The sequence below is a fragment of the Ursus arctos genome, unplaced genomic scaffold, assembly GCF_023065955.2.
Source record: "Ursus arctos isolate Adak ecotype North America unplaced genomic scaffold, UrsArc2.0 scaffold_32, whole genome shotgun sequence".
In the NCBI taxonomy this organism is placed as follows: domain Eukaryota; kingdom Metazoa; phylum Chordata; class Mammalia; order Carnivora; family Ursidae; genus Ursus; species Ursus arctos.
In genome coordinates this window covers 19175553-19245233 of record NW_026623008.1, presented here as the reverse complement: position 1 = coordinate 19245233, position 69681 = coordinate 19175553, and the positions used below count along the sequence as shown (strand labels likewise).

General features: G+C 48.6%; 3 protein-coding genes and 2 non-coding genes across 8 annotated transcripts in view; all 5 read right to left on the bottom strand.

Annotated features, from left to right (window-relative positions):
* Positions 1-20760: 20760 nt before the first annotated feature.
* LOC113268647 (U6 spliceosomal RNA) lies at positions 20761-20867 on the bottom strand. Its single transcript, XR_003321182.2, has one exon. It is a non-coding gene; the product is annotated as a U6 spliceosomal RNA (small nuclear RNA).
* A 1139-nt stretch (positions 20868-22006) lies between these two features.
* On the bottom strand, positions 22007-22113 carry LOC113268630 (U6 spliceosomal RNA). The gene has a single exon (XR_003321167.1). It is a non-coding gene; the product is annotated as a U6 spliceosomal RNA (small nuclear RNA).
* Positions 22114-28945: 6832 nt separating this feature from the next.
* On the bottom strand, positions 28946-33881 carry HMGN2 (high mobility group nucleosomal binding domain 2). 2 transcript variants are annotated; one of them, XM_026516960.4, is made up of 6 exons: positions 32643-33881; positions 31594-31638; positions 31391-31420; positions 30988-31038; positions 30257-30352; positions 28946-29794 (listed from the first exon to the last, which is right to left on the bottom strand). In XM_026516960.4, exons 1-6 carry the CDS (start codon positions 32655-32657, stop codon positions 29759-29761), a joined length of 273 nt encoding a protein of 90 aa, XP_026372745.1. In that variant the 5' UTR covers positions 32658-33881; the 3' UTR covers positions 28946-29758. The 2 variants fall into 2 exon arrangements, with proteins under 2 accessions (XP_026372745.1, XP_057161191.1); XM_057305208.1 differs by lacking the exon at positions 31391-31420 and having other exon boundaries at positions 32643-32851.
* A 90-nt stretch (positions 33882-33971) lies between these two features.
* DHDDS (dehydrodolichyl diphosphate synthase subunit) lies at positions 33972-63861 on the bottom strand. Of its 3 annotated transcripts, none has more exons than XM_026516956.4 (9): positions 63763-63861; positions 63161-63279; positions 61192-61308; positions 58425-58567; positions 55434-55550; positions 54394-54495; positions 45959-46073; positions 43851-43958; positions 33972-36282 (listed from the first exon to the last, which is right to left on the bottom strand). In XM_026516956.4, exons 2-9 carry the CDS (start codon positions 63221-63223, stop codon positions 36043-36045), a joined length of 1005 nt encoding a protein of 334 aa, XP_026372741.1. In that variant the 5' UTR covers positions 63224-63279; positions 63763-63861; the 3' UTR covers positions 33972-36042. The 3 variants fall into 3 exon arrangements, with proteins under 3 accessions (XP_026372741.1, XP_026372742.1, XP_026372743.1); XM_026516957.4 differs by having other exon boundaries at positions 33972-36279; positions 63763-63856; XM_026516958.4 differs by lacking the exon at positions 33972-36282 and adding an exon at positions 40252-43533 and having other exon boundaries at positions 63763-63848.
* Positions 63862-68311: 4450 nt separating this feature from the next.
* LIN28A (lin-28 homolog A) overlaps positions 68312-69681 on the bottom strand; it is an 11200-nt gene continuing 9830 nt past the window's right edge. The window contains exons 3-4 of the mRNA XM_026516961.3: positions 69284-69468; positions 68312-68531 (exon numbers count right to left, since the gene is read on the bottom strand). Of these exons, the coding sequence (XP_026372746.2) occupies positions 68312-68531; positions 69284-69468 (405 nt within the window). The remainder of the gene's footprint in view (positions 68532-69283; positions 69469-69681) is intronic.

Here is a 69681-nt window from a genome sequence, read left to right as displayed (position 1 = left end):
TTGCAAAACAATATGTGTAGCATGACCCCTTTATGTGTATTTTTATACACGTTAAGGATGTAAACACACCGAAAAGGTGTAAGGATACTCAACACCATAGCTATCTCAGCAGTGAAGATGAGGGTTTTTCGTTTTTTTAAATCTATATTTTTGTAAGGTTTAATTTTTTAATAAGACCCATTAATTACTTTTATATAAAAGAAAACACTTAAGGGGGGAAAATGGGCAGGGTTTCCCGTTGTGTTTCTCAGGTCCAACAACAGAGCATGGCAGAAAGCCAAGGACTCCAAGACTAACCCGCTCAGCAATCCCATCGCTGTGCAGTCGGCTCCAGCCAGCTACTCGGTGGGGAGGGAGGGGTTAACAGCTGCACCCCGCCCCCCTCCCGTCTTCAGCCCCCAAAGTCTACGCCAGCCAAAGCCCTCTTTTGAAAAAGCTGCAATCGAAAGGAGCTAGCTGAGGTTGCTCCCTCCTCCCTCCCAACGGCAACCGCTCAATACCTCCGCTGCGGAGAGTAAGATTTGGGGGAACCCTGAAGAAGGCAGGGGGAAGAGAAGGCCCTGGGGCCTGGAGATCTTTCTAGATGTGGCTTGTGGCCCCGAAGACTTCCGTCCTCCCCCAATCTTGTTGAAATTGAAGAAGAGGAAGGACTCTGGAGGGAGCGTAGGGCCTCCCCAGATTCTCAGAGTAGGGTCCGCCCCTCAGCGTGTGGAGGGAGGGAGCCGCTAAGTCTCAAACACTTGGGGGGACAAGCCTGAGCAGTTCCTGGAATGCAGGGGAAATGAGTGCGATGACACACCGGAGGGCCCCTATCAGCGGTCTCTATAAAACCGTCGCCTCCAGATCTAGCCCCTAGATTGAGTCCCAGGATATCCTGGCTGGTTCCAAGAACCCTGCCCGGAAAGTGGGCGGGGTTCCTGCCCCCTCCACGCCCCCCTCTGGCTCTTCTGGCCTGTGGGCCCCAAATCCCAGGCCAGTCCCACGGCCAGCCCATTCAGCTCCCAGGTTTACTCGTCCCCGCGCTCCCTCAAATCCCCCCACCCCCTCAGTTCCCGCCCGGACCTGGGCGGACCTCTGCCCCGCCCTCCAGTCCTGCGCCTTCCCCTCAACCCCGCTCCTCATTTCCGCATAGCTCCCGCTCCCGGCACCCCGCGCGCGCCTCGCGGACTCTGGCCCGCGGGAACGCAAGCCCGCGGACCCCGCCCCGAGGCCCCGCCCCCTCCAAGCCCCCGCCCCCGCACGTGCCCGCGCGTGCTCCGTCCGGTTCTCTGGGCCTTGCAAGGGTGTCCTTGTCCCTATCAGTCCCCAGAGCCCCCATTCGGAGGGCTGGCAAGGAAGGCGTTCTGAGAAGCTCGGAGAAGATGCAGGCCCGGAGGCGGAAGCAGAGGATGGGAAGGCCCGGGGTCGGGACAGTGAGGGCCGCAGAGATCGAGCCCACGCCCACCTCCTTTCCTCCAGCCGGCGCAGTTGGGCCCCGTGGGCTCGGAGCCCGAGTCTGAGCAAGGGTTGGCCCGGTAACGGCCAGGTGCGCTGCGCGGAATGGCAGCGAGGCGGGGCGGCCCCCGGAGCGCTGGTCGGGGTGGAGGGCGAGTCACGTGAGCTGGGAATGTCCGACCCAGGATCTGAAATCCAGGGTCCAACGGCAGGTATTGAGGTGAGCGCAGGCCCAGCGGCTCTCTCACCTTGGATGCCGTGACCTGTGCAGGCAGGGGTGGGGAGCAGGGCCCAGGAGGCCCTACCGATGGGGCGCTGCCTCTCCAGCGCCTCCCAGGTATGGGGAGCTCGGCTCTGCGCCGCCACCGTGTGGCCGCAGGGAGCAGCGCCTGCCTAGCACCCGGGCACTCCTCAGGGCTGGGAAAACAGACCTTGGCGACCAAGGGGCGGGCTGCCGTCGGGGAGACCCTCTTTCGAGATCCCGCCCCTCCCGAACCGGGTTCTCGGAATGGGGTTGAGTTTGCCCTGGCAGTCCTTCTTTCGACCACTGTGAATCCTGCTCAGTACTGCGTGGGACGTGGGTGTGGACACCCCACATCCGCCCCCATCATGCTCCCCGAGTAGCTTGTGTGGATGAGAACGATCCCTCCCAAAGGCAGCAATGCCACCAACAACCAGGCAGCTTTTCCTAAGCGCCTGCAATGTGAAAGACACAAAAATGAATAATTAAAATAAGTAGAGAAAGCCTTTTTAAATTCGTGGTTCCCCGTTCTCATGAAAATAACAGGTAACATTTAAGGAGGGCTTACTGTATGCTGTGCACTTACGCAGTACTTTTATATGCATGACGACATTAAATTCTCACCACAGCCCTATAAGGGTAGGCTATTTAACAGATGTTCCTATTTAACAGATGGGGAATTTGAGGTTCAGAGACGTCAAGTAACTTGGCCAAAGTCACACAGCTAGCTAACGATTGAATTGCTGAGCCTTAGCTTTTTAAATTTTTTTGTTTTGTTTTGTTTATTTGACAGACAGAGACAGCCAGTGAGAGAGGGAACACAAGCAGGGGGTGTGGGAGAGGAAGAAGCAGGCTCCTAGCGGGGAAGCCTGATGTGGGGCTGGATCCCAGAACGCTGGGATCATGCCCTGAGCCGAAGGCAGACGCTTAACGACTACGCCACCCAGGCGCCCCTAATTAAAAAAAAAAAAAAAGTTTTAGTTCATAGAAAATTGAGCGAAAGGTGCAGAGCGTCCGTATAACCACCCCACACACATTCATACCCACTAGCAACATCCCACACCACAGTAATTTTATAATGAACCTACATTGACACATTATCATCAACCAAAGCCCAAACTTCACTTTTGATAAACCTTGGCTTTTAACCACTGTGCCAGTCTCCTGTCCTAACTGAAGACCACTTTGTTGAGGGGGGATTCAACTGGGACTTTGAATTATCTGTAGAATTTCCAGAGCAGGGGTAGGAAGGGCATTCTAGGCAGGAGAGCTGTGTATATAAAGATGTGGAGGGATTTTCATGATACTTGGTGAGTTTGGCTTGAGCAGGAGGTCCCAAATTTTATTTTATTTTTAAAGATTATTTATTTATTTGAGAGAGAGAGACCGCCGGCAAGGGCGAGCAGGGGGAGGGGCAGAGGGGAAGAGAGAGAATCCTCAAGCCAACTCCCCACCAGTGGGAGCCAGAGAGGAGAACTGGAGCCAGGTCTCCATCCCTAGATCCTGAGATCATGACCTGACCCGAAATCAAGAGTAGGCTGCTTAACTGACCGAGGCACCCACACACCCCACAAGGTCCCAAATTTTAGTCAATGGAGTATCAACTTCATGAAGTCAGTCCTAAGCAACAATGGCCATGGAGTCATGGGTTTAACATGCAGGTTTTATTTTTTTGAATGCCAACTGAAATAAATATGTAACTTTAAAGAAAACTTACTTATTTTTTAAGTAATCTCTATACCCAACACGGGGCTTGAACTCATACCCGAGTACCACGCTGTATGGACTGAGCCAGCCAGGAACACCTAAAAATGTAACTATTTTAAAAATATTTGATCACGGGGAGGCTGGTGGTTCCCGCAAGTGTGGAGGGTGAAGTGACCCTCCCCCCCAGGAGTGAGGCACTGCCACGACCGTGGGCCACGAGTTTGGGAATCCGACGCGGATGTAGCATGGGACCCCCTACAGCTTGTCGCCCTCTGAGCGTCGCATCTTCCGGCGCTACCTCAGCCAGGGCATCCCCAACGTGCTGCTCGGCACGCGGGTGTGCGTTCTTCACGTCGCCCCATTTGTAGCGTTTTATCTGGTCTACACATGGGGGCCAGGAGTTTGAGAAATCCAACAGGAAGAATCCAGCTGCCTGTGAAAATGATAAATGAGACACTCATCTAGATAATGATTTCCTGTGTATGAAAGACCCTTCTCTAGGAGAAACATATCTTTTTTTAAAAAAAGCTTTTATTTATTTATTTGAAAGAGAGAGAGAGAGAGCACACGAGGTGGGGTGAGGGGCAGAGGGAGAGGGAGAAGCAGGCTCCCAGCTGAGCAGGGAGCCTGATGCGGGGCTCAATCCCAGGACCCTGGGATCATGACCTGAGCCGAAGGCAGACACTTAACTAACTAACTGAGCCACCCAGGCGCCCCTGCATATAGTATCTTGAAGGCATAATAAACTTCTTGTGGACTGAAAAAAAATTTTGCTCACATATCATTAAAATCATCCCTAGAACTACCAGCGCTAGTCATACCACATTCTGTAAAACTACCATCAGAAATTACTGGAGAAGCCCTGGGGAGGTAGAATGAGGTCACTTTTTGTTGAGCAAGGGTCAACATGTCCCAAGTAAGGGGCTCGCTGCTTTTCATAATTCTTTGAGTCTCAGACCTACCAGCATATCTGATCTGATCTTTCTTGGCTGGCTCCTCATTCTCTTCTGCCTAAAGAGCAAATGCCTGCAGGGGCAGAAGGTGGGTAGGTGGGGCGGGGGCTGGGAGGCTCATCCGACTCTTGATTTCTGCTCAGGTCCTGATCTCAGAGTCATGAGATTGAACCCCACTCCAGGCTCCATGCTCAGCAGGGAGTCTGCTTGAGATTCTCCCTCTCCCTCTGCCCCCCCCCGCCCGTGCATACTCTCTCTTTTTCTCTCAAAGAAATACATATATATGTATTTTTAAAGCGAATGCCTTAATGTCTACAAGGTCCTTTGGGATCCTGGGATAATCCCACTGTGGCCACATTAGGTGGATGAAGAGAAAGATACAGGAGACGGGAGGATCTCCTGGAGGAAGTGACATTTGAGCTGAAATCTAACCAATTTGTGGGAGAGAACTAGGTGATGGTGCTGAAGAGCTTTTCAGGTAGGAGGAACAGCATGTGCAAAGTTCCTGACGCTGGAGGGACCCGTGCATGTGAGCACCTGAAAGACTCATGAGGAAGAGTCAGGGAGAGGAGTTTGCAGATGCCAGATCCTGCCTGTAGTTCCTGGAGGCATCACAAGCCTGTAATGGTTTTTGTTTTTTTAAGATTTTATTTATTTGAGACAGAGAGAGAGCATGAGCGGGGGGAAGGGCAGAGGGAGAAGCAGACTCCCTGCTGAGTGCAGAGCCCTATGGGCTCCACGTGGGGCTTGATTCCAGGACCTCAAGATCATGACCTGAGTCGAAGACAGACGTCCAACTGCCTGAGCCACCCAAGCGCCCCAACAAGCACTGTGATCTCAATGCTGTGCCCTATGGGGGGCCATTTTGAGTTTCAAGTAGGAGGATGACTTCTATCTAATCATTCAAATAACAAATACTTTCTGAGCTCAGGGGTTTTATAGTAACAAGACTCTCATGGTCCCTTGCCATCAGAAAGCTTATGTTCTTTTTTATTTTTTATTTTTTAATGTATTTTTAAAGTTTATTTATTTAAGTAATCTCTTTACCCAATGCAGGGCTCGAACTCACAACCCTGAGATCAAGAGTTGTGTCCTCGACAGACTGAGCCAGCAAGGTGCCCCTAAGATTCTTTCTTTCTTTCTTTTTAAAGAATGGGAAGCTTCTTTTTATTGATTTTTTTTTTAAGATTTTATTTATTTATTTCGGGCAGAGACAGAGAGCAAGCACAGGAGTGGTGGGGAGGGGCAGAGAGAGAAGCAGATTTGCCACTGAGCAGGGAACCCAACTCAATCCCAGGACTCTGGGATGACCAGAGCTGAAGGCAAACACTTATCCAACTGAGCCACTCAGGTGCCCCTAAGATTCTTTTTTTTAATGAAAGTTATACATACACATGGTTTGAAGAAATAACATTTATTATAAGGTTTTCTGTGAAAACAAAAGGCAGGGGCGCCTGGGTGGCTCAGATGGTTAAGCATCTGCCTTTGGCTCAGGTCATGATCCTAGAGTCCTGGGATCAAGCCCCCTGTCGGGCTCCCTGCTCAGTAGGGTCTGCTTCTCTCTCTGCCTTTCTCCTGGCTTGTGCTCTCTCTTAAATAAATAAATAAATAAATAAATAAATAAATAAATAAACAAACAGAAGGCAGTCCATCGCCCTTTCCCCCATTTCCACTTTCCCAGAGGCACCTATTTTCAGTTCTTTCAGCTGACTGTTTTTTGCATTTACCTCCATCATCTCTAAGTAGCATGCTTGTTTTGTCATTTCTTGATGTTTCAGTTTTAAGCACTATCTTTTGATTTTCTACTGAGGAAGATAAAGTTTTAACTCTTTCCCCATCACCTGCCCCACCATACACATAATCCTGCCTCCCCAAACTGCCAACAGTTTGGGTTGGTTCAGTAGTCGTTGTGCACATTATTATACCTAACTATGATTACTTTTCCTTTTTTTCTTTAGATTTATTTATTTATATGAGAGAAAGAGAGAGAGGGTGCAAGCAGGGGGAGAGGCAGAAGGAAAAGAAGAGAGAGGGAAAGAAGCAGACTCCCCTCTAAGCACAGAGCCCGGGATGGGGGGCTCAACCCCACAGCTCCGAGATCATGACCTGAGCCAAAACCAAGAGTCGGATGCCCCACCGACCGAGCCACCCAGGCACCCCTATTTTTTCTTTCTTGTACAGCTGTTTGTTTTTCCCAGAGTTAATAGTTGTCCTGTTTTGTCCCTTGCTTAGTTTTTATGAATTCCACTCTCCACCAGTTATCTCAATGTCTTCCCAAAATGTTCACACACATCAGGTGTCTCAGGTTGGTAACTCTGGAGGTGGACAGGGAGATAGAGATGTTTATTAGGAATCAACAGCTGGGAAAGGAAGTGGGTGGAAGCAGGATTGGGCAGAGGAAGAAGTGGAACTTCGATGAGGCCTGGCAGAGCCTCCCCCAGCCTGGCAGGGAGCTTTGGAGTAAGCATTGCCCATCAGAGTGTCCCAAGCCCCGCTGACATGCTCGGGCCCTTAGACCCTGCCTGGCTCAGTCACAGCATGTGGGCTGCCCTGGGGAACGGGGGAACGATGCTCTCTCTCAAGGCGGCTCTGCATCTCAGGCCGACCCGGAAGGAGCAGGAGTTTACACCTGGTGAACAGTTACCATTCTGGGCAGGAAAGATCTGGATTTTGTAGGGTTTAAAGTTTTAAAGTTTATACAGTCTGGGGACCTTCAAAAAAAGGATACAAAGTTAGGTATCATTTATTTAGCTTGATAAGACAAACCAATAAATTTCTGGAGCTTTGAATCCCCTGGAGACTCAGGACCTTTCCTTAAGAGCTCTCATCTGGCCATCTAGCAGAAATGCTGTCTGATTACAACTTGGCTTCTCCTGCCCCCCTAGAACTCTCTACAGCTCCCAGCACTCATGGGGCTCCGTGGAAGTGCAGGAAATTGGAGCTGAGACTCTAGGAGCTTCTCGGGGAGTTCGCCACTGATCCTGGGATCTTCTTCAGTCTTCCTAGGGATTCCCCTGGGATCACTTTTTTTCTTGATGATTTACTCCATCCTTTCTGTGGCGCACCTATTCCAATAGTTTCTTGGGAAAGAGAGTACGGGAAGAGACATTTTGAGACCTTGAGTGTCTGCAAATATCTTCATTCTACTTTCACCCTTAATAATTTGGCTGGGTACAGAATATATTTTAAAAACTCCTCAAGGGGTGCCTGGGTGGCACAGATGGTTAAGTGTCTGCCTTCAGCTCGGGTCCTGATCTCCAGATACTGGGATCGAGCCCCATGTCAGGTTCCCAGCTCAGCGGGGAGTCTGCTTCTCCCTCTCCCTCTGCCTCTCCCCCTGCTTATGCTCTCTCTCTCACAAATGAATAAATAAAATCTTTAAAAACAAACAAATAAATAAAAATAAAAACTCGTAGAACAATGCCTGGCATATAGGGGTGCCTGGGTGGCTCAGTGGGTTAAGCATCCAACTCTTGGTTTCGGCTCAGATCATGATCTCATGGGTTTTGAGATTGAGCCCCAAGTTGAGCTCCACACTCAGCCAGGAATCTGCTTGATGATTCTCTCCCTCTTCCCCTCCCCCTACTCTCTCTCCCTCTCAAATAAATCTTTTTTAAAAATTATTTTTAGGGGTGCCTGGGTGGCTCAGTCATTAAGCGTCTGCCTTCCGCTCAGGTCAGGATCCCAGGGTCCTGGGATCGAGCCCCGCATCGGGCTCCCTGCTCGGCGGGAAGCCTGCTTCTCCCTCTCATACTCCCCCTGCTTGTGTTCCCTCTCTCGCTGTGTCTCTGTCAAATAAATAAAATCTTTTTTAAAAAATTATTTTTTAAAAAGAAGAGTGCCTGGCATATTTTAAATACCATTGGAGTTTTGGTATCATTATTATAAAAAATTATTATAAAAAATTCTATTATAAAAAATTCTATTTTCTTTTAGTGTTGTTACTGTGAAGTCCAAAGGCATCCTGATTCCTGGTGCTTTGTAAGGGATGTCTTTTCCACTTTGGAAGGTGGAGGATCTTCTCTTTTTGTCCAGGGTTCTAATATTTCAGGACAGCATCTTGGTACGGTCTATTTTCATCCATGCACCAAGCCCTTTGGAGATACCTTTCAATATGGAACCGTCCGTCCTTCAGTTTGGGGAATTGTCTTCAATCTTTAATTGATATCTCCTCTCTTTTTTGTGTTTTCTCTTTCTGTAATTTCTGTTGTCCACATGTTAGTGTCCTGGACCAGGCCTCTAATTTTCTTTTTTTTCCTTTCCTCTTTTCCATTTCTTTTTCCTCTTTATTTTACTTTCTGGAAGGTTTCCTCAAATTTATTCCAACCCTTCCACTGTATTTTTAATTTGCAAGGGCTTATTGTTGTTGATGATGTTTCTTCTTTCTTTTCTTTCTTTCCTTCTTTCCTTTCTTCCTTCCTTCCTTCCATTTCTTTCTTGCTTCCTTCCTTCGTTTCGATGTTTGTTCTTTTTAAAATAACATCCGCTCTTGCCTCATGGATGCAGGATGCTCTCTTATCTCTAGGAAGATATTAACAGTAGTTCTTCTTGGCCTGCTCAGATTACTTTTGAGAAAACTTTTTCTGACCCCCTGCCTGGTACACAAAGGCCTGACTGCCGGCTTTCTGGGGGGCCAGCTGGGAAACAGGGGCAGGGGGTGTCTCAGCATTCCTGGTGTGTATGCTCACTTCACTGCCTGACTTGGGGAGGATGCTCTTGCCTCCCTGCACCTGTGGGTTCCCCATTCCAGAGAACAAACCTCTAGAGTTCTGCCGGGATTGGGGAAGGAACCCCAATGTCAGGTCCCCAAGGGACCTGACAGTTCTGATCTTGAAACAGCTTCCAAACCCTTCTTATTTCAGATGCCCCTACATTTAAACAGGTACCTGGGCCTTTGGGGGGAGTCTGTGATCCTTCTTCCCACATCCAGCTTAGGCTAAGGTTTTCTTGGGTTCGCTGTGTAGTTACCACCCAACTGTCTGTTTTCCAGCTTCCCGATGCTATGCTCTGATCTCTTCCCTCCTTCTCCTCGTCTTAGTGGGTTTGTGCCTTAAACAAAGTCTCTTTACTGTAGTTTTCTCGGGGTTTTAGGAGGACGTGGAATTAGACGCGTATGTTCAATCCGCCATAATTTTCAGAACTTCCATTTTTCCTAAACCAGTAGGCAGGTTAATAATTACAGACCGTGAGAGCTATGGAGGGAAACAGACCTGGGGCCAAGATGAGCACAGCAGGAAGGACGATTCACACCTAAGAAACTCAGATTTGTGTCTTTTTTTTTTTTAAGGTTTATTTACTTGAGAGAGTGCGCATGCGCGCGCACCAGCCTGCGTGCGTGGGGGGAGGGGCAGAGGGAGAGACTCCCCAGCAGACTCCCCGCTGAGCGCAGAGCCTGAGGTGGGGCTCGATCCCACCACCCCGACATCGTGGCCTGAGCTGAAGCCAAGGGTTGGACGCTCCACCGGCTGAGCCCCCCAAGCGCCCCATCTGATCCGTGTCTTTAAACCACACTCCTCACTGCTGTGAAGGGAAGAGACCATCGCGGAACAGGTGTGGGGTCGGAGCCGGTGCGGAGGCCACCGTGGAGATCAAGGTGAATGTGGGGTGGGCTGCGAAGGTGACGGCTGTAGAGCTGGAAGGACAGGGGTTGAGGGCAGGTTCCTCCAAGAGGGCACGGCACACACCACGTCTGTTTTGTCCCCTGCTGTGTGCAGACCCAGGGCTCGCCCACGGCCCTGGCTACCGGAGACACTTTATCACGTGTTTGTGAATGGACACTGTGAGGGTGGGGGGTGACGAAGGGAGGAGGTGAAGACCGTCTACAGGATTCTCCTGCTAGTGTAGACCTTGGACGCCAACTAAGGGCTGTGGAGTGTGCGACCGAAGGGAGCCACAGAAGGCGTGGGAGCCGGGACGACCAGGTGAGAACGGGTCTTTCCCTGCACACAGGACCGGCGTCACCCTGTCCTTTCCCCGTCCAACCTGTCGTCTGTCACACCCTTTCCACTCTGGCCACTCCTGCAGCTGCCTGACGCATCGGCCTCTGCCTGACCCCCCCCCCCCCCCAGCCAAGCCTCACCTCTCCACCTCGCCACTCCTCGCTCCTGTCCTGGCCCCGGGAGGCCGCGGTCCGATTCTTCAACCGTGTTCTTATTCTGCTGACTCTTCCCTCGGTCTGAGATTGGATTCTGTGTTTAATGTCCGATTCCCCCCCTAGGGTGTGAGTTCACAAGAGAGGGAATCAGTCTGTTTCACTTGCCGTTGTCTCCCTGGCAGCTAAGACTGGGCCCGGTGTGCAAAAGTGGGCTCTGTAAAAAAAATAAAAATAAGAATAAAAAATTAAGATTTATTTATTTATGAGAGAGAGAGAGAGCACAAGCAAGAAGGGCAGAGGGAGAGGGAGCTGAGCACAGAGCTGGTCACGGGGCTTGATCTCATGACCCCGAGATCGACCTGAGCTGAAACCAAGAGTCTGACACTTAACCGACTGAGCCACCCAGGCATCCCTGGCTCAGTAAAGTAAAACAAAACAAAACACCAACTATATAACATTGTATTTAAGTACAACATGATGATTCGATACTTATATATATTACAAAATGGTCAGCACAATGAGTCTAATTAACACCCATCACCACACGTAGAGTTTTGTTTTGTTTTTTCTCATGGTGATAAATTCTACGTCTACTCTTTTGGCAACTTTCAAATGTACAATACAGTATTGTTAACTATAGTCACTCGCTGTACCAATAATTGTTGAAAGAACCAAATGAAAGTAGGTGTCATCTCGCACAGTGGGTTGGAGAAGAGGTTGAAGGCGAGACCGTGGACAAGGTATGTGACGTGGGAAGGAGAGGGTACAGCCTGAGCACAGGCGAGGGACAGAAGTCCTGAGAGAGGAAGAGATAGGTCTCTACCTGGTGGACTTCGGTGGAAGGAAGCCGTCCCTGAGCCTTTGCTCAGTGCTCGGCCCTGTGCCCTGGCCATGTGAATGTCAGTAACATGTACTGGGTGAAATCAGCTAGGAACTAACGGGGCTATGGGTAGATCACACCTGGTGAGGGTGTCAGGAGGAGGAGGATGTGCTGGAGATGGATTTTAAAAGCTGAGGGGGACATGGCCAGGATGGCGGGAGTGATTCAAAGGCCTCCGAGGTTTGAGCCTGGGTGAGCGGTTGACTAGTGGGGCCACAGGCTAAGGCAGAGGACATGAGTTTCAGAAACACTGATCAGTCCAGGATCTTGGAGGATGTGCAAGGACTTATGAGGGGCCAAGGTAAGAGGCAGGGCGGGGCATGCACCTCAGGCTCATGCCACCCTCTGCATGGCCCTGCCTTCTTCCTGGGTTTGACCTCACCCAGTCCTGCTGCCCCCCATCCCTGTTGCAACCCCAGCCTGGGTTCCAGGCCACTGACACCAGGTTGCGACGGTCCCATTCCCCACCTCACGCCCAGCCTCTTCCCAGTTGGCCTGCCTTCATCGTCCACCCACGAGCCTCTTCCCCCCACTTCAGCTCCCCTGGAAGTCCCCTAAGAAATTTTGTGCTGGACACTTTTGCAGCCTTCTCTCTTACCCCCTTACATTTGGTCAGGTACCACAAATTCTAGAGATAGGAAAATCGGGGCACCTGGCTGGCTCAGTCGGTAGAGCGTGCGACTCTTGATCTCGGGGTTGTGAATTGGAGCCCCATGTCTGGTCTTCCAGCATCCAGTTGGATCGTTAGAACTGATCAGGGAGTTAAATTTGGGTCTGCCAACTCTGAAGTCTACTCTCCTCACTGCACCCCAAAGGCCAGGCAGACAGGAAGCCGGGATCAAGGCTATGTCTCATAGCAGAAGCTCTGGGTTCATATTGTACTAAACAGGAGAGGTAGGAGCTTGAAGGACAGTGCAGCACTGCGTTTGGAAGCATAGACCTGAGGGCCCTAAGGGCCGGAGTGCTCAGGTTAAAGTCCGCTCTGTTGCCTCCTAGACCTCAATTTTTCCTTCTGCAAAATGGGATGAAAATAGTACTTGCCTTACTCTGGGTATTGTGGGGATTAAATGAGGCACATAAAAAACACTATGTGTCATTATCTCCTTTCCTGAAGTCCTTCTGCCCAGTCACGGGCTGCCGTTCCTACCTACTCTGGCCGGGGGTGAGCACCAGGGAGTGCAGGGCTCTTCCCTGCTCTGGCCTGGGGACGAAGACCATTTCTTGTCTCCATTTTATTAATGAGGAAGCCAAGCCTCAGAGAGGAGAGGTCACTTGCCGAAGGTCATACAGTCAGGGACAGAGCCAGGATGAGAAACTGGGCCTACCCAACCCTGAGCCTGGCATCTTGCCCCTGCACCAGGTGGGCCCCCGGCATGGTGTTGACCCCTCTGCGGGCAGGATGGAAGTGCTTCCTTCACTAGGAGACCCAGAATCCCCCTTTTCCAGGTCTGAGGTACGCATAAAACCCCTTATCTTCGGGAATGAGGCTTAACCCCTCCCCCATCTCCTGAACTGGGCCAGAACCCAGCCCTGTACTGTAGCTCGGAGCTCGTGACAGAGCCGCCCCCACTCCTATGCCAGGGAACCCTGGGGATGCCCAGAGCTGGGCAGTCAGGGCACGGAAGCAGGCCGAAGCTGGTAAGGAGAGTGGACCGTGGGTTCTGGACCGGCTGGCTCTGGGTTTAATTTCAGCCGCATCACTACTTTACTAGATCACTTCGTCTCCCTGAGCCCCATGTCATTCAGCCCTAAGATGATGGGGGGAATAAAACATCTTATTAGGACTTTTGCAAGATGGTTATCTTGGGGTTGGGGCCAGTAGGCACCCAGTACATGTTGTCGAGTGACCGCCTGACTGATCAGCTGCGTGGAAAAGGTTGGTTAGCTCAGGGTCCGGCTGGGGAATGGTGGCTTCGGAGGAACAGCTTCCCAGTACCTGGCCCCACCGTGTGCGGGCCCTTCCACGCAGCCTCCTCTTCAGCGCTTCTGTCCTCTCTTGCCTGGGCCCTCAGCCTGCCAGGCCTCCCCGCACCGGGGGCTGCTGCACTCCTCGACCCTGTTTACGGGCTCTTTCCAGCCAAGCCCACCCCCAGCTTCTGAATGTCCCTCAGTGTCCCATCCCTGGCCCCGCTTATGACCTCAGACCTAAAGCTGGTCTTCAACATCTTACATTCGCCCTCAGCCACAGTTCACCTGTTCTCATAACGTGTTGTTTGGTTCCTGCACAGGCTGCAACTGCAGAGGCCTGGTTGGAAACATTGTAATACAATCACACTGGACAGTAGCGGGTTGTCCACGGTCCTACAGGATGGTCGCACCTGTGGATGGGCTCAGAGTGCTTGAATTCAAATCCTGGCTTGACCACTTATTTGCTCTGTGACTTTGGGGGAAATTATCTAACTTTTCTCTCCTTCCGTTTCCTCATTTATAAAATGGGATAATAATAGTACCTACCTGCGAAAGTTATAAGACATTAGCCACCTAGAAGGGAAGTTTGGTAAGAGTGGGATTTTGGTCTGTTTGGTTCATTGCGGTCTCACCAGTGCCTAGCCTACTGCCTGCCACATAGAAGCTAGTCAACAAATACTTGTCAAACGAGTCTGCAATTGTGAGGTAACATGTATAAAGTAGCACTAAAGGGCTAATAGGAAAACAATACAAAAAAAAAAAAATACAATACAAGCCACTTATAATTTTAATATTTGTAGAAGCCATGTTAAAAAAAACTAAAAAGAAAAAGGTAAAATTAATTTTAATAATATATTTTTTAACATGATGTATTCAAAATATCATTGTAACATGATATCAATATAAGAATTATTACTGAGATTTTTAAAATCTCTATGCCCAACATGGGGCTCAAACTCACAACGCTGAGATCAAGAGTCACATGCTCTACCAACTGAGCCAGCCAGGCACCCTGAGATATTTTCTATTCCTTTTTTCCCACTAAATCTTTGAAATCTGGTAAGTATTTTACCCTTAGAGCATATTTCAGCCGCACAACAATATCATACGCAATGGCCAACCAAAAATAAAGTCGTATTTAAGAAACGTTATTGTTTCTAAATTTAAAATAATTGAAATTAAATTAAAAATCTGGTTCCTTTCTAGGACCAGCCGCCTTTCAAGGGCTCAGGAGCCCCATGTGGTTAGTGGTGACCAGATTGGGACAGCACAGATACGAAGCGCTCAGGGGCACGAGGTGAGTTCCCAGCGAAGTTCGGCTATTATTATTAGTGATCTGGAAGATGTCTGTGCTTTCATTTGAGTGGAACAAGACAGTCACTGAGTGTTGTGTACGACATGATTTCACTTGTGCAAACAAAGAAAAACCCCACCCCCAAACTATTTATATTTGTTAAATATGTAACCCAGATGTAAACAGAAGCCTCCTCGCCTTATAAGAGCTCCAGTCCCAATCTCCGAAAGCAGCAGGAAAACATGAAATGTGCCGCAGATGCCTACCCAGGAGAGTGGGCCCCGAACAGTGGAAGGCCTTTGTGTTAGCTCCAAGAGGAGTTGAGAGAGGGGCTGGGGAGCTGAATTGCTTGGGAAGCGGGAAGAGTGTGAATTTCCCGAGGGCAAGCTGGTGGAATGCATGGGGCAAAGGGCCAGGGAGAACCTCTCCCTGGGAATGGGGATCCCTGAGAGGATGTGAATCCATCACAGAGATGACACTTAAAACTGTTTGCTGTGTGGGGTACAACGTGAACACTTTGGGGACCCCTAAGCCCCCAAACCCTCCATGAAGTCTACTTGACTGATCAATGTCTATGTGCGTGAGTTTTAGGGTAGAATCTGGAAAGAAGCTGACGTTTCATCTGAGTCACAGAAAGGAGATGGGCAGAAGCAAGGGGAGACTGAGGAGACTGGACACATACGGGTCCCCTTCTTTCCCCAAAACCATTCTTGGGACTCAAAGATGTGATTTTCAACTTCCCATGATTCACAAAGGTGGAGGTGGGAGCCCCTCTTAGCATGTCCACTACATCTCAGAGGCAAAAGGGGCCTCAGAACACATCTGGACTTCTCTGTGCTTGTAAATGCCCAGGAAAAAGCTGGAAGGGGCCGCATCAACATGACAGGGGCTGCCCCTGGGAGGAGAGTGGGTTTGGAGAGGTGAAGATTTTCACATTTGCCTTCTATATGTCTGTATTGTGTTGTTTCAAAAAATGTTTTTATGGTGAGCAGGCAATACCGTTATGTTTAGAAGGAATAGAAAATAGAGGAAACGGTGCCCTGTACCTTTCTCCCAGCCCACCCAAGGAGTACATGGCCAGTGTGTAAATTTAGAATGTATAGGTAGGTAAGTAGGAATAAGAAGCAAAAGTCATTATAACTCACTGTCTAGCCGTGACTGCTGTCCCCACTGCTGCTGAAAGTCTGGGGAAATGTCTGGCCTCTGGCCTGGCCCTCTGTAGCGCAGGCCGGAACAGGCCTCGCCATTCTGCCCCAGTCCCAGGTTAGCCAAAGGTCAGAGTAGCCGAAAAGGTTGCCTTAGGGCCCAGGGTTGTGAGGGGTCTCAGTCCTGTGCCTGGAGTGCCCTGGTGGAAAATGGGGCCTTGGCTTTGGCATGGGGACTGCTGTGGGCCTTGGCTATGTCTCTGTTCAATTTGGGGGCTGTGCAGGGAACATGGGAGCCCCCCTGTGGCACTGAGGATGCTGCCTTCTCGTGACATAGACTAGGTCAGGATTTTGGTCAGCTTACTGTGAGCAAGTGACTTAACCATTCCAGGCTTCAGTGTTCTTTTTTGTAAAATGTTGTGAGAGTTAAATGAGATAATGTGTGTCAGACAATTGGCACAGAGTAACCTTAGGAAGAGTAAGGGTATTCTAAGAACAGTCTTTGCTCAGCTAAGCCCTCTAGCCCTCATGAAGAAGGTGAGAGGGAATGAGATTTTTTCCTGTTAAACATAGGGGAGTGGGAGATGGAGTCCCAACGGCCAGTGTTCTGTCTGGTTGGAGCAGAAAGAGTTATGAGTCCCTGTCTTGGGGCAGCGGCGCTAGCAAGGAAGCTGGACAATCCCAAAGGTTCAGTGGTAGGAAATGGTGGGTAGTGGGTGGCAGTTGGCAGCTTTAAGGGCTGGGGCCTATCATGGGGACCAGACCAGTGTGGAGGCAGGTGTGGATCAGTATGGCCCAGGGCATGCTACTGGGGCCTCAGAATAGTGTGGAGGTTTCTTTTCTTTTTAAAGGTTTATTTATTTGTTTTAGGGAGAGAGAGCACATTCGAGTGAGGGGAGGGGCAGAGGGAGAGAATCTCAGGCAGACTCTCTGTGGAGCCTGACATGGGGCTCGATCTCGCCACCCTGAGAGCATCTGACCTGAGCCAAAATCAAGAGTCCGATGCTCAGCTGACTGAGCCACCCAGGCGCCCCTCCGTGGGGGTTTCTAGTGCAGCCTTCCTTCAGGCTCATCCCATCCAAGTTCAAATTGGGTTTAGTCACTTGCCAACTATGTGATTTGGGGCAAGTTACTTAACACTCGTAGTGTGTCAGTTCTCCCATCTGTACAATGGGAAGCAGGAGGTTACTAGCTTGTTGAGAGAATTAGATGTGGTAAGTCAGACACGCTCCGTAGAAGGTACCAGGCTCACGGCAAGGGCTCGCTAACGACACAGACTCGTTGGTACTGCCTGTCTGCAGCATGGACGTGGCACCTGATCCTTGGGGTTCTTTCTGGTTTTGGAAGTCGTCATGTTTCATGTCTGACCCAGCTTCTCAGAGGGCAATTTAAGACCGGTCCCCTCCTGCTCTGTTCTACCTGCAGCCCTTGAAGAATGACAAAGCTCTTGAATGACTGAGAAAAACATTCTCTACCCCCTGCATTTTTGTGGGAGAATGAAGGGAACATTTCCGCTCTGGCCAGTCATTAATGCTCCAGCTTCTCAGTCCAGAGCCCAGTTCAGGCTCTGATCGTTTACATTCCCATCTTCAAACCCGACTCATTAATTCCCACAGCAAATGCCATCTGAGCATTTGCAGAACTGACTCATGGTTTGCAGGGTGGGCCCTGGAGCCAGTTGGGCCTGGACTGGACTTGTAGCTGGACCACACTGGGTCTCCAAGACCCTATTTCTTCACCTGTAAAATGAAGAAATTAATTCCCACTTCTCAAGTTTATGTGGGGATAAAACCAAACAATCTCTTGAATCATTTGAGGCTGTTTTTAGCTGCAATTAACAGATTACCTGACAAAAGCAATCAAGACATTTCATTCTCTCACAGAAGAATCTGGATTTGGTAGCTCTGAAGTTGGCTGGGCCGCTATCTCAGGCTCGCTTTCTGCTCTGCCATCTGCAGTGTCTTGACCTCATGATCCCAAAGTGGTTGCTGCAACCCCAAGCTTCATATCCTCATACAACAGACTCAAACAAAGGGGCGCCTGGGTGGCTCAGTTGGTTAAGCATCTGCCTTTGGCTCAGGTCATGATCTCAGGGTCCTGGGATCAAGCCCTGGTCCTGGGATTGAGCCCTGGTCCGTGGGAAGCCTGTTTCTCCCTCTCCCTCTGCAGCTCCCCCTGCTTGTGCTCTCCTGCTCTAATAAATACATACAATCTTTAAAAAAAAAAAAAAAAAAGGAAGAAAGAAACCACACTTGAGCAGGAAGTGGGTGGGAGTAGGGGAGAGCAACAGCCCTTCTCCTCTAGAAACTCCTTTCTTTCCTTAAACAGTCTTTCTCCAACTTTAGCAGGCACAAGACTCACGCACACAGCTTTTAAAATCACAGAGTCCCGGGCTCCTTCTCCGGAGATTCTGACTCCAGGAGTCTGGGGCAGGACTCGAGAACTGCATGCTAAGTTCACAGGGATGCTGAGGCCCCAGAATTCATGGCGGCTTGCACTAGGGATATGTCTTACCCTAGTGCTGACTTTGGTCCTCAAGAAGGAAGAGGCTGGGGCACCTGGGTGGCTCAGTCGGTTGAGCGTCTGGCTCTTGATTTTGGCTCAGGTAATGATCTCAGGGTCCCGGCATCGAGCCCCATGTCGGGCTCCCTCCTTGGCAGGGAGCCTGCTTCTCCCTCTCCCTCTCCCTCTGCTGCTCCCCCTGCTCATGCTGTCTCTCTCTCAAATAAATAAATAAAATTAAAAAAAAAAAAGGAGGAGGAGGCTGAGGAACGGGCCCAAGTGCTGGTAGGTTATTGGGAAGGTGTGGGGGGCGAGGAGGAAGGGAAGAGGCAACGCACTGAGCGGTGCTGCGTGATGTCCGGGCTCCTGCTTCCCAACAAGCTGCAGAGAGGCACAGCTGGGCACTCAGCAAGTGTCTTAATTAGCACAGAGACTTTTCTGGAAGAGCTGAAAGGAGGAATTTTGGAGAAAAGGAGGAGGCAGTTAGCCTAGCTCCCTCCCTTTCCATCTACCATTTCCTACTTCTCAACGTTTGGCTCTGGGAAGCTAGTGTCTCCCCAGTTCTGGCCTGAATCAACCAGCCACTTGGCTGCCTCCAAGGAAGCCAGATCTCAAGCCCCTAGGAGTGATTTTTCATCCAAGTCTGAAAATGGAGGGGTGACTTGGTGCAGGGGGCTCCAGATGGAAGTGCTGAAGAGGCAGCTGAGAAATCTACGGGAACCCACAGGCTTTGCGTCCACTGCAGGCAGAATGGTGCAGACAGTGGCAGCTAGTTGGGTCCAAAGCAGATTTTAAAAATTGAGCCAGGGCGCCTGGGTAGCGCAGTCATTAAGCGTCTGCTTTCGGCTCAGGGCGTGATCCCGGCGTTCTGGGATCGAGCCCCACATCAGGCTCCTCCGCTCTGAGCCTGCTTCTTCCTCTCCTACTCCTCTGCTGTGTTCCCTCTCTCACTGGCTGTCTCTCTGTCAAATAAATAAATAAAATCTTTAAAAAAAAATTGAGCCAATAGGATTTATCGATGGATTGATAATGGAGTGTGAGGAGAGGGGGAAATTAAGGTTTTGGTGGATGATGGTGCTGTTGACTTAGATGGGGAAAGCTTGAGGGGAAGTTACCTTGTGAGGAAAGTTAGTGTTTGCCATGTCAGATCAGCGAAGTCTGTTAAGCGATCTAACTCCGGATCTGAGGGGGAGAGGTTCAGCCTGGAGATCACAGTTTGATTCACTGTCACTTGGTATTTAAAATCAGAATACTGGTTGTGGTCATCTAAGAAAAGAGAGTGGTTGAAAAGAGAAGGGAGAGACAAAGCCGAAACTTCGACTCGGGCAAGAAGCACACCATTGGTGGCCTGTTTAACAGGTGGGGGCGCAAAAACCTCCTCATCTGGGTGGGCTGAGGAGAGAATGGAGGGTTGGGAGTGGTGATGAGACTACACTTCTTCGGGGAGCTTTGCTGTAACAGGGAGCAGAGAAATGGCTCAAGAGGGTCAAGGTAGGATGCTTTCAAGGGGTTAGCAGGTGGGAACGATCCAGCAGGGGTAGGATGGGTAATGCGAGAGAGAGGGGACAGCTGCACGGATTTTGTCTCAGCTAAGACGGATGGGTCCAGATCACAAGTGAAAGGCTTGGACTTAGAGAAGAGAGGGTGTCCCCTCCACAGTAGGGGATGTGCTCCCTCTGCCGGCTGCTCCCCTGCTGTGTTCTCTGTCAAATGAATACATGATATTTTTTAAAAAATGAAAACAGGGGGTGCCTGGGTGGCTCAGTTGGTTAAGCATCTGCCTTTGGCTCAGGTCATGATCTTGGGGTCCTGGGATGGAGCCCTGCGTCTGGCTCCCTGCTCAGCAGGGAGTCTGCTTCTCCCTCTCCTCCCACCCTCTCCCCTGCTTGTACTCTTGTTCTCTCTCGAGTGAATAAAAAAAAAAAAATTAGGGGCACCTGGGTGGCTCAGTCGGTTAGGCGTCTGCCTTCGTCTTAGGTCATGATCCCAGAGTCCTGGGATCGAGCCCCGCGTTGGGCTCCCTGCTAGTGGGGAGCCTGCTTCTCCCTCTCTCTCTACCCCTCCCCCTGCTTGTGTTCTCCCTCTCTCTCTCTCTCAAATAAATTAAAAAAATAAAAAGAAAAAGAAAAGAAAAATGAAAAGAGAGAAAAATAGACAACAGAAGAACTATATATAAGAGACTTGGGACACGTGTAAATATAAAACAGGACGATGGATCGAGGCCAAACGTATTTATCATTTTGTGCTGCTGTAAAAGAATTGAGGAAACTCTGCAATGGATCTCTGGAATATACTGGGCTTTTTATTTCAATTATGTTATGTTGGTCACCATACAGCACATCATTAGTTTTTGATGTAGTGTTCCATGATTCATTATTTGTGTATAACACCCAGTGCTCATTGCAACACGTGCCCTCCTGAATACCCGTCACCGGGCTACCCCATTCCCCCCCCTCCCCGAAACCCTCCGGTGGTTTCCCAGAGTCCAGAGTCTCTCATGGTTCGGCTCTGCCTCTGATTTCCCTCCCATCAGTTTTCCCTTCCTTCCCCTAATATCCTCCAAGCTATTCCTTATGTTCCACATATGAACAAAACCATATGAAAAAATATGGAACGTTTCATGAATTTGCGTGTCATCCTTGCGCAGAGGCCGTGCTAATCTTCTCTGTATTGTTCCAGTTTTAGTATATGTGCTGCCGAAGTGAGCACTTTTTAAAACGATTTTACTTATTTGAGAGAAAGAGAGAGCATGTGCAAACTGGGGGGGGGGGGGAAGGAAGAGAATCTCAAGCAGACTCTGCAATGAGTGTGGAGCCAGTTGTGGGGCTCGATCTCACACACCCGAGACCATGACCTGAGCCAAAACCAAGAGTCAGATGCTTAACTGACTGAGCCACCCAGGCGCCCCCAGGATATACTGTTAAGTAAATAAGCATGTGGATAAATGTATAGTATACTTGCTTGCTTTCTTTCTTTTTTTAAAGATTCATTTGAGAGAGAGGTTGAGCGAGTGTGGGGTGGAGGTGGGGGAGGAGGGGAGGAGCAGGGGGAGAGTCTTAAGCGGACTCCATGCGTGAGCCTGATGTGGGGCTGGATGCCACGACCCTGAAATCACAACCTGAGTGGAAACCAAGAGCTGGACGCCCAACTGACTGTGCCACCCAGGTGCCCCTCGTATGCTCTTTTTATAAGAAAGGGGAACTATAACATATTCATCTGTTTAAATTTATTTTTTTAAAAGATTTTATTTATTTATTTGACAGAGAGACAGCCAGCGAGAGAGGGAACACAAGCAGGGGGAGTGGGAGAGGAAGAAGCAGGCTCATAGCGGAAGAGCCTGATGTGGGGCTCGATCCCAGACCGCCGGGATCACGCCCTGAGCCGAAGGCAGACGCTTAACCACTGTGCCACCCAGGCGCCCCCATCTGTTTAAATTTAAAAAAAGAAGATTGGAATGATTAAATCAAATAAGAAAGGTCACTAAATGGGAAGGGAGGGAATAAGGTAGAGGACGTAGGAACAGAAATTAAACTTTGAAGAGCTCTTATCTTGTAGATTAGACTTGGAACGATGTAAATATTTTATGTATTAAACTAAGAGAAATTCTTTTTTAAAATTCTATAAGGAAATGCAAGTTGACATTTTCTCACGTCGGAGATCTGTAGAAAGCCTGTATTTGCACATAAACTTCCAGGTGTAACTCCGCTTTGTTCACATGTCCTAGATTGCTTTACAGGAATATTTTTATAGTGACATATCATTTCATTATTCAGTACCATACATTGTGCCTTGACTCATCATTTCCTCCGCTAAACCCGCAGAGCGTGGCGAGGCGCTGGGGAGCCGTGCAAAGCACGCAGCGCCTTAGGCATTTGCGTGGCATCCTTGCGCAGGGCCCATGCTAATCTGCTCTGGATTGTTCCAATTCTAGTCTATGTGCTGCCGAAGGGAGCCCAAGGAATTCTTAAAAAATGGAAAAACAGGGGCGCCTGGGTGGCTCAGATGGCTAAGCATCTTCTGCTCAGGTCATAATTCCAGGGTCCTGGGATGGAGCCCCGCATCGGGCTCCCTGCTCAGCGGGGAGCTTGCTTCTCCCTCTCCCACTGCTGTTCCCCCTGCTTGTGTTCCCTCCCTCAGTCAAATAAATAAAGTCTTTTTTAAAAATGGAAAAATATATAAAACAGGTTAATGTAAATGTGTATCCAGTGAGTAGCAAGCCACACAGAGAGGAGCTATATAGTAAATTTAAAACACTGAACGGACTGTTATCTGCATCACAGGAAATAGCCCAAAACGAAGAACTACAAACGAAACCTTAAACTCCCTTTTGTTCTTCTGATACCGGTTGCGTGATATGCAATAAAACAACTGAGTAACTGATCATCTATTTCATAATTCAGGGTACAGCTGAGAACCGGGATTCTCAATGTTGAGAAAAAATATACACTTGTAAGATACAAGAGTTAAGAAAAATCTATTAAGTCTTGCACTTGAATAGAAAATATGAATGTGTTTTATCTTAAAAAGAAAACGTGTCCTAGCTTTGTCTACCAGAGGCCATGAACAATAACCAACACAGCAGCAGGAGACATTCTAGAGCCTAGGTTTCCGTCTTGTAATGCCATTCACCACTAAAAGGAACCAGGATTTTGGTTTTTCCCTAGAAACAGGTGACCACAGGTCTGGAGCAGAAAATGTACAATATAAGTCTGGAATATCCTATCATACTAGATAGCAAGGACGTTACCAAATGCTATCAAAAGGGCTGTTATCAAAAAGACTCAGCGGCCACTTGAAGACCCCCTCCCCCCACTGGACAAAAAGGACAATTTGAGCATCCTTAAGTTTAATAACTAAAATGAACTGAAGCATATAAAATGTTTAATTTAGTGAACATGATACTAGCAACACTAAAACACAACCCACTGGTCTCGTTTGGAGGATGCTAGTAAACCCAGCTCATTAGTTTGAAAACTGGCCACAGACTTGGGCATTTGTCCTCTTTTTCTGGTATGAACTCTTTTTTTTTTTTTTTTAAGATTTTATTTATTTATTTGACAGAGATAGAGACAGCCAGCGAGGCAGGGAACACAAGCAGGGGGAGTGGGAGAGGAAGAAGCAGGCTCCTAGCGGAGGAGCCCGATGTGGGGCTCGATCCCAGAACTCCGGGATCACGCCCTGAGCTGAAGGCAGACGCCCAACGACTGAGCCACCCAGGCGCCCCTCCGCTATGAACTCTTAATTCTAGCTAACCGAAGAGCAGGTGAGTCAAAGCTTCTCTTCACATTGGTATTTCAGGCATTATGTGAAGAAAGGATGGTAGAATTAGAGTATCCTCGTTTTGCAACCCTTGATGAATTAATGAATCTAGGCTCTGAGCTCCAATGGCCACAATACATACAACCAAGTGTGATGCGTCTCCCGATGAAAGCACACGCCACTGTGTGGTTTTCTTACCACAAAACCTGAATCCAGTCACACCTCCAGATCTATTCCCATTTAGTAGGAAATACAAAGGATAAAGAAACCTGTGAAAGGACACCATGGAGACAGAAGAGCAGAATCCAGACCGAGAAGGAGATGGAGGGAACTTAGAGCCACCAAGAGATAAGAAATATGCCAGCCATAGATAAGAAATATGCCAGCCATTCGCAATACATAGATTCTCATTTAAACAAATAAATTACTGAAGAAAAAAAGCAAAAAGACAATTAGAAATTTGAGTATTTCATAACATTAAGGAATATTTTGGTATGCTAATGGTATTATGTTTTCTATGAAGTCCCTGTCCTTTAAAAATATATATTTATGGATGAAATGGTGTGTCAGGTTATGGTAAGGGGGAGGAGCCAGTGGTATAAATTAAGCGAAATTATCTACAAGTTGATAATTTTTGAAACTGTGTGATAGGTACATGGGGTTTTACAGTCTTAGTCTACTTTTGCACATATTTGAGGTTTTGTTTTTTTTTTTAAAGAGATTTATTTATTTTATGGACACCCGGGTGGCTCAGATGTTGAGCGTCTGCTTTTGGCTCAGGTCATGATCTCAGGGAGCCGCATGTGGCATTCCCTGCTCGGCGGGGAGCCTGCTTCTCCCTCTTCCGCTTTCCCTGCTTGTGTTCTCTCTCTCTCTCGCTGTCTCTCTCTGTCAAATAAGATCTTTTAGAGAGAGAGATTTATTTACTTTAGAGAGACTGCATGCATTGGGGGGGGGGCAGAGGGAGAGAAGCAAACTCCCCACTGAGTGAGGAGCCTGCTGGGGGGCTTGATCTCATGACCCTGAGATCAGGACCTGAGCCGAAACCAAGAGTCGGACGCTTAACTGACTGAGCCACCCAGGCACCCTTATTTGAAATTTTCCATGACAAAAAAAAAAATAAGAATTTCTAAAGTCGAGGCACCATGATTTAGGCTCTCCTTGGAAGTGTGTGATGATGGGGGAAGGATGGAGGTGTCTAGGGTATCTTTCAGGTTTCTTGCTTGAGGAATGGAATGGGTGGTGGTGTTTTACCAGGTTCAGGAAAAGTAGGGGAGGTGGGCTTGTGAAGAACAAGAGGAGTTCCACTCTGGTCATGTTGATTTGGGGTGCCTGTGGTACATCTGGGGGGGACTGCACAGGAGGTTGGGTGGAAATACTGAACTCAGAGATGTGGGCGAGGAATGAAAATGTGAGTCACCGGATGATGTCACAGGGAGGAACTGGAGAGAAGAGGTTTGAGAAGTGGTCAACTAGACAAATAGTACCTTAGGAACTGGAGGGTCCCGGAGAGGTCTAGAACAGTTTTTAAAAGAGGGGAATGCTTGAGTCTTACCTCACACTGTATACAAAAATTAACTCAAAATGTTCGAAAACCTCCATTAAGAGTTAATATTATTTAAAACTCTTAGAAGACACAAGTAGAGGGGCGCCTGGGTGGCACAGCGGTTAAGCGTCTGCCTTCGGCTCAGGGCGTGATCCCGGCGTTATGGGATCGAGTCCCACATCAGGCTCCTCCACTGGGAGCCTGCTTCTTCCTCTCCCACTCCCCCTGCTTGTGTTCCCTCTCTCGCTGGCTGTCTCTATCTGTCAAATAAATAAATAAATTCTTTAAAAAAAAAAAAAAAAGACGACGACACAAGTAGAAACCTTAATGACCCTGGACTGGGCAGCAGATTTCGACAGGACACCGAGGCACAAGCAATAAAAAATTAAGTAAACTGTACTTCGCCAGAACTAAAAACCGTTGTGTGACAAATGACACTATCGAGTGAGTGAAGAAAACCCAGAGAATGGGAGAAGACACCTGCAAATCATAAATTCGGTAGGAATCTAGTATCAGAATATATCAACAACCCCTGTACCTTAACAATAAAAAGATAAATAACCCAATTAAAACATGAGCAAAAGGGGCACCTGGCTGGCTCAGTCAGTAGAGTGCGTGCCTCTTGGTCTTGGGGTCATGAGTTGGAGCCCCGGGTGGGCCGTAGAGCTGACGTGCCAAAGAAACGGACAAGGATTTGAATACTTCAAAAAAAAAAAAAAAGACACACAGATGCTCAACAAGCGTGGAAAGGTGGTCAGCGTCTCAGGATGAGGAAAATACGAATCCGTGTCACGCTGAAATACTTCACACCCACCCGGACGCCCGCAATAAAACGAGACGGGAAAACGTGTGCTGACGGCCATGGAGAACCGGGAACCCTCTCGCACGGATGGGGGGAGCGGACAGCAGCCGCGGTGCAGAATCAGCCTGGCAGCTCCCCGAGTGAGATTCGGGACCCGGCAATCCCACTCCAAGGCAGAGGCGGGAGGAGCTGAAAACACCTGTCCACGCAGGAACGCGCGCAGTAGAGGACTCAAGGAGCCCTGAAGTGCAGACAGCCCCAGTGCCGATCAGATCGGATCGGTGAACGAACACCTTCTGGTACAGGTGTTCCCCACTATCGGGCACAGGGGGAAGCAATCCCCATTCATTTAGATGAAGACACTTGTGAGCTTTCCCAGACCCCCCAAAATGACATCTCTTAGGCTTATCTGAGACCTTAGGACACGCTTGCTAACGGATACACAAAATAGAGATAAAGCAGAGGCTCACACAGTTCAAAGGTGATGTGGTGGTTTGGAGCGCAGCTTGTGGGGAGGGAGCCTGGCAGGGCCACTCTTGCGGCTCAGGGGGGTCGGGGGAGCGCTGCCTGGAGAAGGGCGCAGGACTCCCTCAAGGCTGCTCTTTTCAATGCTGCTCTTTTCTTTTTTGCATTTTGCATTTTTTTTTTTTTTTAGGTCTTCTGTAAAAGCAAAGTGGCATAATGTGAACTTTCAAAAAGTGGAAAAGGTTATCTGTGAAAGGAGTGTTTGACAAAAGGAATCGAGCACATGCTGGAACACAGGAACACAACCTCAGGAAGCTCGTGCTACGCAGCCAGTCAATACACGTTCTAGGATTCCACCTAGAAGAAATGTCCAGAATAGGCCAATCTAGGGAGAAAGATCCGCAGTTGCCTAGGCCAGCAGAGGGAACGGGGAGTGACTGCTAAGTACGGGGTTTCTTTTTTGAGTGATGGAACATTCTGCCATTAAATAGTGCTGCTGCACAACCTCGTGAATATTCTAAGAACCACTGAGTTGCATGCTTTAAAATGGTGAATTTTTAATGCAAATTCTAGTTCAACTTTGGGCTCGTGCTCAGCAAACGTTTGCTGCAGTGAAACCAGGCCCGGGGAGGCCTGGAGACACCACGGGCCCCGAGCCGGGCAGCGGCTGGCCACTCATGGCACCTGTCCTCTTCTGTCATCTCTCTCCCCCCTATTGAATTCCAGCAACTCTGGCGAATCCTAAACAGAATCTGTGGTTTCATCCCTCTGGCCATGATTGGTTTAGGAGCAAGCAGGTGGTCCTGTTCTGCCCAAAGAAACTCGGGTTGCTGAAAGGCTTCTGGGCAATTATCTTCAGGAGAACCAGGTCGTCTGCCCCTGGACACGAGTGTGGATCTGAGGCCTGGAGCAGCTGACTTGGGAGGTGGGATGGCTGGACAACATGCCGACGCCAACAGGGCAGAAAAGCTGGAAAGAACCAGCTGGGTACTTAGAACCACCCTACCTCAGGACTTCTCTTAGGGAGATCAATCTTCCTCCTGCTTAAGCCATTTTATTTTATTTTACTTAGAGCCCAAAGCATCCATTCTAATACAGGTTATGGTGACTGTCCCCCAGAGATGGGATAAAATGGGCTTGGAGACAGGGCCAAGGGAAGGGAGTCCGTTTTATCATCAGACTTAGTTTGGGTCAGGGCTGACCCGGAGCGTGACTACGGCTGGCTTAAATAGCCTTACCATGTTTTTTCAAGGTTAGTTTCTTGGTCTGTAAGCCCAGGTAGTCTCATGGCCCATGGCTGGTGCAATCAGCAAATATTTCCCATGAAGGAAAAACAAAGTTCAGGCTCACCCTACTCACCCTAATCCCTAAGTAACAGGAATAGAAGGTTACTACTGGGTTTAACTTCAGCTGGTCACGTCACATGTTTTAACTGTAAAATGGGGGTAAACACCTAATTTTCTGACACAAAAATTAAGAGCATTTGGCTACGCTCCTAGCACGGTCCATAGCTCAGCATATTTGACTGAATCCAAAGTCCTACAAACATTGATTAAAGTTACCCCAGCTGTGGCTTTCTCAAATTCCGCAACTTCTGCTCAAATACCAAGCTACCATCTCCCTAACAGCTGTAACGTCCCACTCTCAAGAGGACACCTCCCTCTGAATAAAAATTAAGTGTACAACCTCGAACAATTTCAGCTATAGAGAAAGCAAGTGGCTGCGAGCTGCCTAAGTGGGCAAATTATCCATAAGATGCCCCCAAAGAGAAGTCGCAAGTTATTTCTGAATAAAGCTGGGAGTCTGAACCCTGACTCTGCTACTCACTCTATGTATACAGAGCCCCGAACAAGTTTCTTCATCTGAGCTCATTTCCTCACCCATAAAAAGGATGTTAACACTTGCCTTACACAACTGTCCCAAGACCAAAGACTGGAGGGACCACACCAAAAAATGATCAAGAAAGTGCTTAATCGGACAGCTCTACCTTTCTAAGGGGACAAACAGAGCAAGAGAAGGTATTTCTTTTTAATCTCCAATTTACTTTATTCCTCCCCAGCGATAGAGGGGGCCTGTGAAAGCACATTCAAATCGCAAGCATCAATTTATTACAAGTTCTGTTGCCTAAGAGCTAACTTCTTGCTCCTTCCTCTGGAGGAAAGGGGCTTCACTGCAGGGTCTCTAGACTGAAGCAATCAGAACGTCCCAGTTCCAGCTCTGGTTTTGGAGCCTGAGCAGTTCACCAGCAAGGACAAGAATTTCTTCAATTCACAAGACTTGCAGGTCTGCTTAAGAACAGAGCGCCCATCAGTCTTACACGTCTTATGGCCAATTGTATAGACACCGAAGCACTTTTTCCTGACACAAGGACTAGAGTTAGACCTAATTTTCTAGTTTTATAGAGATTTTAAATGTGAATGAAATGGAAAGGCTCTTCTGCTGTCCGCTACCAGGCCAAAACCTCAGACCTACCAAAACTCTGCCTTTAAATGCTGCGTAACCAAGTACAGAAATCACTCCTCTGCTCCCAGCCTCTCACCACCAGTCCACTCCAGGGATCTTTCCTGACGGCACCTAGCACTGTGTTCTACAGACGGACTCGAGACCAGAACGGCTGTCCCTGAAACCTCTACACCTCACACCAGAATGCATCCTGTCCCAAGAGACCTGGAGAAACCAGGCTCCCCCACTCCTGGGAAAAGATCAGAGGCAGCATTCCAAGCCAAACTGTATCCAGCTTTATTAAAGATACTTTTCATAAACAATCATGGTATTTCAGGCAGGACATGGGCAGACGATCATTAACAGTATACAACAACTTTCAAACTCCCTTCTTCAATGGACTACCAACATCAGAAAGCCACTATAAACCCAATGAAGTCTTCATGTGATGCTCTCAACAGGGACAGTTTAGAGTGAGGGTTGACAGTTCACATTTAGCGTGTTGTTTAACAACTTTTCACAAGCCGACCCTGACTTTCAGGAAGTGAAATGAAAATGGCAGAATTATCAATCTGAAGATCCACGAGCTAAAAAAGGAACTCTTTTGAGGGACGTCATCTCAGGGGTGACACTGTAAAGTCCAGATTGCCTGACATACTGGGAACCATGTCTTGGGGGTCAGGTTCCAACAGGTCTCTGGGTTTAAGGGAGTCAAGTCTATGTGGAAGGCAGAGGGAGAAGAGGACATAAAAAGTGACTTTTAGTTTTTTCACACCACCAAGGTGTTTGTGCCAAGGCGGCTCGCGTGTCCACATCAAGGAATCCCTCCTCCTGGGAGCCAAGAGGAAGTTTCTCGGAACTAGAAGGGAAAGGTGTTTTCCCCCTTGTATCAATCTAGCTTCGGAGATATTCTATTAGTGACATATGCCCTTCCCCCAAAACAACAATGAAGTGTTCTGTGTGCTAACAACATAGCTTAAAAAAAAAAGTAAAACAAAATTCTGCATTTTTATAAAACTTGATAAAAAATAGTATTTCAAACTGTACAGTCACCAGAAGTACACAGTTATCAAAAATGCACACACTTCACTTGGCATCTCCAGCACCTTCAGCTTTCTGTGCCTGGAAGAAAAAGATTAACACAATGTTACCACCTATAGATTTGAAACTATTTTCATTCACATCCCATCGCTAGCATTACTGTGCTCCCACATCCAAGTTCAGATTTTAGATCCTTCAAGACCCAGTCCTTCTTTTGAGGATAACTTGGTAACTTTCCCTCTGGACCTCACTGTACAATCGGGGAAGGGGGTACACTGGCCTTAGAAGAGGGAGTTTATCCCCAGCTTGAAAACTCTATGTCGTAACCTGAGCTTGGGACATGGAGCTCACACTACAGTGCCCTTTACTGGACGGCAGAGACTTTAAGAATCCAGAATTTAAGCTAACGGAAAAACCATAAGCAAACTCTGGACTGAAAAGCAGGCTTGGAGGGATACAGATGCAGGAGAAAGGTAATAAAAGCTTTTGGGGTCAGGAACGGACTCAGAGCCTACTTAACAAAAAGTGAAACAGCAGTTGTACCTGGTCTGTTTTGGCGTCTCCGTTTTCTGCAGGGTTATTCCCATCCTTGCCAGCATCAGCTTTCCCCTTTTTCCCTTTGGGTACCTTCTCTCCCTTCTAAAAAGGGGAAGGGAGGAAATAAAAGAGCGGTTTCTTCTAATTTCACATTAGCAGGGTATGGTCTGTGAAGTTCTGTATGACACAGGATTGTTTATCAAAGGTAACACACAAACTATTAACCCTCCCCCCGTTGGATAAAAATGGCTCAAAACAAGGCCAAATTATCATTTGCTGCGGTCTTTAGTATACAAGTTTTTACTTGAGTGTAAATAATAGAAGAATACAGCGCTTTGAATACTTGGGTTTTCAATGGACGATCTCCTGTAAACTGATGACTCTCCCCCCAGCCTGCCCACTGAACTTTGTTGTTCAAGTATTTTTAGCCTGACAACAGACTTCTTGATTAGAAAACCAGTACTACAAATGTCAGGGATAAATACGGCAAGCTATCAAAACAATTTAGAATATCCATTCTAAACAAGGGGTCACCCTGGTGCTGAATTAAAGAGACTGAAAGACAGTCCTCATCCTGTGAAAATGGCTGATTCCAACATAATTTTAAGGCCCAGTCCAAAAAACTTTCTCATACCAAGTCTGTGTCAATGGATGGAATTGTTATACAGCAGAACTGTCAACAATGCGGGAAACCGCACAGCCTTATGCAACTCCTAGAAGCACCCAGTTCCGCTCACCTTTGCAGGGGCCTTTTTAGGCTTGGGCTCTGGCTTTGGAGGAGCAGGTTTCTTTTATTTCAGGGAGAGAGAAAGAGAACATTAGTATGATGGTCCAAAGAAACAACCCACCACCAAACCACAGTACCACTGACACAGAAGTTTCTCCTATTTTGTAAAGCTTCTGGGGTTGGCTTTCCACTGGGAGTTTCCTATCTCCAGGAACCCATTTACCTAACACACCTAGGTGTCCCACTTTGGCTAAGGCCACCAGAATTTCAGAACCAGCAAGTATCAAACGGGAGAGCCCCCAAGAGAGTAGATCATTCAAAAGCAGCCACTAAACATAACCCACGGGAAGCAAAGGAAACTTTTAATGCTTTTTTATTTCAGGGATAAACATAATTTAATAGCAGACACTTACAGCAGATAACCTTGCAGATCTTCTCTGTGGCTATTAAAAGAAAAAAGATTAGAAATAGGACAGTTAAGGAAAATCAAAAGATAAAAAAAATTCTGTTATCAGTTTGGTCTAGACTACAGGAAGTGCAGAGAGCTTAGGGAAATTCAGGACTAGAGGTGTGGTTAGTTACCAGCAAAGGAGTCCCAAAGCTTTTCAAGACTCACCTCATCCTTCACCTTGGCTTTATCTCCTTTAGCATCCCCTTCAGCCTATAAAAGACAAACAAAACTAAGAAAGTTGTAGCTTCTAAGGCAATTCTTAGGACTCACACTAGGCGTAATAGTCCCAAGGAAAAAAACTGAAGGGGAAAGTCTTGCACACAACTTTTCCAGGACATACAAATCTTCCGGTTTTAGCATCCCCAGCTCCTGTGAAGATGCCCGAAGCGCTCAGAAATCTGACTGCTCCTGTGTGCAAGCGTCGCGCCCGAAGTGGCCCAAAGCGCGCAGGGAAGGCGGGTGTCTGAGTCCCACCCGGCCGGAGCCTCCGCCGAGCCGCCCCGTGCAGCGCGCGCTAAACTGGAGCGAGGAGCGCGGAGGAGCGCAGTCTGCGCGGCCGCGCCAGGCAGAAGCAACAGCTGCAGATGGTGCAAACAAACCCCTCCGGAGGCGGGGCCCGGGCGCCGTTACCATGGCAGCCGTCGAGGGCGGGAGGCTGGAGGCGCGCGCAGCCGGGGGAACTCGTGGGCGGCTGCGGCGCGCACCGGCGCGAGTCTCGTGCGCCGGGGCCGTGGGCGGAGGCGGGGCCACACAGAGAAGCCCCGCCCCAAGGGACACGGGCCCCGCCCCCTCACGGCGGCGGTTTTTTGGCGGCAGCGCGCTCCCCCGCCCGCCAAGCCCGAGCGCCGCCTTCCCGCCCTTTCGGGTTTGAATTGCCCGCCCGCGGGGAGGGGAGGGGGCATGGCGATGGGGGAGGGGGCGCGGGGCGGGCACGTCGAACCCGAGGGGAGCGGGATAAACAGCCGCCAACATGGCTCCTCCCGCCGCGGCCGCCGCTCCTCCAATATGGCCTCTGGCGCCCGCGGGCAGCCAAGCCGCGCAGGGTTAGCCCGGGGCAGCCTGACACCGTCTCGAGCCCCTGTGCAGGGCGTCTGGGCCTGCTCCGGCCCGGCGCCGATTCTCGCGCCCCAAAGCTGGAGAAGCGGCAGCGGCGGCAGCCTCGGTAGTGGCGGCGGCAGTGGCGGCCCAGCGCCTGGGGCCCTCGCGCCACGTACCTTTCTCTTGGGCATGGTGGCGACGGCGGCGGGACGTAAGCGCTGGACGCGGGGATGCAGCGGCGCGCGGGCTTCGGCCGGTCCGGGGGTCGTTCTCGCCTCTTCTTCTTCACACTGCTCGGGCTCCGGGGGGTTTATAAAGTTTTTATAGCGCTGGGAGCCCCGGACCGGTTAGAACCGGATTTCACCTCCCGCCGCCGCTCATTGGCCCAGCTGGGGTCACGTGGGCGGGGTTTAAACTCACCTCCTCTGGAGGGAGTGAGGAGGGGGGTACGGGGGGAGGGCGCGCGAGACGGCGGCGCGCCTAGGGGGTGGGGGCGCAGTGGGGGAGGCGCGCGTCGATGGCAATAAACGAGGAGGGGTGCGAGTCGGCGGGCTCTGCGTTTCGGCTCCCGCCAAGAGCTGGCTTTTGCAAACTACCAAGTTCCTTCCACCTTATGCAACCCAGCTACCCACTTCTCCAAGCCATGCGACACTTAGGGCGCATCTCGGCCGCTTTCCTTCCTGTTCCCGCTGGGGGCCCCAGAAGAAGGGTTTGCGAGGCCTGGCCGCACCGCCCTTCTCCGCCGGAGGCGGGAGGAAGCGCGCGGCTTGGAGGCACAGGCTGCAATTCCCAGGCCAAGGCTGACGCTGAAGTGGGGAAAGAGTGGGGAAGCCAGCTTGGCGCAGCCGGACGTGCATCCCTCCAAGCTGCCACTCCGAGGAATCCTTTCGTGCTCCTCACCTGGAAGGCGGTCCGCTCGAGGTGGGGTGGGGGTTCGAGGGGGGAGACTACACGCAGAGGTCCCTTTCGGGTGCAGTGGGGCAGGTAGGAGCTGTCCTTTCAGCACCCGTTTCTCAGCCGCCTCCCCAAATGCCAACGAAGCCCCCCCACCCCAAAGCCTGTCGAGTGGCTCCCTTAGGTCCCTGTATTCCCAGACCTCGGAACCCCGCCACAGAATGATGGAGAGCAGCCGCCTAGGCCTACTAGCGCTCCCCTCCCCCTACGCTCCACCCGCTCTGGAGACATCAAGCTCAGCTGCCCCCACCCGACGCGGCCACCAAGCCTGGGCGCTGCAAACGCAGCTGGCGAAATCCCTCCTTCCACACTGGCAGGCTGGCTTCCTCTCACTTGCGGGAGGGCAAGGAGGGTGGAGGAAAGCGACCGGGGATTAGGAAACAAGTAGAGGAACAGGTGTTGCGATGGCAAAAGGACTCCTCCACTGGCTTCCCCCACCCCACACGCCCCCAAAGCTGGGGATCCTGGAGGTGGCCAAATGCACCTGAGGGAGGGCAGACAACTGCAGCCGCAAAACCAGGTGTTGTTCTGCTGTACTGTTTGTAGACAAGTTTTACATCTAAGAATTTTAAAATTCTATTTGAAACCCAGAACACAAGAACACAAGAAATATCCTCAAGTGCGGGACTAGCTCTCAGGTGAGAGGACATTTAAATAGGTCCCACCTACTTTCCCGAGGCAAGGGTTGAGCGCGGTTGTACAAGGGTTGTACAAATCCTGCCGGGAGAAGGCAATCACAACGAGTCCCTGTCAACTACTTGCAGCTCCTGCACCTTGGCAGTAGTGGTCCCTCAGCCCCTCCCCATCCCGCTGTGTCCCTTCCCCAGTACACAGAACCTAAAGCCAGAGAGACACACCAGCTCCATTAATCATCTCTGCTGTACCCCAGTCATATTAGGGAAAGTCAGACACAGAACTGAGACAGGACTCAACAGCCATGCTCACTGGGCAGATTCCGTTTGTTGCCTCCAGCCCCTCATTCCCGCCTTAATTGTAGGGCTCTGCATTATAGCCGCATAATTCATGCCTCCCTAATTAAGGCTGTCAACAGCCCCATTGTAAAGCTGGAAATGTACAGCACCTGCTCTCTGGGAACCCTGTGCCAGGGATTGGTTGTGGGGAATGCCAGGTGTGTGGGGGGGGCTTGCCAAAGGGTGCATTGATTGGCTTCTCAATCGCAGTGTCTGGCATTTCTGCCTGATTCTGGGAGCAGGGATGATGGCCAAGGGGTCTCTTGTGCCAGGTATCCTGACACAGGAAGGGGAAGAAGAGACTGGAATATAGGGAAGTTAGGGGTTTAAAGCCTACGCTAGGAGCACTGCTTGCAAGACCCCACCTCTCCCCTAGAGGGAGGTGCTGGGGAAACAGTTCGTAGAAAGTGAAATGGGAAGACTGAACAGAGTGGTGTCTGGCTGGTGGCGAAGGCTGGTGCTTGCTGCTCCGGGCACCTGAAGCAGAGCTGCTCAGGCAGACAGCTCTTCAAAGGCACTAATCCTCTCAGCAGCTCTGCAGCAAGGCCTGGCAGGGAGAGGTAAGGGAAAGGACACGGCCCTTGACTCGGCCCTCCTCTCCCTGCTGGGCAGCGTCGGCCCTACCAAGCTGAGACTCCGCCACGCTGAGAATAAATCGTCGCAGGGGCTACTTAGGGGGCCAGGTCAAGAACAGAGACACCTCAAAGACTGAGGCGGTAGGAAGCAGAGTCTGAGATGGTGAGGACAGCAGTCATTTGGGAGAAGTGCTTGTTTCTGTGCTCTGGGTCCTGTGACGCATTCCAGGGAAGGAGGCCTGTGGTGATTCGATTCACCAGGGCCTACAGGCCCTTCTGTTACCCTGTAGTCATGGAGGGGGCCGGTCTCACAGGGGCGTGGAGCCTGGCCCCATGCCCTGCAGGAGGAGGAGAAAAGCTTGTGTGGGCTGAGTCGACAATAGGTAATTGGATTGTAATCACCCGCCTGGCTTCCGAGCGCCATTGGGGGCGCTGAGCCTTTCAGTGAGCAATCAGCACTGTGGTGGGAGGGGGTAGAGCTTCAATAGCAAATCCCAGGTGGAGAGCCCAGGGGGAGGAGCAGCAGATGGGCAAATTTTCTTTCTGTCTCTCCCGCCCCTTCCTTGCCCAAATAGCGCTGGCTGCCTATTAGCTATTTCCCAGCAGATCCAAGGTGGAGCCAGATCTTTTGTGAAAGTCGGGTAGAAGGTGAAGATGGATGGGTAAAGGGCTAGGGTTTCGGAGAGGCCTCTGCCCTGAAATTCTGTTGAAGGATGTGCTGGTGAAAAAATAAAGTGCATCTAGGAGCACACGTAGAGGGGGTAGAGGTGGCAGAGGCGGAAGGAACAGGCAGCAAAGACCTGGGGCTCCCTGCTCTCCAGACCTACTGGTGACCAGAGCTGGCTGGCTTTAGTGTACCTGTGCAAGACTCTCACCTCAACCCTCCCCGGCGGCCACTGTCCCAAGCAGTCCAAAAGGTGCATCTCGGGCCCGCAGACCTGGCCTCTGGGGCTCCCTTGCCGAGCAAAGGAAACACAATTCATCATTAGGAGGGAGGTGCCTTTCACCAAGAAAAGAAAGGGGAGTGGGGCCCTGGAGGCAGAGGGCAGGGCAAAGTGGCAGGAGGCCAGCCTCGCTCAGGCCGATGCGGTGCCCAGACGGGCCAGCCAGTCAGCCCGCTTGAGTTCCAAGGCCTGCAGGAAGCCTTGGACCCGCTCTTCCCGTCTGGCTGAGAGTTTGTGCAAGCGCGTCCGTCGGAGCTGGGCGTCCCCACTGGCCTGGAGCCCCTCTCGCAGCAGCTGCTCTGTCACTGCAGCCTGGTCCCTCTCCAGCTGCTGCCTCTTCCGCTCCTCTGCATACATGTCTCGGGCCTTCTGCTAGAGAAAAGTGGGGATTGGGGTGGGGAGATCATTTTTAGGTGTGAGCGGAACTGGGATGGAGGAGGCAGGGGTGGGGCCCCAGGCGGGCCAAGTGAAGTGGAACAATGGGGAGCTTGTACCCAGTGGGAAGAGCTTGGGAGGAGGTGTGCAGGGATGGCGCCCGGGAGGCAAGAGGCCCGGCAGTGGCAATTCTGGGTCCATCTTGGTTTGTTTTGGGTGGGAACCTCTGGCTTTCTTGAAATTCTTCTCAGGCTCACACTTGGAAGGGAACCAGGCGAACGTGGGTCTGACTTCTGGTTCCCCCACCAACTAGCTTTGTGGCTTTGGGCAAATCCTCTCCTAACCTCATTTCTTCATCTGTAAAGTGGGGGTTGTGTCTACCTTGAAGAGTGGTTTTAAGGATTAGCGATAATATATGCAAAACCCTCTCTCGCATATTAGCAGGCTCTCACACAGAAACAGCAATTTCACAAGTTACTGTCTATTCTCTGCTGCGAGGAAGGTCCCATTCCTGCCTGGGGCACGGCCACTGGGTCATCGCCTTCGGCTTCCCAGGTCACTCTAAGGCTGCCATCCTCCCAACCCCCTCAGCTATTTTTCTGAGGGTGGCTCCAGACTTGCCTCCTGTATGGAGACCGGCCTGACTCTTCCAGCAAATGACCCTCCTAGGAACATTGTGAGAAACAGGCTGGGCTCTCTTAAGCCACTCACTGCATTCTACCGAGTGGAATAGGTGTCAGTGTCCATAGTCCACTTTTTCTGTTAGAAGATAAAGCACGTGAAGGCTTGCCCGAGCACTCAGGGCTCCCGGAACCAGCTGACACCAGGGAAGAGATCGAGCTCCCTGGCAGCGCTTCTCGTTCACTTGTCTATCTTCAGACAAACCATAAACTCCCAGATGGCAGAGACCGTGTGGCTTTTCATCTCTGGCGCTTGGGCGCCCTGTACGTGTAAAATACTCAACTGACTGACCAGGTGACCCTAGGAAGGCAGGAGGAAGCTCGAGGCGAGGGGAAAATCCCTCTGGAGCCGGACCAAGGCCTTGCTGTGCCTCCCTGACGTGCTCTGCTCCTGCCATCCTGACTGGCCAGGGAGCCTTCGCACCAGAGCTCCTCCTGCCAAACCCATTCCATGTGTAAGAAACTACACTTCGCCACGAACTCGGCGTTCTACACCGATGACCCTTACCCCATTCCACTTTGTAGTACGGACTTGTGTACCTGTCGGTGTCCTACTCGGCCTGTAAACCTGGATTGCTCGGTCTTCCCCCTTTAAAGAGTATCTTACACATGCACAAGCACCTGACCCTCTCAGTGGAGCTACTTTTTATCTGTTGGAGACAGACATGGAAGTTCAGAGTAGGGAAGTGATTTGCTAGGGTCTCTCAGCAATAAAGGTTTACTGCATGAGTAAAGATGACAAATGGAAATTCTGGAAAATTCCTCCCTAGGCTCCCGTATGAACCCAGGCATTCAAGGACACACTTCTGCTAGGGTGATGACCTCAAACATGGAGCTGTGAAGACTAGAAGGGTTTGAGAAGTCACTGTGAAGGCCTTCCATCTTGCTGGAAGGGCCTCTTCCTGGCCTTGGTCAGGAGGAGCCCTGGGTTTTGCGTACAGGACCAAAGTAGGGTATGATGTACAGGATATGGTCTCAACAATCGACGTGCTTGTGGGCCAATTAGGACACAGATCTACACACAAAGTCCCATAATACAAGGCAGAGGGGCACCTGGGTGGCTCAGTCGTTAAGCGTCTGCTTTCGGCTCAGGTCATGATCTCAGGGTCCTGGGATCGAGGCCTGCATTGGGCTCCCTGCTCAGCAGAAGTCTGCTTCTCCCTCTCCCACTCCCCCTGCTTGTGTTACCTCTCTCGCTTTCTGTCAAATAAATAAATAAAATCTTTAAAAAAAACAAAACAAAACACAAGGCAGAATGTACTAAGGGTCATCAGAGAGGCAAGAGAGAAGGTCATGGAGCTCAGAGAAGGGAGACACTGTCGCTGATGAAGGTCAAGAACAGTGATGCCTCGTGGACAGGCAGAATTTGAGCTGGGCTTTAACCAACGGGAGGATTTGGATAAAGGTGGGGTGCATGGGGGGAGAATATCAGGCAGTGGGAATAATGGCAAAGACACACGGAATTGACTGAAGAGCTTGACCAGGCCAGAGTGAGTCCTCCGCACAATGCGTGGCTTGAGGAAAGTAAGAAAATGAACGCCCAAGCTGGTGGCTGGCTGTTCACCACCAGCTGCTCTCCTCTCACCACCGCTTGTAGCCGGAGCTAAGTGGTAAGTTCTGGCAGGACAGAAAGGAGGGGAGTACCCAGCCACAGAGAGAGGAAACATGGAGCTGCTTCAAGTTACTCTGGGAGCTTCAGGCTTCTTCTGATGGCATTCCCAGACTGAGTGCTGGGCCGGGAGGCTGCAGTCAAGGGAGAGCCTGGCCCTGAACTGACAGGAATCAGATTTACTGTTAGGATGACAGAGCCAGGGGAGCTTCCGAAGACCATCTGCCCAGCCTCCCCATGGTACAGGCAAGGACACTGAGGCTGAGGTGGGGAGGGACATGGCCTAGGGCACAGTGGGCTGAAGTACCACTGGTTTCTCCACTAAGGTAGCTTCCTGAGAGATCTATGGGAAATGCGTTTCTGGATAAGCTGCACTTTGTAGGGGTGGCGTGGGGGAACCAGTGCATATAAATGCCTGTCTGTCCCGCCTCCACATGGTCTGAACCTACCTCCATATTTCAGACGTGTTCTAAGTCTTCTCAGGTACTCAGCCTCAGAACATCCAGGCTCAAGAAGTCCTAACAGTCAATTTCTCTCTCCCTGACTGTCTACTGTCCCTGTATAATGACCAGTCAGGTGTGGGGGTATTAATAATTTCCTTAGAGACTTTTTGTACAGACCTTATGCCATCTTGGTGCAAGATGGAGCTTGCTTTGAGAAATGGGGCTGTGACCTATTCATCTAAACCTCTCCTGAGCATTAAGCCTCTCTGCTCTTGTTCTCTCCTCAGCAGAATTAGGGAGCAAGATGTAATAGCCCCTCCAGTCCATAAATCCTCAAGGCCTCCGCTACACTGTCTGGGCCTGGAGAGAGGCTGCAGGCATTTGGTTACAAAACATTCATTAGCCAATGACGAGTCCTCCCCTAAGTCCCCATTTGCCGCAGTCGACGTGCCCGGGTCAGTAGCATGGGGACGCATTTCTGAGGGCTGCCTGAGACAGCCACCCCTGCCAGAAACACCATGTACTGAAGCACCCCTGGGTCTCCCTGCCTAGGGGACTGTACTGGGGCGGGATGAGAAGGGTGCTCCGAGCCCACGGCTTTTCTGGAGACAGGAGAACTCTGATGAAGAGCTCAGAGGCACGCATGGGAGACGACGCTGGCCACCACTCTCTGAAGATGAGCCCCGCTCCAGCCCCGCTCCAGCCCCGCTCCAGCCCCGCCCCAGCCCCGCCCCAGCCCCGCCCCAGCCCCGCCCCAGCCCCGCTCCAGCCCCGCCCCAGCCCTGCTCCAGCCCCGCTCCAGCCCCGCCCCAGCCCCGCCCCAGCACTTTCGCTGCATTAGCTGCCAGCACCCTATCACAAACCTGTGAGGCAGGCCTTTTCTTTCTTTCTTTCTTTTTAAGCAGGCTCCATGCCCAGCGCAGAGCCCAATGCGGGGCTTGATCTCACAACCCTGAGATCAAGGTCTGGGCCGAAATCAAGAGTCGGACCCTGAATCTACGGAGCCACGCAGGCGCCCCCAGGCAGGCATCTTACTGACGCCACTCCTCTCGTTTTACAGATGAGGAACACGACAGATACTCTGCAGGGCTCAGTCCCTGCCGGTCGCCCCCAGATCAGCAGGCAGCGCCATGTCTCAATCAGGGATGTCTGAGACAACAGTTCAAGCTTTTAACCTTTCCTAAGGAGAAGACAGTGGCCACCTGAAGAAATAAAGTCAAACTAAAACAGCCGACTGATCCAGCCTCACGTTTAATCTCTGACAAATGCATCAAAGGAAGTTCGGCGGGAACACGTATCTTCTGTAATACCATCCTTCCAGGTGAGATGGCCCAAACCTTACTGCTCATCTGTCAGTGATCCCCTCGTGGACCTTCCACTCGTGCAGCTTGTAACCGAGGCTCAGTGGCTCCGCCCGGCCACCCACCCCTCCCCTGCTGATGTTCTCTCTGTCCTACTGCATCTGAGTCAAGACGTCCTCCCTTTACCAGCCCCCATTTTCTACAGCTGATGGGTGATCAGCTGAAGACTGCCAAGGTCCCTTCAGGTACCAAGGTCTAGCCCCAAACAGCTTGTAGCTGAGTCCCTGCTTCTCTCAGCTTGCACCAGGGACGCTCATCCCAGGGAGCTACTCGAGCTCTAGAAGCCACCTCCCTGCCCTCTGCCCTGGCTTCCTGTAGGAACAGAGACACACTGGCTTAGAGATAGAGCAGCTCAGATTTTTAAAATGGAAATTTGAGAAATGGGATGGGAACACAGACATGGAGGATGGAAACTGAACAAGGAACCATGAAGAGTCTAGTTTGGTCATGAGACAGGGTACCTAAAAGGGAGACACTGGAAAGACCAGCTCTCTGGTCTGAGGCCAAACTGGCGAGGATGCTGTTAGTCTGGAATCTACCCTTAGTGCTTCTGCTGAGGCACTAAGATTTCTAGAAACAGAGCTTTGAGGACTCCTGGGTAGATAAAGCCTGGCCAGGATCCCCAAGGGGTCCCCCTGAAAAAGGGTTCAGGATAGTCAACATCTCTGTTATAACTCTGGTTTCCTCGCTTTAAAAATGGTGGCAATAACCATGGTAGCAACCTTCTAGCACTATACAGAATCTACGTAAAGGATGCCTGACATGTGGTAAGAACTCAATAAATGTTTGCAATTAGGATTCCCAGGTACAGAATGGGACTCCTAATACTTGTCCTCAAACATGTCCCACCTCACCCCATGAAATAGCAGAACCATCCTCCCAAACGCCCAGGCCCAAACCTACATGTCTAGATTCCTAGTAACATTAATATTTGTACTCAATTTGTTTTATCCTCCAAGATCCATGAGTTACAAAATTGCATCATCAACATTACTGCTAACAAAAACCTCTTAAATAATGGTTAAGTTTCCTTTCAGTTTGTATTATCCTTAGAATATATCTCACTAAAGATGTATAGTCAGAGAACTATGTTCAGATAACCTGAATTAATTCTTTTCTCTAGGGGTTATATTATTATCTTAGAGTTACTTTCATTTGTTTCTGTTTTAACATGTTTTTCCCCATCTCGGTCCACTCAGCCCTCCCCCTCCCTACAGCCACCAGCTGACCTTGAGGCACATCCTCTCACCTGGACTACTGGTCCCGGACTCCTGCTCCCCCTGAAAATCCTGAGTGATTGTTGCAAAATGTAAATCAGATCCTGTCATTCCTCTGATCAAAATTCTTCACCTCTGTCACCATGGGCCAAAAGGTCCTATATAACCAGAGGCCTGACTCCCACCCAGCCTCATCCCACACCCTTCTCCCTCATGCACGATGGTTTCTTCGTTTGCTCTTCCAAGACCCAGCGTCCTTGCATTACTGCTCCTTCTGTAGAGAATAATTCTTTATCCCCAGATTTTCACACGTCTGGCTGCTTTTCATCTTTCATATCATGGCTTAAAAACCACCTCCTCAGAAAGGCCTTCCTTGACTGCTCTGTTCAGTACCTCTTGCTTTCTTCATTACTCTCTAGCATATCACTCTATTTTCTTCACTGCCTTATTACAGTCTGAAATTATCTTATATATTTGTTTACTTGTTTATTATCTGTCTCAAGTAAGACTATAAGCTCCTGGAAGGTAGGAATCTTATGCTTAATATAGTCCCTGACTCATACTTGGTACTCAGTAAATGTTTATGCAACGAATGAAAGTAAGTCCTCTCACAGCCACGTAGGAAAGCATCTGAGAAACCTAAAATTACTATAAAAGGCTTCTGAGCAGCCAAATCAGATAAGAGTATCCACGCACAAGAGCTCTTGCACCAACATCCTCTGGGCTTTACAGCCGTTTACTCCCACTTTACAGACCTATTTCTAACAAGCTCAACTGACTGGTTTCCTTGCCTATAGCCGATTCAAAACAGGAAATAGGAAGAGGAGGAGGGATGCTGTCAAAATTAGCCATTGATGGTGGTAGAAAATGAGACGGAGGCTGTACAAAAATATACGTGAAATCCCAAAGCCAAGTATTTGGGGGCCATCTAGCTCAGGGCGAACAGTCCCACCCCTCAAGGGCATCACTGTCCAATGAAGGGCTTTAAGATGGCAGCTGCCGTCATCATTAACAGCAAGTGCCTGGTATACACTAGGTGTCAACGACTATGTACAAGACACATTTTGGAAAGTTTTCCATCAAACAAGGGTAGAAAAAAATTTTGGTTCTTAAAGGAGCTTTGGTCATGTGGAAAAATCCAATATTTATTCCTCACTGGTGGTGGATAACTGAGACTCTGCTGTTTTTCCTTTCACTTGAACAGAACTTCCTCTTTTAATTCTTCATATTCTAATGACCAAGCACATGACCAAAGCTTCAAGATTTGACAGACTTATTCCAGGAGTTCTGGACTTGGGATTCATGGGCAGATTCCAGGGGTTATGTGAATCCCGGGTAGTAGTCTAAGTGTTTTGGTGATGAGTACAATACTATGCAAAATGCCACATGTTAGAATGATTTGTGCCATTTTTCTAGGGAGATGGTCTATGGTTTTCATCAGATTCTCTAAGGGGATTAAGAAGCCCCGACTTAAATCATTATTTCCTCCTGGCCATTATCTTTCTAGACTGAAGAAACAGCAGCAGCTTTGGGCTTAAAGGTCTGTGACCTTGAGACACTGACTCTGCCCCTCTGTTTCCAGATTTGGAAAAAAAGAAGACACCAAACCTGCGGGACTGCTGGAAGGGTTAAGTAAGGAAATTTACTTGAAAACACCTAACACACTAACCACCACACATACTACCAGTATTATTAAGAATTCTAATCGGATGCAGGAGACTCTGACTCCTATTAAAACGTGTTTCAAGATGTGGTGATCAAAATTGAAAGAAGAACTTCAAATACCGGCAGAACGTATTTTATATAATAGAAAGACAGCGCTACTTTGCTCTTAATCCCTTCCGGAAGAGGTTTGACTTCTGGATACTTCTACGATCCTTTAATAGCTTAATACCGTCAGGGAATGGCCAATATCTCTGAGAAGGCCTTCCTGTGTTTCTGTGGCAAAGAGATTAAACACATGTAACTTGAAGCCCAGTTCTGTCTCTTATTGGTTATGTGTCCTTAACAAGAGAATTTCGATGTATTCACTTGCACGGGGGGGGGGGGGGGGTTAATACCCACGTCACTAGGATCTTGGGGGCATTAAGTGAGATAGTACTTATAAAGTGTTCACCGTACCTGACACGCAGGAAACAAGTCGCAGCTGCTGTCATCACTCACATGCTTATTAGCAAGCGCCTCGTGTAAGTAGCAGCGATGCTAACCTTTCCTTCTGTCACACCCAGTCAGACCAGCCCTGAGCTCTTTCTTACCTGGAGCATGCTGTGGTTCATCTGGTACTGCAGGATGGCCTCACAGAGGTTCCAAAATGTGTACTCTGGCCACAGAACGGGCTGGAACACCAAGCAGGAGTGGGAAGTCTGGGAAAGCGGGGGGAGGGGGGGAGGGGAGAAGACAGTATAGTTTAGTAGCATGTTGCTGGAACATACTCCTGGTCGAGCTTCCAAAAAAGGAGCAGGCTGAGCGCGACCCAGGGGCCCAGAGAGGAGACGGCCCAGGCACCTTGAGCTCAGCTACCGCTGCCGCCAGCCCCAAAGTCCCTCGCTCGTGGGGAGGGGTCATCTGAGGCGCCTGCGTGCAGCGAGGCAGAACTACAGCAGGACTAGATCAACATTCCCACCAGGATTTTTCTGAGAGCCAATTTTAGGCCTATGAAATAACATCTGGATTATGTTATTGGCTCTTGGCCCTTAGAGGTCATCTGGGAGACATGTTGTCTGATAAAAGTCAGCAATGAACAAATGGTAGCTGGGGCTGTTATTTTTTTATTTTAAATTTTTTTTAGATTATTTATTTATTTATTTAACAGAGATAGAGACAGCCAGAGAGAGAGGGAATACAAGCAGGGGGAGTAGGAGAGGAAGAAGCAGGCTCATAGCGGAGGAGCCTGACGTGGGGCTCGATCCCATAACGCCGGGATCACGCCCTGAGCCGAAGGCAGACGCTTAACGACTGCGCCACCCAGGCGCTGGGGCTGTTATTTTTAAGTAGCAGAGTAGGGCACGGTGGTGTAGAGCATGGGCCCTGGGGCCAGACTACCTGGCTTTGGATCCTGGCTCCACCATTTACCATCCATGTGACCTGAGGCAAGTTACTTAACCTCTCTGGGCCTCAGCCTCCTCAACTGTAAACCCGGGGACTAATGGGATGTCTGGGTGGCTCAGTCGGTTAAGCGTCTGCCTTCGGCTCAGGTCGTGATCCTACGGTCCTGGGATCGAGTCCTACATCGGGCCCCTTGCTCAGCAAGCCTGCTTCTCCCTCTGCCTGCTGCTCCCCCTACTTATGCTCTATTTCTGGTAAGTCCTCCAGTTTACTAATGCAGTCTTTTTTTTTTTTTTTTTAATATTTTATTTATTTGACAGAGAGAGAGACAGCCAGCGAGAGAGGGAGCACAAGCAGGGGGAGTGGGAGAGGAAGAAACAGGCTCCCAGAGGAGGAGCCTGATGTGGGGCTCGATCCCATAATGTCGGGATCACGCCCTGAGCCGAAGGCAGACGCTTAACGACTGAGCCACGCAGGCGCCCCTTCTAATGCAGTCTTTTAAAACTCAGTGCTGAGAAGTAAACTTTCCAGACATGATCTGATCAGCAGAGTAGACCACCGAACCATAAGCTGCACATTATTTCTTTCAATATAGCCAAAGGCCAAAAGTATCTTCAGTAGCTAAATCTTTAAGACTACGGTCCATTAAAATTTCTGGAACTTGCTTCAAAGCTGAGTCGCTCCAACCTCTCCTTCAACAATCATGTGCTACTTAGGGGCCAAGTTAATAGATGATGGAGATTTTCAAGCAAAGGCAAACTGATCTGGCTATGAGCTTTTGGGGGACCACTTACACAGGGGTAACTGAGCTGAGAGGCGGAGGCAGCAGGCCCCTAAGAAAGAGTCGGCACATAGTCTCTACCCCTCGTGGACTGTGCTTGCATAGACACGGCTGCTGCATCTGAAGGAGACAGACCCGTAACTGCAAGGCAAGGTTCTAGCCCAGAGGAGCGGGAGTACCTGGCAGATTACCAGGGCAGCAGCTTATGCTCACGGACACAAGGCAGAAGTCCAGCGCTCTGAACAGGGGCACAGGTGAAGTTCTCACCACAGCTAGATAGCCTGGACTTTCCTCTAGGCACTTCAGAGAGTAAGAACCACACAGGCTGGCAAAGCCAGGGACAGAAGAGGAAGGGACAGCCAATGTTACCAGGCACAGCCCAGATACACCTCTCCGGGTTCCCCACCCCCGCCCCTGCTCCAGTTCTCTGGTACCAGCACGGCTACGAGTGGGGAGGAGCCCCACTAAATCCGTCCTGTGGGTGCAATCACAGTTTTCAGGCCGACACAAACACAACAGTGGTCGCAAACCACTTACCTGCCAGAGCAAGAAGTCGCTGAGCCTCACTTCCCCAGAAGTCCGTATCAAGATGTCAGGTTGAGGAGAGTGGTTGGTATAGAGGCACTTATCGAGCAGAGACTCAGAGACATCACTAAGGCGAGTGGGGAAGAGACAAAGGTAAGCACACATCTCTTTTCGGATTATTCTCACGGTGAACTCGTACGTAAGGCTTCCCAGTTTATAGAACACCATTAGCCAATATAGGCGGGGGCCCTTAACATTCAAATGAACCTATAATTTTAATCCTCAGAACTACCATAAGGTATTCCGATCCTCATTTTAATACATAAGGAAACTGAGGCCAGAGAAGATAAATAACTTGCCCAAAGTCATTTCACTGCAGGTCTAAAACCAGATGCACATGCTAGAACGTGTCCTTCACTTGAAATATCTTGTTTTTTAAAATGCATACATCTGGGGCGCCTGGGTGGCTCAGTCAGTGAAGAGTCTCACTTCAGCTCAGGTCATGATCTCAGGGTCCTCGGAGGGAGCACCGAGTCGGGCTCTGCACTCAGCGAGGAGTCTGCTTCTCCCTCTGCCTCTGCCCCGCCCCTGCTCGTGCGCATGCACACACTCTCTCAAATAAATAAATAAAATCTTAAAAAAAATAAAAAAATTAGGGGCGCCTGGGTGGCACAGCGGTTGAGCGTCTGCCTTCGGCTCAGGGTGTGATCCCGGCGTTCTGGGATCGAGCCCCACATCGGGCTCCTCTGCTATGAGTCTGCTTCTTCCTCTCCCACTCCCACTGCTTGTGTTCCCTCTCTCGCTGGCTGTCTCTATCTCTGTCAAATAAATAAATAAAATCTTTAAAAATAAAAAAATAAAAAAATTAAATAAAATACATACATCTGACCCTGCAATTTGATACAATACTAATGCAACTATTTTTAGTAAAGATAAATCTAAATGCACTGATTGGGAAAGATGTCTCAGAGCTAATATTAAATGAAAAAAACAAGCTTCGGAAAATACACAGTGCAGGACACCTGGGAGGCTCAATCAGTTAAGTGTCCAACCCTTGATTCTGGCTCAGGTCTTGATCTCAGGGTCATGAGATCAAGTCCTGTTTTGGGCTCCACACTGGGTGCCCAGGTGGTTAAGCCTGCTTAAGATTCTTTCTCGCCTTCTTCCTCTGCCCCCCTACCCCCTCTTAAAAAGAAAAAAAGAAAAAAGAAAATACAGAGTGCAGGGGCGCCTGGGTGGCTCAGTTGGTTAAACACCTACCTTCGGCTCAGGTCATGATCCCAGGGTCCTGGGATCAAGCCCCGCATTGGGCTCTCTGCTCAGCGGGAGTCTGCTTCTCCCTCTGCCCTCCCCCCATGTGCGCTCTCTCTAAAATAAATAAATAAAAATTTAAGAAATAAAAATAAAAAATAAAGAACAAAGCTTAGAAAGACATACACCATACTCTTAATGGTGATTACTTCTGGAAGGTTCGATAAGAAGGAAAGACTATCTCTTTTTTACTTTATGTACTTCCATTATTGTTTGAATGTATTATAAAGGACATTTTTTAGGGGCACCTGGGTGGCTCAATCAGTTAAACATCTGCCTTCGACTTGGTTGTGATCCCAGGGTCCTGGGACTGAGTCCTGCATCAGGCTCCCTGCAGAGCAGGGAGCCTGCTTCTCCCTCTGCCTCTCTGTTTCTCATGAATATTTAAATACAATATTTTTAAGAAAAGAACATTTAAAAAAAAGATTATTTGAGAGAGAGAGAGAGAGAGGGAGAACGCATGTGTGCACGGGGTGGGGAGGAAAGGGGGAGAGGGGGACAGAGTCTCAAGCAGACTCCCGGGTGAGTGCAGAGCCTGACCCGGGGCTCAATCCCACGACCCCAAGATCATGACCTGAGCCGAAATCAAAAGTCAGCCGCTTAAGGGGCGCCTGGGTGGCACAGCGGTTAAGCGTCTGCCTTCGGCTCAGGGCGTGATCCCGGCGTTACGGGATCGAGCCCCACATCAGGCTCCTCCGCTATGAGCCTGCTTCTTCCTCTCCCACTCCCACTGCTTGTGTTCCCTCTCTCTCTGGCTGTCTCTATCTCTGTCAAATAAATAAAAAGTCAGCCACTTAACCAACTGAGCCATCCAGGTGCCCCTAAAGAACATTTTCAAAAACTTTTAAGTCATATGGACCATGAAACACTGCAAAAAATCCGTATTACTTAGGATTTTAAAAAACAGCAAAATGATCAGCCCTCCCATATCTGTTAAGAGCTACTTTCCCAAGCAGATGGACATTTAGAAAGGAGATGGAATGGAGGAAGAACGGGGACTGCCACCACTTATCTGAGGTAAGACACTCCTGTCCATGGAAAAAAGATATTTGCAAGGCTGGTTGTCTGTTGGTTCTAAGAACACTGTTTACCTGTCCCACCAAGCACCAAGAGGCAGAATTTGGAATCTCCAAGTGGTAAGACTTGCACCTTGGGAGGGATCTGGAAGATAAAATTTCTTGGTGGGAAGATTCTTTTAGGAGCACAGTTTAAAAAGCAGAAAGATCTGGGCTTTTTTTTTTTTTTTTTTTTTTTAAGTATTTGGCGGGGGGGGGGGCGGGGGAATCGAGCATAAGCTGGGGGAGGGGCACAGGGAGAGGGAGAGAGAGAATCTCAAGCAGACTCCCTGCTGAGTGCAGAACCCAACTTGGGGCTTGATCTCACAACCCTGAGATCATGATCTGAACCGAAATCAAGAGTTGGACACTCAACCAACTGAGCCACCCAGGCACCTGTGGGTTGAGTGTTTAAAATGAGACTGCATTTACCAACTGTGTGCCTTTGGGTCCTCTTTTTGCAAATCACAGAGGGAGTTTTATTTTTTGTACCATCACATGAGAAACAATATTCACTTTTGAACTGCAAGAGGAAGGGCTCTAGTTCAGATTTCCCTGAAAATCTGATAGTCTTGTCTTAGCAGCATGGTTTTAATTCTCCAAGAAATCTGAAACCCTGTACAATCAATATAATTTCTCAGCTCTCTTATCTTTGAAATGGGCACATTTGTCCTATCCACTTATAGGTTACTGTGAGGATCAAATCAAATGAAATAACAGGGGCGCCTGGGTGGCTCAGTTTGCTAAGCGTCCAACTCTCGATTTCGGCTCAGGTCATGATCTCAGGGTTTTGAGTTTGGCCCTGTGTCCGACTCCATGCTGGGCGTGGAGCCTGCTTAAGATAGCTCTCTTCCTCTCCCCCCACCCCCTAAAAAAAAAAATGAAGTAACAGACTTGAGTGTACCTTAGGAATTAATTATAAAGTACTATGTAAGTAAAGAAGAAGAAATGTTATTTCCTGGTCCCACCACTTTGCGTGTGGCTTCAGAGCCCCACTTACTCTAAGTTTCAAATGTGTCTGCAAAAGGTTTGTTCCACCCACTTCAGGCAGGAGGCAGAATTCTTATCAAAAATGAGGTAACTCTGGGGGGGTGGGAGGAGATGAAATCGACAAAATGAAAATAGAACGTCTGTGCTATGGCCAACAAAACCCCATCATCACATGGCATTAGCTGTCTACATGAAGACTTTTAAGAAATATATATATTTTTAAAAGTAATCTCTATACCCAGTGTGAGGCTGGAACCCACACCCTGAGATCAAGAGTCTCATGCTCCACTGACTCAGCCCGCCAGGCGCCCCAAGAAATAATTTCTATTAAATAAAAGTAAAAAACCAACTTTCACCTATAAAATTAGTTTACTACTTTATTTGGCAAGAATAAGGTGAAATGGACACATCCAGACCCAGAGCCTGAGGTAACAATCCAAAATGCTGACAAGAGTTAAGTTTATACAGAAGGGGGAATGAACCAGGAGAGACTGTGGACTCTGGGAAACAAACTGAGGGCTTCAGAGGGGAGGGGGGGTTGGGAGAGGCCGGGGATGGGTATTAAGGAGGGCACGTATTGCATGGAGCACTGGGTGTTATACGCAAATAATAAATCATGGAACACTGCATCAAAAACTGGGGAGGTACTGTATGGTGACTAATATAACAAAATAAAAATTATTTTAAAAAAATTAAAAAATTAAAAAAAAAATCACCTCGTGATCAAGAATCAAAAACAAAAAAAGAGTTAAGTTTATAGGCTTCACTGTAGCATTATTTGTAATAATGAGAAATTAGAAAGAGCCTATGTAACCAACAACTTGAACGATGAAGTCAATTAAAGCACATATATTCCGCAGCCATTAGAAATAACGAATGACATGACGAATTATTAGAAACGCGAGTGCTCATATTACAACATCAAGTGAACAAAAGCATGATTCAGGTGGTAAAGTATTCACAGTGTGATTTCTTTTGTTACAAATACTTATGTCATTATTGGATTTGTGTTTTAAAAAGAGGACCGACTGAACGTCGAACCACAACTGATCACTGCTCTCGTCAGCACCAGCCCAGCCCGCACATCCATGAGCGTGGTACCCAGCACCACGGGTGACGCATGTGTGGACATGAAGCCGATTGTGAGCTGTGGGCGAGTGAGCCCCAGGACACATTCAGCTCTGAATTCTTGCTCTTCCAGCACAGCACCTTCTTGGGACGAGGAAGACTTGATGCATGTTTGAATAAATGAGTGAATGAATCACTGAAAATAGATCTCAGAAGCAAAGACATGTTGTTTTTCTGAATGTGCGGAGCTTACAGGCTAAAAAAGTTTTTGACAATGTACGTGCATTCAACCTAGAACCCAAACACAGGTAACAGACACTGTCACGACTTGACAGGAAAAATCAACTCAGTTGGTTAAACTCACACACACATATTTAAGCAAACAAGAAGAGCTAGAAAGACATACTTAAAATCAAAGTGTTACCAGGAGTGTTGCTGATCGTGGAAGACCTAAATTTTCATCCTTATATACCCAGTGGCCTGCAAATCCTCTCTGATGAACATGTATGACACTTATAAAAGTATGTGCGTATTGGGGCTCTGATTAGCCCAGTCCGAGTAGAACACCAATCTTTCTAAGCTTGCAGCCTCCTTACCCTGGTGACCCTGCCCCACCCATGCCATATCTATCTGCTTGACTAATCCCACGTAGGAAAGTTCCTAAGTCACACAAGGCAAAGAAAATGAATATGGGAAAATTTGCTGGGCAAGAAGGAGAAGAAAACGGCCAGTGGTTGTCGCTGTGGTATGAGTAACAAGAACACTGAACAAGCAGCAAGATCAGAGTTCTAGTCCTGGGCACGAACACACACAAATCCATTGGCTAAAAGCTTTTTCTTTTCGGCATAAACATTTGTCTCTTTAAATGAAACATTAACTGGAAAGCACAATAATACTGTGAACAACTATGAAATCACCCGACAGGTCAAGAACCAGAAAATCACAGGAACCGGCATCTTCGCATCCAACCTTCTTCCCCTTCCATCTCTCACCTTCCTGCCTGCCCCCTGCCGACTTAACCAGCATCTTAATTTCTTCCCCAACAGTTCATTTTCAATCCACAGCTTAACTGACCTCTCTATACCATTCAACACGGTTGCTCCCACCAATGCCCGCATCGTCCCAACCTGCACCAGCAAATTCCCTCTTCTCTTGGCTTCTGTGATACTCACTGCCCGGTTTTCTCCCTGCCTTTCTGGTTATTCATCCTCTTTTTTCCTCAAGGTTCCTTCTCCTCTACCCAGCCAGCAGAACTTAGAGTTTCTCAAAACTCCATCCTCAGCCCTCTCTCCCTCTCACTCTAGACTCTCCTTGATGTCCTCATGCCCTCTTTGCTTCGGTTACCAACTACTCACAGAGGACCTCCACACCGATATGTCCAGTCCCCACCTCTCCTCGCAGGCTGTTGACCCGACATCCATGTTCAACATCTATGGTACATCCCAAATCAGAATGCTGACCTTCCTCCTCACACTGGATCCTCCCTCAGGGGTCCCTGGCACAGGGAAGGGCACCGCTATGCACCGTTTCAGAAGTCAAAAACCCTGGAGTCACTCATAACACACCCTTTTCCCAGACTTGGCCCATCAAGGCCTCTTGATTTTATCCACTTCATAACACGATGCAGTCTATTTGACCTCTTCCTCCCCCCCGACCCCACCACACAAGCTCCACATGGGGTAATCTCTACCCGACTTACTATGTACTTTTATTTTTATTGTTCCTTGGAGAGGAAAAGGATTTACAGAATAGCCTTAAAAACTCTCTCCTTGGGGCACCCGGGTGACTAAGTTGTTAGGCGTCTGCCTTCAGCTCGGGTCGTGATCCCAAGGTCCTGGGATCAAGCCCTGCATTGGGGTCCCTGCTCGATGGGGAGCCTGCTTCTCCCTCTGCCTGCTGCTCCCCCTGCTTGTGCTCTCTCTGTCAGATAAATAAATAAAATTTTAAAAAACAAAACAAAACAAAACCCTCTCTCCTTTTCTGCTTATCTAATTTCATTCTCACTGAGGAACTTTCTGATTTTTTTTTTAAAGGTTTTATTTATTTATTTGACAGAGATAGAGACAGCCAGCGAGAGAGGGAACACAAGCAGGGGGAGTGGGAGAGGAAGAAGCAGGCTCATAGTGGAGGAGCCTGACGTGGGGCTCGATCCCGTAACGCCGGGATCACGCCCTGAGCCGAAGGCAGACGCTTAACCGCTGTGCCACCCAGGCGCCCCAAGGAACTTTCTGATTTTTAATTTAGTTTCCCAGGTAAATCAAATTATACACAAGAAAGGAATCAGACAAATTCCTGAGTCCCAAGGTCCTAGATGAGAGAAGAAAAGGAAGGCATTCTGGAATCAGACAGCTCTAGAGATGAGTCAGCTCTGGCGCTCACTAGCAGAATGGCCTCGGTAAAGACGATCTAATGTTCAGTTCAGTTTTCCCATCTATAAAATGCAGAAAACACTTGAACCTCTCACACATGAGATTAATGACTGAATAAAATACAGAACATAACACATCATCTGGGTTATTCCTGCTGTTATTTTACTCTTGCTATTATTAGTTTATTAATATTATTACCAAATGTTACACTAACAATAACACGAAAGGACTGAGAGGCTAGATGGCTTCCAAAGTCTCTCCTGCTCTAATAGTTAGGATTCCACATGCTGCTTGTGATGAACAATTTTCTTTTTGAAAAATACCTGAATCTTGCATGTAACTGTAATATGAGAGACCTAAAGGACTATACCCCCAACAAGCTGCATTCCTGAAAAATCATTCGACGAAAAACACTGCCAAAAGGCCAGGAGGACATCTTTTTTTTAATATTGTATTTACTTATTTATTTTTTAAAATATTTTACTTTTAAAGTAATCTCTACAACCCAATGTGGGCTTGAACCCACGACCCCGAGATCAAGAGTCACATGCTCCACTGACTGAGAGCCAGGTGCCCCATGGAGGACATTTTTTTTTTTTTAAAGACTTTATTTATTTGAGAGAGAGAGAGAGAGCACATGAGCAGAGAGAAAAAGAGAGAAGCAGACTCCCTGCTGAGCATGGAATTCAACATGGGGCTCAATCCCAGGACCCCAAGATCACGACTTAAGACAAAGTCAGACGCTCAACCGACTGAGCCATCCAGGCACAATGGAAGGCATCTTTTTTTTAAAAAATTTTAGGGGCACCTGGGTGGCTCAGTCAGTTGGGCATCTGCCTTCGGCTCAGGTCGTGATCTTGCGCATGGTCCTGGGACCAGGCCCCATGTCAGGCTCCCTGCTTGGTGTGGGGTCTGCTTCTCCCTCTCCTCTGCCCCTCCCCCCTGCTCATTCTCCCCCTACCCCCACACCTCAAAAAAAGAAATGTTTAAAATCTTTTAAAAAATGTTTTTAATTTCAGAGGCACCTGGCTGGCTCAGTCAATGGAGCATACAACTCTTGATTCAGGGTCATGAGTTCGAGTCCCACCATAGGTGTAGAGATTACTTAAAAATAAAATCTTTAGGGGGAGCCTGGGTGGCACAGCGGTTGGGCGTCTGCCTTCGGCTCAGGGCGTGGTCCCGGCGTTATGGGATCGAGCCCCACATCAGGCTCCTCCGCTATAAGCCTGCTTCTTCCTCTCCCACTCCCCCTGCTTGTGTTCCCTCTCTCACTGGCTGTCTCTATCTCTGTCAAATAAATAAATAAAATCTTTAAAAAAAATTAAAAAAAATAAAATAAAATCTTTAAAAAAAAATTAATTCCAATATAGTTAACATACAGTGTTATATTAGTTTCAGGTGTAAGGACATCATTTTTCAGTGAACGCCACAACCTTGCTACCTGCTACACCATTTTTCTGGGGCTTCTTGGGGTATGGTGAACACAGAAATTCTGAAGCAGGCTACGCTAAGCCTATCCTAAGCTCTACATGGGGACGGTCATGCCCCTAAATCCGTCTACATGCATCCTGATCTGACTTCCAGCCCAAGGACATGGCTTAGGAGGGGCACACTGGTTTCTCTATTGGTTACCATGCTAAACAAGTAGGGATACCTGGGATCCAGCAGGCCTTGCTCCACTCCCCAGGCCATCTCTCTCACAGCATTACTGATCTCGTGACGGGATGTGTAAGCAAAGCAGACATTTAGGAAACACCTGAGTAGGGAAGAAGCGAATAATTTAGCATAGGACAGGGACTAAGGACTGGAGTCACTGCTTACAGAGTACTGCTTCCCCAGAAGAACACACCCCCCCCAAATGTGAATCGTGGTCATCCCTCAGAGGTGAGATTATGAATTCTTTACATTTTCCAACTTTGCTTAGAATAAACAAGTTATCAGTTTTGTAATAAGGCGAACACTAAATGACCCTTTTACCCCCTAACCCTCTCTCCTTCTACTGCCAACCAGCTTTCAGAGGATGCGAATCCACTGTGATATTAGCACAAGCAAAGGAGAATAGGAAGGAAATTTGATGCAATCCAGTCCACTGCCAAACACATATTATATTCCAAAGGCGCATATAATGAAGTTTGCATTACTGAACTCTGTTCAGCTCTGCATCTGCAGGACCTCCCAATGTCAACCTCTCCATGGGTTAAAGAAGCGGGACAGAAAAAGAATTTCTTGAAGGATCTGTCTTCAGAGACAGAGATACACTGTAGACAGAGACAGAATATATTATAACGTGGGGTTATCAGGCAGGTCCTGGAGAACTCTGATCCAGAGCTCAAGGGCATATCCACAGCTTATCCATCCTATACACTCACTTCCACCCTAGCCCCTGTCAAGTAAAATAATAATGATTATTATGTATATGTGCATATGTGAACATATGATATGTTTGTATCATGGGGGGTAGGCACATAAAGGAGGAAGAGGATGAAAAACTGTATGTGTAAGTTTGCACACATTTGACAAGGTGTTAAGAACCATCTCTGGTCTGCCCTGCAGACGGAGGACGTCTCTAAGCAACCCAAACCCCTCCTGGCCTCTTGTACCAAATGCAGACCATGAAAGGCCCAGCATGTCTCCCGAAGCTAGCAGGGAGTCAAAGACTGCTCCGCGTCGCTAAGGGGAAATGGGAACACTTACTTGTTATAATTCTTGGTGGCCTGCACCGCCTGTGCAATCAGCTCCTGGAGATCCAAGGGCAACAAATGCAGATCGCCCAGGACCCGGATACATACCCCGTGCTTCTGCAGTTTCTCCCTGATCGGGAAAAGGAGGCAGGGTTGGGACAGAGAGCCTGTGGAGCTGGAGAAGTGCTAGCGCTCCACTCCTAGCTCCTAAGTGCTGCCCTATGTGTCGGGCTCTGTTCCGCATGCAGTGTGTCACCGTGTGCCCTTCAACAACTCTGACCCAAGTCCACTACATTTCCCATTCTACAACAGGAAACGGAAGCTCAGACAGGACAGTCAGACAGACACGGCCCAAGGTCAGACAGCCATCAAGGGTGGTATCAGAACTGAAACCCAGGTCTGCCTGATCTGAGAACCCGAACCCAAACTCTTTATCACACATGACATCGCTTCACGTGGCCTTGTCGGCAAGTTACAGTTTATGTATCCTGTCCCGTTTTGACAAGTCAAGGGCAGGAGCTATACTATTCGTTACTTCCGTACCTTCTGGTAAAAGATGTTAATAACAGCAACATCTCACATTAATTTTATGTTTATTAAGTGCCAGACATGGGTCTAAGTGCTTTACATGCATCAATACGTTCCATCCTTACACCAAGCTTGGAAACAGACACCATTATCATTCCCCTTTTACAGGTGAGGAAACTGAGGCACAGGGAGGTTAGGTAATTTGCTCAACATCAGATAAGTGGTGAGTGGAGAGCTGAATTAGAACCTAGGGAGCCTGGTTCCAGGGTCTGTCCTCTTCATCATGGCCTCTCACTGCCTCCATACAGTATTCCCAGACTCTGCACAGCGGGCCGAGTTCAGTTACCCAAGCGGCTTCCCTCACCTGGCGACGCTATGGAGAAACCGAATGACTAGCATTTGGAAAATGGGAACTTAATACCAAGAAGTACCCTGTAGGGCAGGCAGGTCCTGGAGATCCCTGATTCAGAGTGCAAGGCGGCATTCACAGCGGATCCACTCTGTAACCCACATCACTTCGCTTCCAGAGCGAAGCAAGATCTAACCCTCTGTTTTTGAGAATCTACTGAAGCCGCTACTGGAGACAAATGTATACTTGTATCAGGGCAAAACCAGAAGAAAATAGCTAGATTCAAGGCCTAGAGCCAGCACTTTCTAGCTGACCTTGTATAAACACTTAGCCTCTCGAGCCTCAGTTTCCCGCACCCTGTGAACCGGGGGTGATAACCATCCCTGCCGTGCTCTCCACACTGGCTTGTGTTGAATGAGAGAAGGTACCTGAAAGTGCTTATTCTCAGACAACAGGCGGGTTACTTGAGTGAGGTCCACAGGGAAGGAGAGGCAAAAGCCCTGGTGAGGAGCGAGATCTGGGTTCCCAGTCTGGTTCTGCCATGGGCTTGCTGTGTGACCAAGGGCACGCCTTGCACTTCTATCCACTAGGGTTGCTTCCCAACTGATGAAACTGAACTAGGCCCGTGGTTTTCCAACCTTCCGTTAGCCAAGAACTCTTTCTTCAAGTCACACATTAAACAGAAGCCCAATACATAAAAGAGCTAAATGCCAACCAGCACCCTGGGCCTCATTCCCTATGGCTTCTTTGCACACTCACTCCTCAGAACTCTGAGGTTCTGTTGCACGTTGTCGGAAAACCACTGGTAAGACTTCTTCTGGTTCTGTCCAGGACTCTAACACTTAAGACCACTTTCTCTACTGCTGCCTGATTAGAGCAATCCCAGCAGCACCTCTGCTGCCATGCATTTTGATCCTTCAGGAACTCTAAGATTACCTCCTGTCTTTCGGACCACAGTGTAGCAGACAAGAGCTCAGCTCTGGAGTTGGAAAGATCTTGTCTGTCTTGGCTCTGCCTGTCTGATAGCTGTGTGACCCAGGAGACACACCTAAACTTCTCTGGTTTTCACTTTCCTCCTCTCTACAACTGGGATAATAATCTCTTTCTCACAGGATAATGTAAATATTAAACGAAAATACATGCCAGGCTTAGGGCCTGGCACATAGTATGAGCACTTTAAAAAGGTGAAGTACAGAAGAATGTGAACATCTGGAAAGTGCCCCCAGTGCCTCCAACCCCAGCCCTTGGGCGGGAACTCTGAGCCACATGGACTCTGCTGGGGACCAGGAAGCCGGGTCTGTGGCCAAGTCTATTATCCTACATGGACAGAGGGAAGCCTGGCTACCATCCCCATCCCAAAATCCACACTGGGACAGAAATGACCAAATTGTTCTGAGCCCAGCTCCACTGGTGCCCTAGGCTCTCTGTTTTCTCATCTCCCTGGGTCCTGGTACGGGGAAGAGCTGGACAGAAAAGGGTTGTAATGAAGAGTCTGGGGCAGTCCTGGCTGGGATGTTTCCAGGCTTTGAAGCAAATAATCTCCATCAAACTTCCTCTTTGTCCCTCTTTGTTGCTCCCTAAGTTAGTAAGCTTAGTGACGGCTAAGAACAGTACTCAGTTTTCCCCATAAAAGCCTCATCCACGTCATCCTGTCCCTTACAAGAGAATACACAGGGCAGCATAGTAATGTTTTAGGATGACTACTTGGCAGAAAAGGACTTTTCCAACATTTCTTTCATGCTACTCCCCTGATCACAGTTTATTGGTTGTAGGGTAGAAATCTAAGGTGAGCTATTAATTAAGGGCTTTAGTTCATTCTGGGCTGCTCTCTTGAAGCAGAGAAAGGTGGAGTGCAGAGAGTAGGAAGGGGCCCTATCTAACGGATTTCAATTCCTGGTTTCGGTTTTGCTTAAAGCTGGTTATACGTGTCCTTTAATTCTGTGAAATACCTCTCTATCCTCAGATAAATGCCCCCTGAAGAAAAAAAAGGGGGAAGAAAAACTAGCTTTGCCACAGGTGCCATCAAAGCGATCTGACATTAAAATAAGCCTGAGATAAGAGAGTTGAGGGTTAGTGTGGGGCTGGAGGTGGTGTAAGAGCACACTCCATCCTCCGAGAGAATCTTACTGTTCTTCCATCAGGCGGCTGAACTTCTGCCGGGCCAGGTCCATTAGCCCATCGACCTCACTCTTGGAGCGTTTGAAGTTCTCAATGCTGAACGCGTAGACCGTCACCTCTAGGACGCCCAGGTTCAAACACCAGCGCAGGGTCTGGGAGGGAGAAGGCAAGGAGCTAGGGTACAAGGAAGAGCAGGAAGGGAAATAAGATGCCTCCGCTCCGGCTCAGCACTGGAGGTGAGAGGCAGGCTTTTCTCCTCCCAAACCACGTAAAGGTAGGATACACCAGTGTTTCTGTCAGAATAACAAACCAAGTAAACAGAAAGCCACCACCTGAGAAACTGAAAAATGTGAATTAATGAGTACCGCTCTGCGGCTGCTACTGTGGTTTACTAGAATGAACTATTTACTGACAGAGTACAGATCTAGGTTCTAGTCCCCAGCTCCAACAGGCACTTGCTATGTGACTGCAGGCAAACCATTTAACCTCTGTGGGCCTAAGGCTCCTTATCTATAAAACAGGAACACCATCCATCACTCTCAAGGTTGCTGAAGGACAATATAAAACACAAGGTATCAGGGGCTCCTGGGTGGCTCAGTTAAGCGTCTGACCTCAGCTCAGATCATGATCTTGGGGTCCTAGGAATGAGCCCCATGTTGGGCACCACGCTCAGCAGGCAGTCTGCTTGTCCCTCTCCCTCTGCTCCTCCCCCTGCTCATTTTTCACCCCCCCCCCAAATAAATAAGTAAAATCCTAAAAAACCCACAAGGAATTATTACTCTCAGCATAAGTTTATTTTTTCTGTTAGACTGACAGGCTGATGAGTTATAACAAAGACATCGAGTACACAGCTGTGCAGCATTTAAGTCTACGAAGGGTTTTCACATATGTTATTTCATTCGATTCTCTGAACCACCTCTTGAGAGTGGCATTGCTGTCTTCATGCCTACTTTACAGAGAAAAACTGAGGTTCAGACAGTGGAAGAAATGTGTCAGAAGGCCACAACTCTACTGTATGAGTCCATTATATAAGGTTCTGGAACAGCAAAAACTAACCTCTAGTGATAGAAATCAGAACAGTGGTTGCCTCAAGAGGGGAAGACGAGGTGGGATAGGGTTTCAGTGGGAAGGGAGGGGCACAAGGGAACTTTCTGGAGAGATGGAAATGTTCTATATCTTGACAGGGGTATGGATTAGATGGGTAAATGCAACTGTCAAAACTCCACCTTGTGCATTTCACCGTATGAAATTCTACCCCAATGAAAAGCGAAGTGAAACTCATACTTAAACCCAGTCGTCTGAGGCTGCTCTAACCCAGAACCGCTAAAGGCAGAGAACTAACTAGAGCTGAGAATAATAGTGTTGAGACAGGGAGCCTGGAGGTTAAAGGTAGGGGACAGAAGACATTCAATCAGAACTGAACGTGAAGAAAAAAAGCTGAAAAGAGCTGCCTTTCTAACCCCTTAACAGACATACACACAACCCAATTCGTTGCCACCTTGGAAAAATTACCAGTGAGAACCTGACACTTGAATGGAGTCAGGCTGCACAGACTACGGGGAGGCCACCTTTTGGCTGGCACATCTGGGTTGGAACCTACCACTGACCAGTCAAGATATCTGCTTATGATAACGATGCCAACTTTTTGAGTACTTTATGCCAAATCCTTTGCCACGTGCTTTTCGTCGTGCCATCTTATTTCGTCCTTACATAATCTCCGGAGGTAGAAATTATTGTTGTCCTTATTTTATTGACAAAGAAACCAAGGCAAAGGGAAGCTGTCTAAGTTGCTGCAGGTCACAAAGCCAGGAAGTGGCAGAGCAGGGGTGCCGACAAGTTCTAAGTGACCCCAGAGCTTAATTAAGCTCCGAAGCACTGGGCAAACTGCTTCGTGCTTAGTCACAAAAGAGAAGCTGGGGTCAACAAACCCAAAGACCTCCTCAGGGTGTTCAACTGAGCCCCACATCCACTCACTCAAGGCAAAGAATATCACTGCCCTGGTATCAGGCCATGTTCTTGTGCTGGGAAGCTGAGGTCTGTCCAGACCGTATTTCCATTGTTCTTAAAGTTAGCTTCATGAGGACAGACGATATTCCATTCTTATTGTTATTTCATGTTTTCCAATTTGCAACATGCATTAAATGCATAAAATGCCCTTGATCTTAGTTTAGAGTGATGACCCAGGTTGTCTGGCACTTTTCCCAGTTTAAGCACTAAAAGGCCTCATGCAAACCAGGATAGGCAGTCGCCCTACCTCTGCTCCAGAAATGTTACTTCAAAAAATTTATTCTAAAATGGAACTAATTATAAGATCTGATAATGGTGAAGCAGCTACACAAATTATGTCAGATCCTCATAATAAAATATTCTATAGGCATTAAAACATATAGTTAAAAAGCTATATACCAACCTAGAAAAAGACTTGCCAAAATACCACGTAAAATAAGGTTACTAAAAATACATGTGTAATTTTACAAACGTTAAGTCATGTTAGAACACATTACAAGGACTGGGATGAATCACAGAAAACTATAAACTGCTGGTTTACTGAGGTGGTAAGAGAAGTCAATGTTGTTCTTATTTCTAATATTCTGTGATGATTCACTATATAACTTAATTTCTGTTAATGTTGATAAGAGACCTATAGCAAGCAACAAAACAAACAGCTATAAAAAAAAAAATACTCTCAAACCACAGGAAACTAAGGGCCTGATTTTGTAGCTATAGTCCAATTCTCCACAGACTGTTCCCACTGGGTTTTGCCACCCACACTTACCTCAGCCAGCTTGTTGAAGCCCTGTGAGTGGCCTTCCTGCCGCTCCACTTGGCATTTCCTGGCATAGCGACGGTTTCCATCCATTATAAAGGCAATGTGTTTGGGCATTGGGCCCGCCTGTGAAGTAAGAAGACGAATGATGCATACAGGCAGACACTACACCCCAGGCTGTTAGGCTTGAGTTCAATGATAAAAGCCCCCCTGAGGAAGGGAACTGGGTATTCTGAGCTTTTGACTCAATAAGTGGGTATTAAGTGCTTTTACTTATTTATTTATATTCATTTATATTGAGCACTTACTACATGCCAAGTATTATGCTAGGCTTTTTATACTTCATCTCAGTTTTTTTTTCATATAAACCTATAAAGTAAATATAATTAGCTTCATTTCATGGGCGAAAAAGCAGGCTCAGAGGGGTCAAGTGACTTGCACAAGTCACCCAGCTAAGAAAAGGCAAAGCGGTCATTCAAACTGAGGTCTGTATGCTTTCAGAGTTCGTCTTTTAACCACACACGCTTGACCACCACTTTGCTTTCATGTCTCCACCTGGAAAGCAGAGGAACGATACTGCCAGCTGTGGTCCAGTGGCAAGGGTATCCCCCGCAGAAAAGAGGAATCCACTCTATCCAATCGCTGCCACACAGGGAAGGGGGCTCGACGTTGCTCTTCTAATTACACAAGAGAAGCCAAGCATTGGGATTTTTATCAAAATGTAAATGTCAGCAGCCATTTCAAAGCAAACAAAAAAGACATTTTGGGGACCCAATAAAATGTCTTATCTGGCTTACCGCAGCCTTTTGTTGTCTATCACAGCAAAAATACACTCCTTAGCCTAATTTCCCTCACTGAAGGGTCTCGTCACTGACTGCTTCCCCCATGCTTCTCCAACATTTTCAGCTTTTGTCCTCCACGTGTCGTCTTTTTTTTTTCTTTTTTTAAGATTTATTTATTTGACAGCCAGCCAGCGAGAGAGGGAACACAGGCAGAGTGGGAGCGGAAGAAGCAGGTTCCCAGTGGAGGAGCCTGATGTGGGGCTTGATCCCAGGACTCCAGGATCACGCTCTGAGCCAAAGGCAGACGCTTAACGACTGAGCGACCCAGGCGCCTCTGTCCTCCACGTGTAGTCTTAAAAAACTTCCAGTCAAGTCATGAAGCTTGTTCTTCCCAACACACGACTGCAATGGTTCCCCAAGAAGATGCTTTCTATTTCCTGGCCTGCCTGAGATCACTTGGCATTTGTGTGTGAATGTGTGTGGGGGGGTGGGGTATAAGGCTTGCTGACTCATAAATTCGCTGCTACCCACTGCCTGACACACTGTAGTTGAAAGACAAAACCAGGCTGTCTGGCTTCAATCTCAAACCCGTTCTGTGCAGAAAATATAACATTGTTGTGATCCCCAGAAAAACGCAGAGCCAAGATTTGGGGAAGTATGGGGGTGTAGGAAATAGAATGGTTGTAGTCTTCAAACAGCTGAAAACAGCCTCAATAATAGCAGTAATTAAGAACCGCTAGACACTGTGCTGTTTTCGGTGTATGTTTCATTTCATCCTCAAAACAACCATATAAAGTCACATGGTTAATAAATGATAGACTGAGACTTTCATTCTGTTTGTCTGTCTCTAGAGCCCAAACTCTTAATCATTATGCTCTACTGCAACACCAAGGAAAGATTATTCTATCTAAATCCAGAGAACAGTAAAAGAAAAATAGCTTAAAGTTCCAAGTAAAAAATTTCTGCTCCCTATAAAGAAGACATAACAGTCCAGGTTGCCCAATGACATTGGGAGGTCCTGGGGTTCCTGAAAATATGAAAGTTGAATAATAATCTGCCAGAAATGTAGACCTGGAAGTTACCTTGCAATTCAAAGACTCATTGGTTCCATTGTTAAACTCCACTTAACATCATGTGTTACTCAATTTTAATAATAGGTTTTGACACAACTAACCAGGAGGCCAGCAGGTACTCACCTTTATGATGTTGGCACAGAACCGTTCCCAGAGTGACAGCTCTCCTTCCTTGATCCATGACATAGCTCCTGCCCTCGCAGAAGATGAGCCCAGAACAAGAAGACACCAGCCAGGTAACCCTGGATAAACAACAAAGAGAATAAATCACTAGAACTTGCAAACAGCTTCGGATGACTTTGTAGGGATTTATCCGGACTGTGGAGAGCAGCCAGGTTCAGGATCCAAAAACACTGGTCTAAGCCTATAATTCTTCACCACCCAGAGTTTATAAGCCAATGAGACCTTCGGGGCAAAGGCCTTTCCTTGGTTTTGGCTTGTGGACCTTGCTGCTATCCCCTTTTCCTCGGTATCTGCACTGACTTTTCCTGAACATCCAAGTCTGCTTCCTGCCACATCACAGTGCCCACATCCTGATCCCTCCCCGCTTCGTCCTTCTCCATCTTCCCCAAGACCGTTTCCCATTCCGCGCTCCAACACACTAATCCCTTCAGGTGTCGCCCCCGTCACCTCCAACCTCAGTATTCCCCAAATTATTTATTCCCTCACTCATCTCTTTCATTGTCCCCTCTGTTTCTCCCACAGCTCCCTCCCCGCCCAGTCACCTCTCTCGCCTCCCGCTCGCCCTTTGAACCCAGCAACTGCTCTGCTCCGGCCGGCGCCTTCCAACTGCTCCACTTCCTCACGACGTGGCGCTGGAAGAGCACGTCATCGCTGGGCGCTGGAACACGCGCCCACCCGTCACCTAATGGGCGGGGCTCCGCCCTGCGCCTGCGGCCTGGGAGGAGGGGCGGTGCTAGCGTTCCGGGCGAAATCGGCGCTCCCGGGAGTCGAGAAGGGAGAGTGGGGGGAGGGAAGGAGATGGTGAGAGGGAGCTAGCGAGCGGCACGCTCACGTGACCGAGGGGGGAGGGCGAGCGGGCCCTGGGCCACGTGCTGGGGACCCGGCCTGCGGGGTAGCGATCACCTGGGGGAGTGGGGAGGGCTGTAGACCCAGATTGGGAGAAATCGGGCAGGCTGCCCTATATAGGGCAAGGGCTTTGCGGCTGCTGGTGGCAGGTTAGGACTGTTGAGAAATGGGGCTGGACAGTGTGTTGCTTGCTGGAAGGCCCAGGAAGTGGGCGTTGGGCTCCTGGTTCCAGACTTTAAAGTTCTGTTATTTATTGCTTGCCGTTTTATTTAGTGGATTTAACCGTTTGGTAACTTACTAGCCCTAGTCAGTCTCACAGACGAACTTAGTTATCAATCCACTTTGTACTGCTTTAAAGCACTCATATTTTAGTATCTTCGGATTCTCGGGACCTACCCAGAGCAACTCAAAATGGGGTTGAGGCTGGAGAGAGCTGTGCTCCAAGAATGACATAAAATAACTGAAAGGCCATCGATTAACCCTGAGAGAAAAATCGAAGGCACTAAGCTCTGTAACCTTTAAGGAAAACTGTTGTGGGAACTTGAGGGACTCACAAAAGAAACTAAGAGTTTAATTTTCTCAAAATTAAAAAAGGAAAAAACTTTGCAATTTCTAAATAACCTTCTTGTAGTTTCTCACTTGGGACTGTAGTCTCATCAAGGAAACAAGGCAAGGAAGAGTTATTGCACTGGTAACTCCCAGTTCATCATGTCTCGTGAAAGGGTTGCTTTTAACACCCATGATCAAAGAAGGCCCTACAGATGAGTAACCCACCCATGAATAGTCTTAAGCTTTTCCATCCTTCCTACTTTGCACCCTGGGAATTAAGTTTCAGCCTAGCTGATTACTTCAATTTTACAAGAAGACCATTTACTGAAGCCCTGTTGTAGTTTGCTCTTAGCAACTTCCATGGTCAGCTTTGACTTTTGGTATGAAGTCTCTGGAGTGGATGAACGAAACTTCTTACCTTTGTCCTGCCGTTTCTGTACACTTTGTGTAATTGGTGGCATGCCTCCAATTTTTTTTTTTAAATCCCCTCTCTTATGGGGCGGGGACTAGATGTTTTAAAATACAATGTTCATTAGAAGGCTAGCACACTTGGGCTCAAAGAAAACGTTAACGTTTTTGTATAGCTAATCAGTGTTACTTCCTCTGGCCTCAATTTCCCTAGTTCCACATATTTCCCTCCCTGGGGTGCTGCAGGGGGTTAATTAATTAAGATTTGTAAAAGGCTTTGAGGAGCAGGGGAGAAAGTATTAGGGTCTCATGCCCCAAGCCATGGCCCCATCCTTTCATCCCAGGCAGTGGCACAGGCAACCCCATTCTTATGCATGCCAAGCTCCTAATCCCCTCTTGAATGTGGCAGCTTCCAAGGAAAAGGACAAGAGGCCTTAACTAGAAACAAAAATCCACTGTAATGGAGGTGCTAAGAGGACTGAATTTTCAAGATTCATTTTTAACAAAATGGCTGAACAGGAAACGTAATGGTTCTTCTGTGACTTCTGAGTTCCAATCCAAGAAGGTAGGAATTACGGAAGAAAAAACACCCTAAAGATCCAACAAGAGGACAGTTTCAGTACCAATAAGTTTTTATTTACTCATTGTATTTTCCCAGGGTAAAGAGAGAAGGGAAAAGGGTCAGCATGTGTGTTACAAAATAATAGCGAGTGGGAAAGAAGTACCCGGCACAGCAAAATCAACCGTCAAATAAACACTCCCCAGAGATGGAGTCACTGCAGCCCAGAGGGCCCAGTCTCCTGCAGTTCAGAAACGAGGGGAAGGGATCAGGGAAAGAACAGATAGGTACAGCTTTCCTACCACCACCCCCCCCCCCAACAAATTCAAGATTTCACACAAAGCTTTGGTTTCTAGCAGTAAACATGGAGTTACATTCGTCCGTCTCCTATTAAACAATCTTGTGGCCACTTTGACATAAGTTTCTTGCACCTGCATAAAAGTTCCTGAGTGACTCGGATATACATTCATCTTCCCTTTCTTGGTCTCCCGACCTTACTTTCTACATGGAAGCCCCCCCTCCACATTGCTTCTGCTTCTACCTTAAGACTGGAGATTAAAATAGGTTTGTTCCAACCAAATACAAGCACATTAATATGAATCACATCAAGGAATGGTCTTGGCACAGGAGATTGGGAGCAAGGGAGGAAGTGTTCTTAGCTTCTTCCAGATGTAAATGTGTTATATGGGCGGGCTTTTTGAGGGAGGGGGAATAGAGGAGGGGTAGGGTAGGAGTCAAGTTTTTAGGACAGATGATCTGTCCCAAAAGAGGAAATAGGGGAAGGGAACACACCAAAAAAAAAAAAGGCTGATTCAAGACCGCCACACTTCCAGAGGGGTCACCAAGCTATGTTCCAGATTCTTTTCCTGGTGCAGAACCTTTTGTCAAAGATGCTTTGGCTATTTTTCTCAATACAAAAGAAGTTTGTAAACAATAAAACCCCAAAAGAACATGGAGAAGACCAACACATTATATTTACACAAACCAGGCCACCTAGCAATCACCCAATCCGCTATTCGTGAAGTCCTACAAAACCCAGACAAATACGATAACTAGAGGGGGGCAGCAAGCGGGAGAGACAAGAACCCAGGATCAGACACACATCACCCAATGCGTTCTATTGCATTTGCCCCGTTTCAACACAGTGAGGTAGGTTTGTGGTGATCTCACAGCATGTAAATAAAACCTTTCCCCTTCGCTACCACGACACTCATCACTGCTGCAGGGCAGGACATTGGCTCTGGACACCGCGAAGAAGCTACGGCTTATGGTCTCTCTGGAAGCCAACAAGAAAAGCCCAGAATTTATAAAGGTTAAGAAATTTAGCCTTTGCTTCATACACCCATCCCTGGGCAGCTCAAGATAGGTCCAGAGTTATTCTTCTTAAACCTATCCTTACCAACTCATTTTCAAAACGCGCACGTGCACACACACACCCACACACATACACACACCCACACACCCTGTTGTGCATGGTAGGCCTAGCCCAATCCAGTGAAGGATGGATCTGGTATGTAAAGTGAGTCCCGTGCCCTGGGATTAGAAGTCTGGAACAGGAACCCTTTAGTACACGTATAGACAATCCTCAACGAATCTTGGCTTCCCCTCGGCACCTTTCAGCTGGTGCGGCCTCTCCTGACACTACTTCCTGGACCATCTTTTCCTGTTCAGACCTATTTCCAATCTTCCAGTAGAAGGAGATCAAGTCATGGGGCAACTGAGTTGAAACCTAGTCTCCCATGGCTCACTGAAGGTAGAGGGGTTTCAAGAGAACACTATGACAAAAAAGCCAGCTCTAATTGCCAAAAATGAGGTAGTTCAACAGGCTATGCACTCCAAACAGATGTTCTCCCTGGTGATCAAACCAAGCATCCCTGCTGCGCAGACCCGGAGCTGCTGCCGACTTATCCCTGAGATCGCTCACGTACCTGAGAACACAGTGCAGGAATGAGGGCCTTAAGATTAAAATACACAAAAATACAAAACCAGAATATTTATATTACGAAAACAAAGTTAAAATGCACAAGATACGTCATTCGCACACAGCTAGTGCAGTTGGCATCCTGGAGAAAGTGGGGCCCAAGGTGCGCTTATCCACGGGAGCAAATAAATAAAATTCTATCGGCCCAGAATGGGGTGGGAGTCAGCTTAGGAACAGCAGGTCTGCAGCTGTTCCCCCAACAATCCTGTGGCTACTGTCACAACCCACTGCTTGAGACAGTCCTCAGCACCCTATATCCCAACAGCGGGTTATGAGACAAGATGTGGAAAAACCCTGCCTTACCCCTGAGAGACTCCCTCCCACAGAATATAGTGGTTCGTGGGTTGGGCCCATCAATCTGGTCTCATGCTTAATCTCTACATTCTGGCATGGGAACAATTATTATTATATATCCTTCTTTGAAAGGAAAACAATTTCCCTCTCCAGGCCACTTTCAAAAGCTGGAGATCTGGGGGCGGAGACTCAGATGAAGCACACAAGGAGGGATTTTCTCCAGAACCCTCCGGAGCATTTGGATAGAGCACGGTTGGAGTTCATTGGCGTCACCCCTTCCTCCCTACCCTGTGCCAAGAGGGAAGAGGGGGTGATGCTGTGGACCCCGGCCTGAGACGCATGGCAGAGCCAGCTGCCCCCTACCCACCCTGTCCCCACTTTCTCCACTCTGCCGATTGATGCCTGCTCCTCAAAACTTCCTGATCGCAAAAGAATTGCCCCCACCCGCTGTAGCTCAATTCTGGGCCTCTGGGAGCAGGGCAGGGCTATGGATCTCTTCTTCTTCTTCCTCCCGAAAGTAGGCTGGCTTTCCCTGTGAGCTGGGGGCCTGCTGGGCCTTCAGGGGACACGAGGCCACCATATGGCTGATGCTCTGGCAGAAGTGGCACTTCTTGGGCTGGGGTGGCAGCTTGCACTCCTTGGCATGGTGGTCTAGACCTCCACAGTTGTAGCACCTAGGACAGAGCAGCGTGGTCAAGTCGAGAAAGGCGCGAGAGCACAAGCCTTCCTCTGAGTGAGGCCACCTGGGCTCTGGCCAGTTACTGTACTCACTCCCCTTCCCGGAAATGAATATCCCCACTTAGAAAGAAAAGGAAGACTGGACCACGATGGCTACCTCTAAGTTCTTCCCAAATCTAGATGGTATCTTCAGATTCAGGTCAACCTGAAAATCCTGAAATATCAAGAACGGACATCATGGACCCCAACTGGGAACTGCAATTTGGGAGATAGGTAAGATGCTACCATACCCTTAAGAAACGGCACCTGTCATTCACTAAAAATAGAGAAAATTAAAGGAGTCAGACTATATGATCTGCTCCAGGACACAGCGAAGACAAAAGAAACCAGCCACTTGGGAGACCTAGTGAAGAAGCAACAGGTACATACACCAGTTTGTCTGCATCATTAAGACTTTGACATTCGTGGTCGCCTTTGCTTCTAAAATAATCATGTGAGGCTGGCATCACTACTCCTAACTAGCAATGCAGGCAAGAGCTCACAGGGCAAAATTACTTGTCACGAGAAGAGCTAGGTCATCAAGCGCCCTTCTCACCCACAGCCCTTTCCCCATCTCCCCCATCCTAAGGCAGAAACCCTGAACACCCAGAGGTTCCCAGGGACCACGGGCGCTTTTTGTCTCCGGCAACCTGGTCCACGAAAGGGGCTAGATCGGGAGAGCCTCCCCCCTTTCAAGCCGCCTTCATACCTGTCTCCTTTCGATCTGCGCTTCTGTGTGTTCTTCCCTTTGGGCCGCCTCTCACTCCCAATACAAAACACCCCACCAGGGCCGGTGACCCTGATAGATTCTAGGCCCTTAGCAGACTTCTTAAAGGTGAACTCCACTGCCTCACCCTCCTTCAGGCTCCGGAAGCCCTCCATGTGCAGCTTGCTCTGGGGAAGGGAAACACGGTAGATTTTAATGTCAGTCTTCATTCTTACACCAAAAAACTGCATCCACGCATTCTTGCAAGTTATGAAGAACAAGTGATACTACTTCCATGTTATCAGTAAAGACCCTGTCAACTCGAAGAGCCACCAGAATTAAGAACAAGGGACCCATGTTACATTAATAAAAAACAATCGTTACATGAACAGATGCCATAA

Bases quoted from the DNA above. Each gene is read 5' to 3' on its own strand.
- DHDDS (XM_026516956.4), bottom strand. From the start codon at position 63,223: ATGTCATGGATCAAGGAAGGAGAGCTGTCACTCTGGGAACGGTTCTGT. The intron at 58,568-61,191 runs GTAAGTGTGGGT...TCTCCCTCCCAG, and splicing joins GCTTCAACAAGCTGGCTGAG to ACCCTGCGCTGGTGTTTGAA. The intron at 54,496-55,433 runs GTAAGTGTTCCC...TTCCCTACTCAG, and splicing joins GCCACCAAGAATTATAACAA to GTGTTTCCTAAATGTCTGCT.
- HMGN2 (XM_026516960.4), bottom strand. The intron at 30,353-30,987 runs GTGAGCGGAACT...TCCCCTTTTTAG, and splicing joins CTAAAAAGGCCCCTGCAAAG to AAGGGAGAGAAGGTACCCAA. The intron at 29,795-30,256 runs GTACAACTGCTG...TTTTTCTTCCAG, and splicing joins GAGACGCCAAAACAGACCAG to GCACAGAAAGCTGAAGGTGC.